This window comes from Theropithecus gelada, chromosome 5, assembly GCF_003255815.1.
Source record: "Theropithecus gelada isolate Dixy chromosome 5, Tgel_1.0, whole genome shotgun sequence".
Taxonomy (NCBI): Eukaryota; Metazoa; Chordata; class Mammalia; order Primates; family Cercopithecidae; genus Theropithecus; species Theropithecus gelada.
The window spans coordinates 64830818-64902906 of NC_037672.1; the positions used below are offsets into that span (position 1 = coordinate 64830818).

At 41.3% G+C, this 72089-nt stretch overlaps 1 protein-coding gene, 1 non-coding gene and 1 pseudogene across 3 annotated transcripts; 1 reads left to right on the top strand and 2 right to left on the bottom strand.

Moving 5' to 3' along the window:
* Positions 1-19404: 19404 nt before the first annotated feature.
* Positions 19405-32243, bottom strand: CCNG2 (cyclin G2). 2 transcript variants are annotated; one of them, XM_025386195.1, is made up of 9 exons: positions 32194-32236; positions 31981-32013; positions 30814-30951; positions 29944-30081; positions 28428-28678; positions 27843-27921; positions 27659-27757; positions 24925-25130; positions 19405-23593 (listed from the first exon to the last, which is right to left on the bottom strand). In XM_025386195.1, the coding sequence occupies exons 3-9, from the start codon at positions 30949-30951 to the stop codon at positions 23470-23472; spliced, it is 1035 nt and encodes a 344-aa protein (XP_025241980.1). In that variant the 5' UTR covers positions 31981-32013; positions 32194-32236; the 3' UTR covers positions 19405-23469. The 2 variants fall into 2 exon arrangements, with proteins under 2 accessions (XP_025241980.1, XP_025241979.1); XM_025386194.1 differs by having other exon boundaries at positions 31981-32243.
* Positions 32244-39215: 6972 nt separating this feature from the next.
* LOC112625545 lies at positions 39216-39317 on the top strand. The gene has a single exon (XR_003119636.1). It is a non-coding gene; the product is annotated as a U6 spliceosomal RNA (small nuclear RNA).
* Positions 39318-48433: 9116 nt separating this feature from the next.
* On the bottom strand, positions 48434-49409 carry LOC112625198 (annotated as a pseudogene).
* Between the last annotated feature and the right edge of the window lie 22680 nt (positions 49410-72089).

A 72089-nucleotide genomic window follows, 5' to 3' on the forward strand; every position in this document is an offset into this window, starting at 1 on the left:
GAAGAAAGATAAAACGCTCTTCCTGCCACACGAGCTATCCTTAGGGATGGAGGCACAGAGAGAAGAGGTGTGGTGAAAGCACTCCAATTTTTCTTTTCAACTTTTCAACTGAAGCTTTATTTCAATTCTATTACTTCCGAGCCAAGACAAACTGCTTCAGAATCCTAATCCACCAATCCCTTTTCTTTTCTGTCTCTTGATTGCCCCCAACCACTACCTGAGTCTGTGGAGGAGGAAACAGGGAGGGGAAATGAGGTTTGTGCAAAGAGCAATTCTAGTTCCAGTTTCCTGAACTCATATTCTGAGCTGGATTAATTCCAGTAGGTTATTCGCCAAAGCTATCAGCAACTCTGGCTGCATTGTGAAGCCTGCCTGGATCCTAGATCTGCCAGCATAGAAGAACAAAAGCATCCAGGGGAACAGGTGGTGAAAGGTGGCCACTGTCCATGCCAGCACAGCAGGAAGAACCCTCTATGTTGGTGCTCTGCCCTTTGGAATCTGAGATTTGTTACTCTCTAACTCATGATTTGGATGGAGCTGGTGGTACTGCATAGAGAGATATATAATAGTATTTATTCGATCTTTTACAGCATTAATATGATATTGAACTCCAAAATGTACAAGCCTAATTTAGAATATATACAGAGCTAGAACTTTCCAATTCCCTGCCATGGCTATATTTATACATCCCCAGTTTAAAATGAGAGAGCAGCTGCAAGTACTGTGGTAAAAAGGCTACCCACGTAGACCTTCTCCTGAGTTCTCCCTCGTCAGCATCCACTCTGCAACAACCCTAGCTTCAGCCCTCATTTCTCGCCTACTGCCTTGCTCTACCCTCCCAACTGTTTTCACTACCTTCAGGGCCCACTCTCTAGATCCTTCTGCACACTGCATCCAGAGAGACGTTTCTCAAACACAAAAGCCTTCCCTGGCTTCCCATCATGTTCAGGATAAAGACAAAATTCCTGCAAAAAGAGTAGAGAGAAAAGCCATTTACTGCCTGATCCAGTCTTCTACCAGTCTTCAAATTCCATCTCTGCTCTGACCCCCTTAGTTGGTCCTCCTCCTAGCATTTTTCCAACACTATTCCCACTTCCAGTACACTCTCATCTCTCTTTCATCCTCCCCATCCTGGCTAATTCCCACTTATCTTATTCCACTTTGACTTCCAACAATGAAAGCAAAAGCAAGGTTGTCTTTTCTTTTTTTTTTTTTTTTTCTGAGACAAAGTCTCACTCCACAGACCAGATGGGAGTGCAGTGGCACAATCACAGCTCACTGCAGCCTTCATCTCCTGGGCTCAAGTGATCCTTCTGACTTAGCCTCTAGAGTAGCTAGGACCACAGGCATGCACCACCACACCTGGCTAATTAAAAACAATTTATTTTTTATACAGATGGGGTCTCATCATGTTGCCCAGGGTGGTTTGAAACTCCTGGCCACAAGCGATCGTCCCATCTCAGCCTCCCAAAATGCTGGAATTACAGGTGTGAAGCACTGCACCCAGCCAAGTTTTTTCTTCTTCAGAAAGCATTTCTCTGCTCGATCTCTGTCTTAGTCCATTCTGGCTGCTATAACAAAATAACACAGATAGGATACTTATAAACAATAAATTTCTTTCTCACAGTTCTGGAAGCTGAGAAGTCCAAGATCAATGTAACAATTCAGTATCTGGTGAGGGCCCACTTCCTGGCTCATAGATGGCACCTTCTTGCTGTGTACTCACATGGTAAAAGGAGCAGGGGAGGTCTCTGGGTTCTCTTTTATAAGGCTGGCCATTAATCCCATTCATGAGGGCTTCCCCCAATTATCTAATCACCCCCCAAAGACACACCTCCTAATACCATCATCTTGGGGGTGACGATTTCAACATGTGAATTTGCGGGGTGGGTCAGGGCACAAACATTCAGACCACAGCCTTTCCTTAAAGAGAATTAAGGACCTCCTTCATGTCCTTTCAAAGCAAAAATGCTAACACTGCTCTTATTACAGCTCCATTGTCACCATCTGTTCATTTGTCTGTGTCCTTTGCCAGCAGTGAGCTCATGGAAAAGAGAATGTATTATTTGCCTTTGTATCCCCAGTCCCCACAATACTTCCTGGCTAGAAATGGTAACTCAATCATGGTTTTTGAAGGAATGAAAAGTTAAATAAATGGCTAGGTTGCTGTAACTAGAAATAGATGGTACACTTAAATGGTGTAATTGAGAAGAGTTTAATAAAGGGACTATTTATGAAGGTGTAGACAAGTAAGGAAAATATATAAGAAGTAATGTAGCATCCCTGGGGCCAGCTACAGCAGGAGCTGTGACCACCTCTAGGCCTGAAGGTACAAGGAGACAGAGTAGCTCTTAGAACCAGAAAGGGTAATTTCAAGGGAGGACCCACTGACAGACAGTGTGGCCTTTGGTAGAGGATGTGTCCAACCTGCAGTGACCTGGCAAGATGAGGACAAATCTGAGAAGATAAATATCCTGAACTCGCTCTCCCATCCTCCAGTCTCCTGCTACTGACACTCACTGGCCAAACCAACCAGAAGCCAAAAGGCAAGGAGCCAAGATGCAGTCAGCATGGGTCATCCTCCCTAGGTACACAGCAGGGTGAGGATGAGTGTGGGGTGGGAGGAGGGGGTCAGATCTGGATGAGCAAATGGAAAATATCCAACACAATTTCTCTCCAAGAAAAGAAGAATTGCATTATAAAGATTAAGGAGTTTAAGAATATGATCAGAGAAAAAAATTATCTTCTTAGCAGCTGATCAGAGACAGGAGAAATACTTTGATCACCCAGTTGTGATCTAAAAAAAAAAAAAAAAGAGGCTGGGCGCAGTGGCTCACGCTTGTAATCCCAACATTTTGGGAGATCGATGCGGGCAGATCATGAGGTCAAGAGATAGAGACCATCCTGGCCAACATGGTGAAACCCCACCTCTACTAAAATACAAAAATTAGCTGTGTGTGGTGGCACGCGCCTGTAGTCCCAGCCACTCGGGAAGCTGAGGCAGGAGAATTGCTTGAACCTGTGAGGCGGAGGTTGCAGTGAGCCGAGATCACTCCACTCCACTCCAGCCTGGTGACAGAGCGAGACTCGGTCTAGGAGCAATAGGCTGGCACCCAGGTTTCTTATGGTAGAAGCACATTTCTCAGCATAATAAAGGAAGAATAGGGAAGGAAAGTGGGAGTGGATGCATTCTTGGGGTAAGTTTAAGAGTAGGAGGAAGACAGTGGCTGAGGGCCAGGAAAAAAGACGTAGAAGAAAAGATCAATCTAGTAGAGATTTTTCAAGTGAAAATGTGGGCACTGTGTGTGCTATCTCCCTATGATCATATGAACTCACAGTAAGGTTGAAAAAAAATCCATAATATGCTCAGTGTGAATAGATTTCTTATGGAAGTTAATGAAGGAACTGAGTTTACATCAAGATTGGAATGGTACAGGGCTGCTGAAGGCAAGGGTCCAAGAAGAAAGACACATTCCTTAGATAAACAGAGAAGAAACTGGGGTCTAGAGAAGTAAAGTAGCCACAAAAGGGCACGATGCCAGGATAGACAGCAAGATCCAAAATCAGGTCTTTCTGACTCTAACTTCTGGGCATTTTCACTGTCAACCTGCCTCCTTCCATTGTATCTCTAACACAGAAACAGAGAGGTAGGCAGGTACAAATAGTTAAGCCTTTCTGAATATAGAAATTATAGCTCTATAATTCCAATAGTTTATAGATACATACTAGTATAAGGGCTAGAATTTATGGAGTACATACTGGGTGCCAAGGGCTTTACACGGGTTATCTTGTCTAATTAAAGAAAGCTTCTATTACCATCCCATTTTACAGATGAGGAAGCATCCGAAAAGATGAAGCAACATTCCCAAAGTTGCATAGTTAGTAAGTTTGAATTCAGAATTCAAATTTAGGCAATCTGTATTTCTAGATAATTTCAGCAGCTGACCTGAATACATTTATTCCATTTAAGCATTTAAAAAGAGAGGGTTTCTACCTTTTTGAATGAAGACCTGCAAATCAAGCTGTTTTTTGAAGCTGGGTTGCTTCCAGCTCCAAAGTACTATGGATCTATTATCATAAGTGTCCCTTGATTTTTAGCCCCAATTCCTGCTGTCTTGCATACCACAATGGCTGCTGCCATTGGATTTTCACATTTTACTCTTTGAAATGAGACTACCAGTGGCAGCATGGGAAGCCCACAGCACTTCCTCAGGACCTTATATGTTAGAAGAGGTCCCCTACGATGATCTCAGCAGCAGCTCGTCTCTGCACTTGATCCTCTCTGCAGGTCTGCTTCAGGTCCAGGAGCTTAGAAATGGAGGAAATCTTGTTTTAATAAAGGAAAAGAAGAGGAAGCATTGTTATTCTCTGTACTTCATGTTCCTAACAGGAATTTCTCCAGGCACTTCGACTTTGGCAGTATTTAATCTCACTGTTACATTCAACAGGAGTGGTGTTCTGCCTTTATCTGGAATGTTCTTGATGAGCACTGTGGCCCAAAATGCTGGTCTGACATTTTTGACTTTTCCTTAAAACACTTTATCCATGGATATCAAAGCATTTCTTAATATTGTTATTATATTTCACATTATCTGTGAGTTTTGAGAAGGTGTTATTATTCCATTTTATGGATGGTAACAAAATGTCACAGAGAAAATAAGTGACTTACCTAGGTTATAAGTCAGTGACAAAACACAGGACAATATCCTGTGTTCCTCACTCCAGGTGAAATAAATTCATCTCCTAGAAATATTCTGTTTTTTCTTCTCCATATGTCCAAAGCCATCCTTTCCTACAGGATAAACTACCAGTCTTTTAGTGCTACATGTTAAGGCAAGAAATCCAGCACCAGTCTTACATTATAACTTTATGACACAGTACACAAAAGCATTTGCTTTGGAGTCCAAAGAAGCCAAGTGTGAATATTAGCTCTATCACTTACTAACTGTGAATTCTTGGGTCAATTCCTTCACATATATGAGTCTTAGTTTTCTGTAAGATAGGAAGCACTGCTAATTGCCTGCCCAATATCTATTCCCGTTTCTGTCTTCTACCAGAAATCCGATTCAGTTCAGGGCATCACTGTGCCCAGGTAGAAGCGTCTGCTTCTCCAGACTCACTCTCAGCTCCAGGTGCCCAACTACCATGTGATCCAGTTCTGGGCAGGGAATCATAAACTGAGGTTTCTGGAAAGCTTTGCTTCCCTCAATAAGTACCCACTCCACCTCCTCTGCTTCTTCCTGCTTAGTCTGCTTTCCTTTTTTTTTTTTTTCCCCTCCAACACTTAAATACTTGTTTCCCTATATATTTCCATTACATTATTTCTTGGATGAAATAACTAGTTAACTGGTTGAAATGAGAACTCTTCTTCCTTCAATACCAGCCAAAGGTACGTTTCCAAACACCCTCCTCAGCACCTCCCAGGAGAGCTCGCTGTATCCAAGTCTTACTTGAAAGCCTGAAGTTATGATTTATTTATGTTTTCAGAATCTCTCAAACTCTTAGGAACAAATTACATCATCTGCAGATGTTCCAGACTTAGTTTCCTTCTCTCTCTTTCTGGTTTTAGTCCTAGAGTTGTCCAGCACCATCTCTGCAAGAAGACAAACAAGGGAAGGGACACAGTGTCTTCTCTTTGTCCTTCAGACCCACTCTCTGCTCTTCTCTATTGTGCTTTCCACCCAGGAAACTGAGTTCATGAACTACACCAGCAGGATCTTGTGCTCCCTGGCTTCTAATTGGGCCAATGGGGAGCCCTGGCAGAGATTAGAGGGAGGGAGGAGTATGAGGTCAGTATATTTAGGCCCCTGGCTCTCAGGTAAGCTGTGTCCTCTCAACCAAGGTCACAGATCTTCTCAAGTCATCTTTTCTATGCAACTCTTCCTTTTGGGTTCCAGCAGCCATCTAGCCTCCTTTTATCACTTTGGGCCTACTTTGGTTATAGCTCTTCTGTTTCAACATCTGACTTCACTATCTTTGTGGTTTCCCTACACCTCTTTTTTACCACTGAAAATTTTCCTTTTATTAAACACTCTTTGAATTGTCCTAATTTGAACAAGTCATCTGTTTCCTTGACAACGCTGACTGATACAGATGAGAACATCAAAATGGTCCATTTTTGCATCTAAATAGTGCTCCTCAGATTTCCCAGTGTCTAGGGTCCTCACACTAAAGGGACAAGTGCCCAGAATTCCCACTACAGCCCAGCAACTCGATATTCCCCACTCTGTCACTATTGTCCTCACCCCATACTTTCTTCAACCATGTTTAAAACTGACCTATTCTGTATCCTTTTTCATGACTCTGTCTTCCAACATGACAATGAGTGAATTTCCTTATGGGTGCTAGTACATCAATGGAAGAAAGTCGGTGTTTATTGGTCTTCTGTAAACAAATTGCATCTTTCTAGACAATGCCCACTGGTTCTCATAGTCTATATATTCCATTGCTGTCCCATGGCTTATAATTAATCAAACAGGGTTGATTCTCCTAAAAAGTACAGGTGCTGCTTCATTATTTCACTGCAGAATTTTTTTTTAAACGTGACAAGTTTCAGGATTTCGATATTTAAAAATTATTGCCAACTAGGACGTGCAGCCATAGTTTGTCCTGGGGCTTGAATAAATGCAAACCCTCTTGCGAAGATTGGAACGCACAATCTCGGGAAGGACGCTGAATGAGTGCACCTTGTCACCCTTTTCCAGGCTTTGTCTTTCTCTGGCTTTTCAGGTCTCAAAACTGTTTTCTCAGAGTACTCTGTGAATATTGATTTCACAAAGACTGGTTCACTCTAACCAAACTATTAAGAAATTCATATGTAAAATAGAATGCCAACTTACTCATTTATAATGAGACCTATTATATGGGAACTTGCTTGTGGGTGAATTATATATATTCTTTAAGTACATATATACTTTAAGTTACTTCAACCAGGCAATAAATGTATTATCAGTTAGCTGCAAGTAACAAAAACCAAAACAATAGATTAAACCATAAGAACATTTGTTAATAACATAGTGTTTATTTACCAAGAAGAGAGCAGTCTCATTAATGTCATCAAAGAACTATATCCCTCAGCACGTTTGCTTATGGCCTCTTGGCTGCAAGATGGCTGCCCCTCCAGGTATCAAGACTACATTCAAAATTAGAAAACAAATAGCTGGTGTGTGTATATGTGTGTGCTTTCTTCGCATAAAGCTTTGTCTTTTTATCCAGTTAGCTTCTCAGAAGCCCCACTAGCCAGAACTGTGTCATATAGTCATTCCAATTGTCAGGGAGGCTGGGAAACAGGTTTCAAACTCTCCAGCCACTATTCTATAGTGAAAACCAGCATGGAATAAGAGATTTAGATCACATGGCAGCTGCAGAGGTGTGCTGCGAAGATCTCCCTTTAAGAGAGAACTCACTGTTGAGCTGCACGGAGTGTAGTTGGCCGACAGCCTCTAGCTGTAGCATCTTCAAGATATGCCATGTGTTTGAGCTGAGGCCCATCTCTTCCTGGGTAGCCCCCGGCCAATACCGTACAAGCTGGGAGTGCTCGGGTGTGGCCCTGTCTGCCCAGCATGGGACTCCTCTAATGGGTAGTCTTTGCTCCAGTGCTCCCTGTTGCATTGGCAGAGACTTATGCAGATCCACACCATGGTGTGAAGCTCCCCTTGCCCAATTCTGCTTCTCTTTCTTTCCTTTCACAGGTGTCTAATCTGCATGGAGGTGTGAAGACTTTCATTGCCCAGTCCCGTTTCCTCTCCCTTCTTCTGTCATAGTCATTAGCCCCCAATAAATTTATTGTACTCCTAATTCCATCTCAGCATCTGCTTCCTAGAGGAGCTAAACTGACAGCAAAGGGCAACATCAACATGTTAGTTACCTGTAACACAGAAATCAAATAATACCCGTGCTAAGAGAATATGGGATCAGAAGGTCAGGTGCAAGCCTTCTGACTCTATAATATTCTCTTAGCACGAGTGTTGTTTGATTACAAGCTCATGCTTGTAATCCCAGCACAAACTGGGATTTAGGAGGCAGAGAGGGGAGGATCACTTGAAGTCAGGAGTATGAGACCATCCTGCACACAATAATGATATCCTATCTCCGCAAAAAATTGTTAAAAAAGAAAAATTAGCCAGTCATAGTGGCGCCCCGTGCCTGTAGTCCCAGCTACTTGGGAGGCTGAGGCAGGAGGGTCACTTTAGCCCAGGAGGTCGGGGCTGCTGTGAACTGTGATTGTGCCACTGCACTCAAGCCTGGGCAATAGAGCAAGACCCTGTCTCAAAAACTAAAAACAAAACAAAACAGGAATATAGGATCAGAACAAGCTAGGGTACTCTTAAGTAATCCGGTCTCACCACAAGGGTATTCCTAATTTGGTCTCTCTTCTCTCTTATTTCAGAAAGGACGTCCATGCCCCAGCCTCACACTTGTGCACACTGGCAAAGTTGGTCTTGGATTCTCTGACTCGTTTTTCTGTCTCTGTTCAAATCATTCCCATTCTGTTAGCCTGTGCTTTCTTAGCCATCTTGATTCCATAGAGTACACTACAACCAATCCCTGTTTTTCCCACCTGGGGCCCAGAAGACATTCTGTTTCCTTTTTTTGGTCAGTTGTTTGCTTGTTTTGTTTTGCTTTAAGAATTCTCCAAATATCTGCTTTGTTCCATTGTGTATTGACTTTATAATTCCAATTCTCAGAGTTCTAAAGAAGCAACACTGCCACCCTTTCCATTCTATACTGTCCTTTAAAATAGCATCCATTCTAGAGCATAATTTCCTCCAGGGAACCCTTGAATAGCTTCATGTGTTTGTTAATTCAGCTTCACGTATTGAGCATCTACTCTGTGACGAGCTCTTTACTAAGAGATGGTCATAACAACAATGAACAAGAAGCTCACAGCTGTTTTTAAGTTAAATAAAACTATTATTAAAAGGCAGAAGAGGGCTGGGTGTGGTGACTCACGCCTGTAATCCCAGCACTTTGGGAGGCCGAGGTGGGCGGATCAGGAGGTCAGGAGTTCAAGATCAGCCTGGCCAACATGGTGAAACCCAGTCTCTACTAAAAACACACAAAAAAATTAGCTGGGCATCGTGGAGCGCACCTGTAATCCCAGCTACTCGGGAGGCTGAGGCAGGAGAATTGCTTGAACCGGGACCTGGGAGGAGGAGGTTGCAGTGAGTCGAGATCGTGCCACTGCACTGCAGCCTGAGCTACAGAGCGAGACTCCACCTAAAAAAAAAGAAAAAAGAAAAAAAGGGTAGAAGAGGCCAGGTGCAGTGGCTCATGCTTATAATCCTAGCACTTTAGGAGGCCGAGGTGATTGGATCACCTGAGGTCAGGAGTTCGAGACCAGCCTGACCAACATGGTGAAACCCCATCTCTGCTAAATCCCAGCTACTCTGGAGGCTGAGGCAGAGAATTGCTTGAACCTGGGAGGTGCAGGTTGCAGTGAGCCAAGATCACGCCATTGCACAACAGCCTGGGCAACAAGAGTGAAACTCCATCTAAAAAAAAGGCAGAAGAGGTGAGATTCAAGCCAAAAGAGGAGTTCACTCATCAGACCCTTTCTCTAATGTAAATATTAAGCTTTCCATCCTCCAAGAGATGAAACTGCGGAGATTGTCAGAACAGCATAGACTCTCTACAGGCATGCACTGGATATTAAATATGGGTGTGGCTTATTGTCTGCCAATTTATGCTGCTTGTCACTGTCTGGTGCCATCCTCAGATCTCCACTGCAGATAGCTGCCCGCCTAAGATGACCTCTCTCTCACCAGAGCTTGAAAAATGATGGAGCTGCCCAAATGGTAGTTCTTTCTACACGTGCTATACTTGCAGCACATTCCCAGGTACATTTGCCTTATGGTCTTTATCCTTGCCTTTGTTTCAGAATGTATTTGTGCTGAATGTACTCGTTCCCATTAATTAATGCCCATCATTCCTTTTTGCCACCATAATTACTTATATAATCATTGTCAGTTCTCTCCTTCTAAAGTAAAAATTAACACAGCTCAAGACAGACTTGACTGGATCACAGTCTGGATGTAATCTAAAACATTATACCCAGAAATAATGACAGCCCTGTAGTCTGGGAATTCAGTCTAGTCTGGCATTTCCCAAAAGAAGAGTCTTGGGTGCTTCAGCAAAGCTATAGAAGGACCTGAGAAAGTCATCCAGTCCAAACTCCTCATTTCATAAAGAACAGAATGGGGGCTGGGCGTAATGGCTCAGCCTGTAATCCCAGCACTTTGGAAGGCCGAGGAGGGCAAATCATCTGAATTCAAGACCAGCCTAACCAATATGGCAAAACCCCGTCTCTACTAAAAATACAAACATTAGCCAGGCTTGGTGTTGCACACCTGTAATCCCAGCTACTCCAGAGGCTGAGGCATGAGAATCGCTTGAGCCTGGTAGGTGGAGGGAGGTTGCAGTGAACTGAGATCGGGCCACTGTACTAAAAGAAAGAAAAGAAAGAAAAGAAAGAAAGAAGGAAGAAAGGAAGGAAGGAAGGAAGGAAGGAAGGAAGGAAGGAAGGAAGGAAGGAAGGAAGGAAGGAAGGAAGGACAAAATTAACTTCAGATCAGTTAAGTTACTTGCCTAGGTCAGACAGCTGTGGACAAATCTGGGACTAAAACCCAAGAGCCCTCCTCCTGCCTAGGCTCTTTCCAACAGCTGTCCTATACAGAACTCGCCTGGACTCACTGGCTCCCGCAGCTAATTCTCCTTCCATGTTTTAATCCCCACCGTGTTCTCTTTCTTTCATCTCATGTCACCTGCAGCTTCCTTTCTTTCCCTCTTCCTTCTCCCTCCACAGGATTTTTTACATTCCTGTCAGTCCTGTGTTGCTCCCTGTATGCAGAGCCTACGTTTTTTCTCTTTGCTACTAGTTACTAGTAGCAAAACTAAAAGAAGAAAACTAGTATGCATGTCTATCTTTATATCTTCTACATTCAGTGCTTTTTTAAAAAAACTGCTTGATGTCTATGGAGATTCTGAACTATATTTAAAATTATAATTCTACAAATATACTATAAAGTCTACTGGAAAAATACTACTACCCAATTCCCAATACTAAATAATACTAAAGCACTTCTAGGATGGCAGAGTCGTTTTTGGAATGATTGCATCAGGGCTCTCAGGATCAAGAAAACATATCAAGTTTTTATACAGGAATTCTAGTCTCATATAATGTAATCAAATCCAAATGTAAAGGATGATATTAACTCTCTGTAGAAGCAATGAAAATGAATGAGAGAGTAAAAACCAAGCAACAAAAACAATACCTCATGACCTCAACTGGGAAAGCTGTGTGGGGACAAGTAATGCACTGTATTTTATCAGGTCTGGAAGGGACAATGCTCAGGATCAGACCTACTGTTCTGTGGCCACGCTGCCCAAGCTTGGACCTTCTGATTACCGTTCAATTTCCCATGTATTCTGCCAACAGAAAGAGCATGTTTTTGATGGTAGGCATTAATATTCTAGATCCAAGGAAGGAAAATCCTCAGTATAAATTAATTCCTTGGTATCCTCATTCTCTTTCATTCAGAGGCTGTTCCACTCCATGTGATAGATTCTAGCTCTGGGCTGGCAGAGCTGAGGTTCTGACCTTGAATTCTGGTGACTCCACAAAGGTGCCGTTCATGTCTAGCCAGCCTCCCTCTTCAGCATTTTAGGTCCCTCTCTAGTTTCTTCAAGTTGGTAAAATGATGCATATCTATTGAGCATAATTGCAGGTCTTGAATATAGTAAGTTACTCGCCCTCTAAGAGCAGACAATCTCATTGGCTTCAACAAACCAGGAGTATGGGTTTTAAAGATTTTAAGTATTGGATAACTAGGTCTAGTTCTTTCTGTGCCATCTTTTTCATGTTTTTCTAACAGCATCAAGAAAGGGAAGAAAAGCAGTGTTGAGAGCCTGCTGGGGCTGGCCCTGGGTGAGCAAACACAGTTCTCTCTGTGCGCCTCAGACAAAGGAGAAGCATCTCTTGTAGGTTCATTTCATTCTTGCTTGATCAGCCCTGTGTGTGTTCTCAGAACTCAGGGTTCTGGAAACTGCATAAAGGAGTCAAATCATTCAACCCTAAACAGGGCTCTTGCCCTAAGTCCAGACAACAGCTGTGAAGCAGCTGCACCATTGTGCTCTAAAGCTGCTTAGCGTACGATGCAAAGGAAAAAAAAGACTAGCCCTTGGAAACTATGTGAAAAATACAACCCCCTGCGACAACAGCTGGCAGGTAACATATATCATGAAGACATTTGTGGCATTAGAATGGATACATAAAATATGAGAATTCCAATAGTATTTTAAGATTTTTTCCCCATGAAAGTTAATGCACTCAAGTCTTTTCAATTTAAGAAAATTAATAAGAAAAAAATGGAAAGAGAAGAACTACGGCAGCTGGTACAACACAGACATGGAGGCAGGTAAAATATGAGTCTGCCACCTTCACCTTTTTCCCCTGCTCCAATGCCCCACCCAAAAATAGCATGAAATGTTTCCCTGGAGCAACCGAAGATGAATGTCTGCTCCCCAAGCCAGGCCCCACGTTCAGGCACAGCACCACTTCTTACAGTTGGCAGCTTTACTAGACTTTGATCATTCCTTCGTGGGACACATCAACCTTGCTCCTCTTTAATGTGCAAGACCAGGCAAGAGCCGAGGCCAGGCAGGTATAGCTGCAGGCAGGGCTTTCTCTGATGCTGTACAGAAAGGCTTTTGCCTGCCCAGGCCCGAGGGGAGCCGTTGCAATTGCTTGCCTCCCACATCCTATGGAAAGGAGTCCCCATGTTCTGGTGGCTTAGGATGTGTGCTGCCCAGTGGTGGGCGAGCTGGAACCTGGGACCAAAAGGAAGTCAGGCACTGCCTATTTTCCGAGCCCAGCTTTCAGGGTCTGTGCTTTTTCCTCCCATCCCTTTTAGTGACGCCTTCCTCTAAACTCTTTAGGAATCAAATTGACCCCATTTGCTTTTCTGACCCTCCTTCCCCTTCCCCATCAAAAGTATTCGTCATGGAAGTAAGGAAACTGTCACTGACAGGCATTATTGATGGGAATATAAATCCATATCCCCTTTCAGGGGTGCAGGTCCACACCGTATACATTTTAAATGTACGTTCTCTTGAACCCAAGATTTTCACTTCTAGGAATGCATCCTAAAGAAATTATTACCCAGGTAGGCAGAAATGTGTGTGCAAGAACGTTTACTGCTGCTTTGATTTAAAATACTGAACAACTGTCAATAACATAGCCATCCATCAGAAAAGGATCAGTTAAATAAATTATCACATAAGCATCCAATGAAACACTCTTCAGTCTTTAAAAATAAGGAAGTAGGTTTATATCTATTGACACTGACGTATGCCCCTGATATATTGTTAAATGAGGAAAGTGGGTTATAGAAGTGTACATAGAGTAGGATCCTGCTTATACATTTTTTTTAAAGTTTACGTGTTTATACTTTTGCATAAAAAGAATGAAATGATAAATGTCATTCTGTTGACAGTAGCATCTCTGAGGAATAGCATTAGAGGCATTATCCACTTTCTCTATATTGCTTACACTTTTACAAAGGAGATATATTAACAGAAAAATACTTTGATGTAGTTTTTTAAAATCTTCTCTAAGAACAATATATGCAAAGGCTTCACATTGACAACAACTTATATTTGCAAAGAGCTTCACAGCTTTATTTTCCCCATTAACTTATTCAGTCTTCACAGCCCTGTGAGGTTGGGAAGATGGATCTTAGTATTTATTGTCAAAAATAACCATCCATTAATGTGGTGAGAACAGATTTTATTCAGTAACTACTGAGAGTAAGAGAAGGAGCAGACCTCAATTCTGATTTGTGCAGAGGTGACTGGGCATTTTAAAGGGGAAGATGGGGGAGGAGGGAGGAGGAGCCAGTGGGACTCTGGTGAAGCCTTACAAAGGGTTGGTGGGCGTCACCATGATTAGGCCAGCTGCACGTGCTAGCTGGCGATTAACACCAACTAGGAGCCAGGGCCCTATCCTTCCTGATAATTACATTTCAAAGGAATGGCTTTCAGGTCCTTGAGAGAGACACTCCTGACTTGCAGGAGATACACATACATCTCAAAGAGACAGAGAAAGAATTCACAATTGTAAGCCCTGTTTGGTAAATGCTCTAAGTAAGGAGACCAGGGGTCTATCTTCAGGTGTTGGTTGGAACAAACAGCAAATTCTTTTCACAGCCCTGAGCTTTTCCAGACAGGAACTTAAAAGAAGGCTGGGTTGTCCCAGGGACACAAACTTAGTCTGCTAAGAGCCACGTTAAAATTTGTTCAAGTCTGTTCGTGCAGAGGTTTGAAAGAAGCGTTTGTGCTGAAGGTTTTTGGCATTCTGAGTACCCTTTTTTCAGCTTAAAAAACTAATTATTGCCTGGGCGCAGTGGCTTATGCCTGTAATACCAGCATTTTGGGAGGCCGAGGCGGGTGGATCACCTGAGGTCAGGAGTTCGAGACCAGCCTGGCCAACATGGTGAGACCCCCCGTCTCTACCAAAACTACAAAAATTAGCCGGGTGTGATGGTGGGCGCCTGTAGTCCCAGCTATTCAGGAGGCTGAGACAGGAGAATCGCTTGAACCCAGGAGGTGGAGGTTGCAGTGAGCCGAGACTGTGCCATTGCACTCCAGCCTGGGCAACAGAGCAAGACTCCATCTCAAAAAAAACCAAAACCAAAACCAAAACCAAACAAGAAAACTAGCTCTCAGAGAATTTACATGATGTGGCAGCTGGGAGGTGTGACACACAGATATCCCTTCCAGGAAGATCTTGCCATTCCACCACCAGGAGGGCAGCAGCTCCCAGCCGACAGCTACAGCATCATCAAACCCCACCTCAGCATCTGAGCAGAAGCCAAGCTCTTTCTGGGTAGTTTTCAGCCTGCAGCCTCTAGCACCAAGCGCTAGGAAGTACAAGGTGAGCCCATTTCTGCCCAGCCTGGGGCTCTTCTAATGGGCAACTTCTGCTCCAAAGTACTAGGCTAGCTGCATCTTTGTCAGATCTGCAATACAGTTGCAGGCTTTCCTTGTCCAACCCTCTTGCCTCCCTCTTTCCCTTTTACAAGCATCCCCCCAAGAAACTTCATCTCAATATCTGCTTCATGGGGTACCTGAGCACGTGGCTTACCAAAAACTACATTCACAGCTAACATACGCTCAAACCAGTTTCTGAATCCCATTAAAATGTAAGCCCTGTTAGAGATATTTGCATTTTAACCAGATTCAGGGTGTTTAGCTAAAGAAAAGGCATTCTAAAAGCAGGAATGGCAGAATGAGGTGAAGGGTAACAAGGATGTGAGGGGAACTGGGGAGAGGTTGGGCCCTCAGGGCCTCCCTTCAATGACTGGAATCACACTACACAGCCTTTTAGCTTCATCCAGAAGATTAGGAATACAAGCAAAGGCAAGGTCAGAACACTAACACAGCACTGGAGACAAATTCCTATTCCTGTGTTTCTTACATTACATGGTAATTGATATGTCTGCCTCTCTCATTGGATTATGAGCTTCTTGAAGGTAAGAACCGTGCTTTAATTCCTTTTGGCATTCTCAGTGCCTAGGACATGACTCTGTGCATCATACAAGTTCAGTAATAGTTGAATAAATAATTGAGTCTTAGGAGGAAGAGAGACAAAAATGGGATGATAATTGTTATAGCCAGTATTTACTGAGAGCATATCAGCCACTGTTCCAAATGCTTTATTGTATATCATCGTATTTAGATACACAGTAACCCCACGAGGCAGTGGAGCAGGTGGTGTTGCCCAGGAAGCAGACTCTGAAACAAAGTTTAGGGTACACTGTGTTTATTAAGGAATACCCTTGGGATCCACACCCAAAAAAAGAGAGAGGAAAGAAGTGAGGTTGGGCTAGGTGCAGTGGCTCATGCCTGTAATCCCAGCACTTTGGGCGGTTGAGGCCAGAGGATCACTTGAGCATGGGAGTTCAAGACCAGCCTAGGCAACACAGAGAGACCTCATCCCTACCAAAAAAAAAAAAATTAAATTAGCAGGCATAGTGGCACATGCCCATGGTCACAGCTACTCAGGAGGCTGAGGTGGGAGGATCATTTGAGCCTGGGAGGTCAAGGACATAGTGAGTGGTGATCACACCACTGCTTTCTGTCACCAGGTGACAGAGCTAGACCCTGTCTCAAAAAAAAAAAAAAAAAGAATGAAAAGAAAGAAGTGAGATTGGACAGATTCATCTGGGTTGTCCTGTGTGGGCACCAAAGTGACCAGGACTTTATACCTCCTCCAGCTCAGTCATTAGATGTGAGCCCTCCTTGAATGAGGTGGTACTCTGCCACTGATGCAGTCCCCAGAGGGGCTGTCCACAGAAGGCTGCCTGCCAAGGGCACTCCCAGCGGCTGGGGCATCCGCAGCACACTTCTGTGTCCCTCACAAGTAGCTGCTATTAGCTCCTTTATGCAAATGAAGAAACGGAGGCACCAACACTTTAGTTAACACCTCACCAGGTCAAACAGTGAGTGACCAAACCAGGACTCAAGCACTGGCCTTCTGGTGCAGAGCCTATGCCCATCACTACATCTTACTCTCAAATAGGTATGGGTAGTTGTAGCAATGGGCAATGCCACAAGCCCTGTTAATGATCTGAAATCCAAACCTTGGAGAGCATGAATTTGTCCTCACATGTGTGTTTACCTTTACAAACTATGACTCACTGCAACCAAGAATGGAAAAAAACATTATCAGGTGTGATCCAAGTAGAAAAATGTTGACACACATTTTTACCCAGCATTGTGCTAGGCACCCAAAGGATATAAAGGAAGGAGAATGTATGGTCTCTTCTCATGAGAAACTGAGAATTTAGGCAAGGGGATAACCACAGACACGTGAAATATTTATTGGACAAACCTCAGAGCAGTAAATGAGTAAGTGTGAGATGATTGCTATGTTCAATAATAGTAAAACAGCAAAGGGCAAGAAAGCCTTTAACGAACGGTTGTCTGGGTTTGCAAGTGCCACCCCCACTAACACTGAATTCCAACACTGTGAGTATTGGAACCCAGAATGATCAAGCACAAACTGTTGCCAAAGTGTAAAAAGAACTAGACCCACAGGGGCTGGGAAGACCCACAGGCTTGAGTACCAAGATGTCCAGGGCAAATTAAAATCTCCAGCCCTTGAGGAATACCTACCTTCTCTGCTACTATATTGCCTTGGATTTTTACATTTGTGTCCTATTTTGGCTTCTGAGAAAAAATATTTTAACTCTAAATCTTAGTCATTTTTTCTTTCTATGGGTGACAGCACTTAAACATTGAACAAAACAATACTGTGATTTATTTTACTGGTATTATGAGTAGAATTTTCTTTATAAGAATTTGTGTTATTTAATTCAATCAACAACTCTTTGGTAATACCATCAACTTTTGGGTAATAGCTTAGAATTGTGGTTAACAGGATAGTGTTTGGCAGAGAAATTTGGTTTGAATTATGGCCCTGCTACTTGCTAGACCTGTGTCAAGGTACTTGTCTTCTCTAATCCTTAGTTTCTTCATATGTAAAAACTCTCTAATAGGAGTGTGATGAGGAGAAAATCATTCATGTAAGGTGCCTGAAACATATTAAGTGGCCAGCAAAGTTACTTGTTGCCAGTAATAGCAACAGCAGCATGAGGAGTATGGGCCAGATAATGTGCTGGGTGCTTGGCAGTCAACAAAGAATGAAAGAGACAAAAGGCCCTGCCGTTCCAGAGCAAACAGGTAAGGTTAGTAGATAAGGGGGACACACAAGCAAGGTATTAATTTCTAGGGTAAGAAAAAATGTAGGGTTTTATGGACACATGTAACACTGACAAGGAGAGGCAAGTCAGGGAGTTCCAGAAAGATTTCTTAGAAGAAAAAATTGTCACAACCTTTTAACATTTTATTTATGTATTTATTTGGCGGTGGTGATGTTGAGATGGAGTCTCACTCTGTCACCCAGGCTGGAGTGCAGTGGTGCAATCTCGGCTCACTACAACCTCTGCCTCCTGGGTTCAAGCAATTCTCCTGTCTCAGCCTCAGGCATCCGCCATCGTGCCCAGCTAATTTGTGTATTTTTAGCAGAGACAGGGTTTCGCCATGTTGGCCAGTCTGGTCTCAAATTCCTGACCTCAGGTGATCCACCCGCTTTGGCCTCCCAGAGTGCTAGGATTATAGGTGTGAGCCATCGCATCCGGCCTGAACATTTTATTATTTGCCATGAATTTTTGGGTTCTGCTACTACACTGTAAGTTCCTTGAGGGAAGGGATAGGGTTTGTTGTATTTGGCATTTCATAGCAACAGAAGTGTGGTGCCTGACACACAAAGCATTCAAATATCTGATGGGTGAATGAGTAAGTCAATGAAGGGAGTCCTAAGGTAATAAGTAGGTTTGCCAGATGAGGGTGACAAGGTATTCTAGCCAGAGGAAATGGTGTGCATCAAGGCACTGAAGTGAGCAAAAGTATGGTGAGTGGAGTGTTATCAAACAGAACTGCGGTCTACCCACCCGGCCCAGTAAGACCAGATAGCCACACCGAGGTTTGCAGCAGGAGAAAGGAAAACATTTATTTGCAGGGCACCAAAGAAGGAGGATCAGGCAGCTAACACTTAAATCCCAATTTCCCAGATGGTGTACAGGTAAGGTTTTTTAAAGGCAGAAAGGCAGAGGTTACAGGCGAAGTCAGAAATCAATATATGGAGACTATACATTGCTTTGACCTAAAAAGGCAAGGCATCTCGAAGTGGGGGTGGATTCAAAGATTTTCTAGTGTATGATTGGTTAAGCAGATGATGTTTTGTCTAAACATTTGAAATCTACAGAAAAAAATATATAATCTCTGGCTCATGGGCATGACTTCCTCCAGGCCTCTCAGGAAGAAATTTAGAACAAACAACGGTGGTCAGAGTTCAGTCCTCAGCTCCCCCTTATCTGAGGTCTATGTACCAGTGCATCCATTTGGTAGAGGTTCAGGTTTCTGGAAAACAACTCAGGGATATATATTAAGATGTTATCTATAGTTTCTATAGGGGAACCAAACGTCCCATGATTCTTACTTGGCTATTGTTTTGAGCCGCTATGTCTTGCTTATCACATTTTTTACTCCTCAGGGCTAGCCAGATGCCTGGAATTTCTCTTGAAAGAACTCAAGATTTTGGGTTTTTTAAACGTCCATGTTTGGGAGTAGGGAACAGGCCCCTAAGAAGGGTCTCTGACTCATCTCAGGATGCAGTGGGTCTGGGAAATACGTGGATGGGGATGCCATGAAACAAGGCTGAAAAGGGAGCCGGGAACAAATCAAGTTGGGTCTTGTAAGCCACAGTACAAAGTTTGAACTTGATGCTAAGGTGCGGTGAGAGCCACAGAGGATTTTAATTAGAGGAAGCATATAACCAGCGTGTGTGTTTTAAAGTTCATTCTTTATTCTGTTAATACACTAATAATTCAACTCAATTTTAGTAAAAAAAGGAAACTACAGATAGGTATAACTTTTAAAAAAATTACCTGTAATCTCACCAGAGATAATCACCATTTGACCATAAGTAACAAGCAATCTGTCTCACTTATCTATTACTGTTTAACAACCCTCCCCCAAAACCTCATGGCTTAAAACAATAATTTGTTATTTCTAGTGAGTCTGTAGGTTGATTGGGATCGACTGAGTAGTTCCTCTATTTTCTGTGGTGTAGCTGAGGATACACCCACATTCAGCTGAGAGCTTAACTAAGGCTGGAACATCCAAGATAATCTCTCATCCTCAAGAGTCTCTCTCCACATGGCCTCTCATCTTTCAGTAATCCAGCTGAGCTTCTTTGCAGCATGGTGGCTGGCTTTCAAAAAGGATAAAAGGAAAGCTGCCAGTCTCTTAAAGCCTAGGCTTGGACATATACTGAATTTCTTCTGCTGCATTTCAGTAAGCAAAGCCATTCATAAGGCCAGCCAAAACTCAAGAGAAATAGACTCCACTTGTGGATGGGAAGAGCAGCATGTAGGCACAGGGATTGGAAGACTGACTGGCCATCATACAGGAAAACTATCTACCACACAATTTGATTTGCTAAACACAAAGTTAAGTTGTTGACCATTTCTGGTAGTAAATAGTTAGGAAAACTAAATTCCAGTAACAAATGCAAAATACCTTATCCTTGTCCACATATGAATCTAAGTGGGTTGTCTAAATAAGCTGACAATTTGCATGTGTGATGAGGGAGGAGGGAGGTGGGAGGTAGCAGGAACACCATATTGAAACCTAGTGTTGAAACGAGAGAAATTGTAAAAAAGAAAAAGGCAGACTCTAGACAAAGAAAATGGTTAAAATTGTCACGAGGAGTGTTCTGCAGCCAATGCCTCTCTACAGTTAACCTGAGTATGTATTAATTCTGAGTGTGACAGGTAGTTAAAACACATTATTTGTCTAATCACACTTCCTGGGAAGAGGAAACAGCAGCAGAGTCAAACAGATGAAGACCCAGGACCTAGGCACAATACTTCACCATGCGCGACAGCAAAGTGCGTGCACCACATCCTAGAAAATGACAGGATCAAAACCTGAAAGGGCAAATCTCTTGCCAAGTCAAGGGGAGTAAGGATGAGGCCAAAATGGTAGCTTTCTCCTCACCCTCTGCTCTGAAAAGGGCAGGGGCTTCTCAATTTTATTCATCACAGTCATGGGAAAGCCATCTGTTTGAATGGCACAGGAGGGCATAACCAGGCTCCTGGACTTGTCTGTGAGCCTCCTAATAATGCCCAAAGAGAAAGGATAGCGCTTCTCAATTTTCACTTGTCTTCCTCATCCACACTTCCACTGCCTTAGTTCAGACTAGTCTCCATGCTACTCCTCTATATTGCTCCAGTTCATCCTCTGTATAGCTACCAGAGTTCTCTTTCTCAATACACATTTTTTAAGGTCTAGGAAATGGCAAGAAAAAAAGGCCAGAGACAGGTGCAGTGTTCAGATTAGACAGAGACTTGTATGTCACGATATAAATTTTTCTCCTGATTGTGGGTGACCTACTGAACAATTTTTCGGGAGATAGTTAAAATTTTATTTTAAAAGGGTATGTAGGCAGCAAGGCAGAGACCAGGAGTAAGCCTGGAAGCTGAGAGATCACAACTATATTACAGTACCTCTGGTGATAAAGAGTAGAGGTCTAAACCATGCCAATGGTAGAAAAAAAGGGGACAGAGTAAAGATATATAAACAGTGTAAACGAAATCATACAAATGATAGAGGCTGGTGACCTCCATAAACAGGCAAAAGGAGATGAGCATATCACCTAAGTTTCCAGCATGAATAGAATTATTCACTGAGAAAGACATAAAGAAACAGCAGGTTTGCGAGTAATCAGAAACCTCCAAGTGGCATGGCAGGCCATGTGAATAAAGAGGTTGCAAGCTCAGCAGAGAGGTCTAGACTAAATATACTAAAAACCGGAGGGGGAAGAGGTGAAGCCACAAAGATACTTACCCAAGAATATCCAGTAAGAAAAGCAATACAATCCCACAGGAGCTAAAGAGAGTCTTGAGATTTGGTAAGCCACAAAGAACTTTTACATCTCAACAAATCAAAATCTGAAAGCAGAATATATTACCTACTATTTACTAATATTATTTAGTAAGACAGGAAAGGTCATCCTCAAGTAGAGATTCTCCCCTAGAAGGGTAGGAAAACATACCCCTATCTCCAGAGAAGAGGTGTTAACATGAAAACCATATTGAGTATACCTGACTTTCTAACTAACTAGAGAAAACAAAGGTCTACAAAAATCAAACTAGACAGATGGGGAACCTGTTGGGGGGAGGGGGCGGGGAAGGAACACCACTTGCAAAACAACCTGATACTTTTGAGGTCCACAAGAGCCAGAAGGTGGTGGGGCCCCATCACAGCCAACACCCCATACTTACTAACCAAACTGATTAAAACTTGATTTGTCTCCTGAAAGATCGTTCTAATCTGCCAACCTGAGCTTTCTGGTCTACTTAATACCTGTTGCCTCTCACTGTAAATTAATAGGCATTCTGGTAATACACCAGTCTCTGAGAGCATACTTAATGAGTCCATCCCAGAAAGAGGTCAATTCTCAAATGACAGATTCTCTTTCAGTATCTCCAAGGCATAGTGTCAAACCTAGAGAACTTCTGCTAGCCAGTTAGAAGGCTCACTCTGGAATCACTGTAGCCTCACCTTAAGTCTTCTCATTAAAATACATCAAACACTTTTAACAGATTAAAAATTAAGATGTGATCCCAAACAAGGAGAATTCAGTAATAATTTTATTTTGAATTACAATCTATTATCACTTCAAAAAGAGCCACTTCAGAAAACATCCAATGGATGTTGACTTACCAGTAAAAATGTAAGTCATCAACGTATGATTTATACTACAGAATACATAATAAATTATATTTACATGCAATGACTAGACTATCACACACAAGGTAAAAAAATACAATATTTTATGTACATTTTAAAAGATTTACATGTTTATATACAATTTATAAAGTTAAAAATTCTCTGTACAAAATCATACATGTACAGAGTTTATATAAGCCCCATTCTTATGGCTGTATCACCACACAGATTTGCTTAAAACTCTAATACTACAAACACTCGGGTTCTTCATACTCAATCTTGGCACCCATATAGCAATACATCATTTTGAAATGTAAATTACAGAGGAAATAAAACGTAATCATGCAGACATTTTTAATATAAGAAAATGAGATAAAATGTACCACCAGATCAACATTTATCAATTCCATAGACACTGGGTTTTCAACTTACTGCACTGTTTTCATACAAGTACATGCAAAACTAGCAGATTATGGATTTTTAAAGTAACATTAAAATAATACCATAGTTTGACAATACTTGGGCAATAGGAATGAAACTAAGAGCCCTAGCCTAATTATTTCTGCGGATCTGCATCACATCAAATAGACACTGATCATTTAAAAAACAAAACAAAAATGTGTTTGACATTTAAGAGCATATTCACTCTTCTGAGAAGGGGGGAGGGGGCAATCTATGATAAACCATTAAAGTATTATCCACTGTCCCTGCTAAGGAAGCACTTGCATACTTCCAATCTGCTTAAATAAAGACATCTGAAGGTTTTATAAAATGTTTAAGCTAAGCTACACTAGTTATTTTTAAAAATCTTGAAAAGTAACAAATTGAAGGTATCAGCACCTTCCCTCCTCCCCAAAGTAGCTAAAGATCAACAAGAAAAATAAAGTGCCAATGTCTAAAGTATACTGTTAATGGTTTAAGAGGCACTACCTCATTTGATGGCTTAGGATAAATATGAAAATAGGCCAGATCTGATCTGAGTAACAAATAGAAGGTAGGTATTCCAGTATATGTAATTCCTGACTAGATGGGGGCTAAACCAGAAAACTACCTATTCCCCCATTTATTGCTTTGAAACCTGTACATATAAATTCTGACAGAATAATCAGATTTCTAAGATGGAAAGCACAGTGTTTGTGCCACTTTGAAGTTGAAAAAGAAGGTGCACTCTTGATCACTGGGAGGAGAGCTGCTGAGACTCTCCTCTCCACAACTCATATCTTCACAAGAGTCCTCACTAAAGAGAAAAAGAGACAAAAAAGAGGATACCATTACTTAAAACACACTTAAATGCTTTATAGCCAAAATAAAGCTGCTATATGAGTATCTCTAGTGAGGATTTTTATATTCAAAATGTATGCTTTACAGAGACAAAATTTATAAAGACTTCCTAAATGAAGTCTATAGTAATCTCAATGGAAAATACAGATTTTTTTGGCTGAGTGCAGTGGCTCATCCCTGTCATCCCAGCACTTTGGGAGGCCAAAGTATGCAGATCGCTTAATCCCAGGAGTTCCAGACCAGCCTGGGCAACATGGCAAAACCCCATCTCTACAAAAAATATTAATACAAAAATTAGCCAGGCATGGTGGCACACGCAAAAAAAAAAAAAAGGAAAAGAAAGAAAATATAGGTTTTCTTAAGTTTAAACAAGTTACTATTTGCCAAACTATTATTCTTGTACCAATTAATAACTCTATCAGCAACTAATTGTAGAATTCTAAGTATTTTAAATCCAATAATGAAGACTAAAGACAACATACCTCCTAGCACATGGTCTATTTAGATGTATTTCTTGCATCCGTGATTTCTTATACCACTTAACACTCTCAAATATCAAAGTAAACTAACAAGCTATGAAAATGAAACTTCTGGCCCTTTATCTCTACAGCATAAAACAAACAAATTTAGCAAAATTATTCACTTTACAAACACAATAATCAAATTCTGAATAAGACGACACCAACTGACAGACCTCTGAGGACATCTATAGAAGTCTTCCCCATTAGTGGTGGTGATTCCCTTTATTTTCCAGGCACCTACCCATTAATCTCTTCTCCACAGCACAATATTAGGAATTCATACTAACATGACAAAGCCCAGAATTCTTTTCCAGTTTGTTTTTTTGGGGGTTTTTTTAGCTGTATTTCAAAAGCAAGGGAAATAGGAGAAAGATGGAAAACAACCAGTTTAAAAAGGGAAAAAAGGCTGAGTGCAGTGGCTCACACCTGTAATCTCAGCACTTTGGGAGGCTGAGGCAGGAGGATCACTTGAGCCTAGGAGTGTGTAAGACCAGCCCTGGGCAACATTGCGAGACCCCATCTCTACTCAAAAAAATATAAAAAAGAAAAAAACTACAAAAAATGGAGAAGACCTTATAAATCATTACGTATTTTAACAAAACTACTTCTGGTTAATTTGCTTACCTGAAGAGTTGGGGTTTTAATTTTAGCTCTTAGTGTAGGGGCTTGCTTTCTCTAATGTCTTACACTATTCCACAGTTCTGAGTATAATAAACTCAGTAATATTTAGTCTAGGGAAGTTTAATTAGTCAAGGAACCCGCCTACCTTTCACTTTCATCAAAACAACCCCCCTCAGGTATCGTTGGCAGCTCAGGAACACTATAGTAGCTGTTGTGAAGGTTCTGGGCTGTGCGCCTTGAAACGATCCAAACCAACTTCTTAAGATCTGGTTTGCAACATTCAGGAGAAGAATACTCAGCTAGGCATTTAGAAACTAACTCTCTCCAGTAAAAGAACTCGGCGTCATTAATCTGGAAAAAAAAATATTTTAAGAGGTTATGGCAATGTCTTCCAAATCTTGCAGCACCTTGGAATCACTAGGTGAGCTATGAAAAAAAAAAAAAACATATATATATATATAGATGCCTGGCTCCCACTATCCTCTTCCACCTCTGGTATTCTGATTTAATTGACAAGGAGTGCAACATGAGCATCAAGAGTTTTGTAAGTTCCCTAGGTGCCTGTAATGTGCAGCCAAACTGTCAAAATTTGGGAACCACTGGTTTAGGAGAGGAGCACTCTAAGTATAAAATTACATAGGATTCAATACACAGAAAGCTTTGCCTATTCTAAGAAAACGCTGACCTAAAAACACTCTGGGTCTGTTAATAAATCAACTATCAAGTATAGTCCTTAGTCTCAATGCAAAGAAATTCAACATTCCTTTTGTTACAGAAACCAATTTGGGTTCCTGTAACAAGGCATTGTTTGGATTGCTGGCAACATACACTTACATTATAACACCAGATACAAAACTAAAGAAATTAGCAATATGAGAGAAGAGAACTTTCCCAAAAAGGACATAGTTCCGCCACCACTGGAGAGTGCTCCAGTTTATTTTTTTTTCTTTTTATGTTTTTCCTTCCTCCTTTGGAACGTCTTCAGTTTATTTCAATGAATCAATTTTCACTGAAGATGGTTCCAGCTATCAATATCAATAAAAAGTTCAGATAAAAACTAATAAAATCATGATTAAAACAAAAGCGAAAAGTTATCTGTTACAAACAAAATGCTTCACATTGCACATATTTTCACCAGAAAACAGAAGATCTATGTTCTTGGCCTCCCATTTTCACCTAATCTAGCTACATCTTAACCCACTTATAATCTGGTTTCTACCACTTCCTTCTCACTGCTCTACTGACATTACCTCTGACACATTGAATGACCTTCAATTTTCATTATATTGGATCTCTTATAAAAATTCAATACTCTTGACCACCTCCTTCTTAAAAACCTCCTTCCTGTCTGACAGTGCTCCTACTTGTGGGGATGTACCTTTCTTCACTTGGCTCCTAATGTTGGGGGTAAAGGCCAACACTAAAAACCCCAGAGCTTCAACTGACCCCTACAAAAATGATTCCACAAGCTTTTAATGGTTTCAACTATTGCTTCTTCATGAGAAATTCCAAATCTCAATCTCCAGCTACAGTTTATCTTCTTATTCCAAAATGCCAAACACCTACTAGACACCTACCTGTGTATACACGCATCTAAAATCATACTTCTCTCATCACAAATTAACTTCTTCCAAATTTCCTGCCAATTATGCTAATATTACATCCACCATTAGGTACAAATCTTGGCCATTCATGATTCCTTGCCTCATTTCCATGCTTGGCTTCCAAAACCACTGTTTTATGAATTGGACAGCCTTACTCCTGCTTGTGACTAACACCTAGACATTGTACCTGCAAGTCTACCCTAAAATGACTTTTAAATCTGTCTAGTCCACCAATTTCTTGGCCATAAGCCTTTGCTGTCCAAACTTTCACTGTCAAAGATTCTTTTGCTCCAAACAGGCTCCCAGTCATAATGCTTCTCCTAGTCTGCCCTATTTCTTTGCTTAAAAAAACCCCAAAGTAAGCCGGGCACAGAGGCTCATGCCTGTAATCCCAGCACTTTGGGAGGCCAAGGAAGGTGGGATCACTTGAGGTCAGGAGTTTAAGACCAGCCTGGCCAACATGACGAAACCCCATCTCTACCAAAAATACAAAAACTAGCCAGGCATGGTGGTGAGCACCTGTAGTCCCAGGCACTCGGGAGGCTGACGCAGGAGAATCACTTGAACTGGAGAGGCTGAGGTTGCGGTGAGCCGAGATCGTGCCACTGCACTCCAGCTTGGGCAACAGAGCAAGACTCTGTCTCAAAAAATCCCCAGGTACTCTCTATATTCACTATTACCTGGCACCAAGACACAATCACAGATGACAGAACACAACACTTCATGTTAACTTCCTTATTTCTCCAACTAGACTGAGAGTTTAAGAAGAAGGACTGTGCTTTTGTTTTATACCTCTTTGTGACTGTAAGACTTACTTTTACTTAGCTGGCCTAAAGGATTTGAAAAGACATTGGGGTTTAAAACATCAACATTGCTGGTGTTATTTGATGCTGCTGCTAATGGGATGACAGTTCAGCCCTAGAGGTGTGATGTGATCCCATCCTATCCCATTAGTGTTTGTTCTGAGTCTAATTCCTAGAATGCATTTTAGAACAATGCATACGTGGCAATGTAACAGCTGTACTGTCATATGGCATGATTACTACAGAAGGGGCACTTATATGCAGAAAGAAGCTGGGCTAAGTGACCAAGTTACCTTCCGGATTAGTATTGTCTGGGTCAAAGCTGCATTTTGAGAACTTTAACACTACAGATATAAGAAAAAAACGAGTGTAAAAGTTAAGAGTCCCATGAAGTATTCAAGTTTAAGTCACTACAGAAAAAAATGAAACATCAGGAAAGAAATTTGCTTTAAAGAATAATGACTGTGATTACCTTGGAATGTTTTTTAACTAGCAAGAGAATTTCCAGTAATTCAACAGATTTCAAAGTTTCTACTTCCAAATTGAGAAGGCACAAGGCTAATACAGATGGCTGTAAGAAAAAAGAAAAGGAAAATATTTTTTTAAATTCAAAATAGAAACTGTGAGATATATATGTAAGCAAGGAATCGACTTACTTTTGCTTTTGAAAAGACGAGTCGGCAGTTGCAAGCTTTCAGCTGAGCTTCTAGTTTATCAAGGCTCAGTATTTCTTTCCTATAAATGCAAAGAACAAAGATTTATTAAACTTCCAAAGATTTAAATGATTTTAAACGATTTTAAAGATTTGCCAGGGCCAGACGCAGTGGCTCAAGCCTGTAATCCCAGCACTTTGGAAGGCCGAAGTGGGTGGATCACTTAAGGTCAGGAGTTCGAGACCAGCCTGACCAACATACAGAAACCCCGTCTCTACTGAAAATACAAAATTAGCCGGGTGTGGTGGCACACGCCTGTAATCCCAGCTATTCGGGAGGCTGACACAGGAGAATCACTTGAACCCGGGAGGTGGAGGTTGCAGTTAGCCGAGATCACGCCATTGCACTCCGGACTGGGCAACCAGAGCGCAACTCCATCTCAAAAAAAAAAAAAAAAAAAGGTTTGCCAATAAAGTCCAAGTCGAAAGTTTGAAGAAGGTAAAAATACAAATTTCATTGCCATTCCAATTATTTACTGTTAGCTACAGCAATGCTCAAAGTATAAAATTTATCTTTAATCCCACTGACCTTTCTGAAGTATGACAAAGTATAATAGTATGGTATAAGTGCAAAAAGTTTAAGGCAGTAGTAGCTTCCAATTCATAGTGCAATTTTTCTGAAATTATTTTTTCCATCCGTTTTATGTCAGAAGCAGTACATTTACATTGACTAATCCGGATCACATCATGAGTGGATGGAATATTGCAGTCTTCTTCAACTATTCTAGCAGCCAGCAAAAAAGAACAGACTCCAATGCAAGACAAATGTTTAGGTTTCACCTGAGAAAAAAACAAGAGGCTTCTTTCAACAACTGTCACTTTGACTTAGTAAAGCAAATGCTTATAATACTGTAATGATGCTCCTATTCTTAAGACAGAACACAATCAAGCTGCTTCTCTTATATGTACTGGCCCTTTACCCACAGTTATACACATTGTCACATTTTAGATCTTCTCAACCTCCCTTAAAAAGAAAAAAAAAAAAAAAAAAAGGCAGCAGGGAGCAGTGGCTCATGCCTGTAATCCTAGGACTTTGGGAGGCTGAAGTGGGAGGACTGCTTGAGGCCAGGAGTTTGAGAACACTCTGGCCAACATAGCAAGACTATTCTGGTCAACACAGCAAGCCTCCACTTCTACTTAAAAAAAAAAAAAAAAAAAAAAAAAAAATTTTTTTAATTTAGAAAAAAAAGTTTTTTGAACCTTTAAATTATGTAAATTCAAATGCAGGTACAAGAACTTCCATGCAGGTTCAAAAGCTAGATTTCTAGCACTAAAGTATAATTTGTATTTCAGACTTATGAAATTCATAATACAATCTCCCCCAAAATAAATTAAGCTTTTTAACACCAAAAAAAAATGTACTGGGATATTAAAATATTTTATACTTATGTTCTTACGTAAAAATCTTTAAGAATCATTCCATATTTCAATGTAATTTTGCTCGAGAAAGATCACATGAGTGGCGCAGAGTGGGACATATATAAAAGCTGTCATGGACAGATGGCTGCCCTTTTCTTTTCAATGCCCTGAGAACTGACCCAGCAGCTGAGAGCAATCCTACTGGCAGAAGATTCCCCACATTTTTCTAGCCATTGCTGGTGACTGTTAATAAAACCATGGCTCCCTGCTTTGAAGAGACTTCTAGGGAAGGCGGCCGGTCATATTTAATAGACTGTTATGCTTCATTTGTCATGCTTCAGTATTTTAAAAATCTAGGCTTCAAGAGAAGCATGATGGCAGATAAAATCTTATTTTGAGGACTATAAACATATGGCAAATATCTAAAAAATAGTAGTCTCTCTTTTGTCACATCTTCGAGAGACAGTACTTAAGAGGTAAAACCTAAGACACAACAGAAAAACCTAACATACAACAATACAATTAATCTTGTAGTCTTATTCTGGCACTAACGATCACAATTCTGATTATAAATTTTTATGTACAGTGGACATTATTATACCCATTCGATAAATATTTCTTGAACCCTGTGTGCTAGGCACTGGGCATAGAAAACGGAAGACATATTTATAAAAATGATGAAATACCTTCATAAGAGCCAAGAATCTGTCCAAAATATTGACGGCCAGGACAAAAGTTTCAGTGCAAGATCCAAAAAAGTTGGCTAAACTCCTTAAATCTTCAACTTTGGCATTTCTCAATCCTGGACACAAAGTGTTATCATTCTGCAATAAAAACCAAGAACCAAGGTTTACAATTTTCTTAGAACCAGATGAAAAACACATATAGATCCAAAGAATAAGGTTAATTTTTTTCCTAAGAATAAGGTTAATTTTTTCCCCTCAATCTTCAAGCATATAGATGGAAAGAGTGGTATCACTTAAGTAAAGCTATACACTTTCTCATCCATAAGACATAAATCACTGCTTCTTAAAAATATACATCATAAAAGAGCTTCAGCAATTCAATATAAGGTGAACCGTTCCAAGATTTCAGAGAGTTATAGCAAATATAATTCAATTCCCTTGAAATGGAGAGGGTTCCTTTGTTTGCTTTTGCTTTTCTAAAGTCATTTAAGATCCTACTATAAATATGTATTTCACAGGCAGAGGGTGTTTGCACAAATGAACTGCTCAATTCACCAGGAGTCTCTCATCCTGAAGCTGCAGGAGCTGGAGTGCGGGGGGCGGGGGGTGGGGGGGGAGGCGGCGAGGAGGGTGCCACATTCAAAACAAAAACAAAAAAAAAACCCACTTCTCTAAAATATCACTCTCATTCTTGCTAAGAAAAGCAAAAGCATGACCCTGGAATAAGGTTTATCTTGGTACTCCAGAAGGAACAACTTCGATATTAAGAAATTTTGCAGGCTTCAGTCATGATTCAACGGGGAGGGGGGGTTGTTACCTCCTCCAAGCCCCATCAGCTGCTTGAACAAGTTATCTTTTCTGCCAACTTACCTCCGGGGTAGCCTCAATCAAACTCAGCCCTTTTTCTCGAGGTTGGAATCTCTCTTCTTGTTCTAGGTAGAGGTTCAACAATCCGAGGAGTTGGACCCCTTCACGACCTGCCAAGTGCTCTGCCCCCAAATCCTTCATCTGCAGCAAAGACACCACACAGAGAATGTAATCTGGAGGTAAGAGGGGTGGGGAAGCGGGATAGAAAGGGCTGAGGCCAGTACCTCCAGCAAGGATCGCCTCAACACACCCGGACAAGGAGCGGGGGGAGGGACCAGTCACGTCCTCCAGAGCCCTGGGGCAATCCCCACCACGGCCAGGGAGGTGTGGCAGGGGGAGGAGCCGTGGTCAGGTCCGCCGGCCAGCGCTCGGTAAGACCTGCCAGCCCTGGCCTCTCGGCGTTTCACAAACAGGAAACTGTCCGCGGGCGCCGGCGTCCCCTCGGTCTGCCCCACCTGAAGTCGCACCGGGGAGGGCCTTCTGCCCAGGGGACTGCAGTGAGGCCAGCGACTGCAGCGGGTCCCGGGGATGGGGCGTTGCACAATAGGGGGGAGGGGAGGGAAAGTCTCGCGACTGAACAAAGAAGCGGAGGGAGGAGACTCCCGAGCCCCGCCCGCCCGGGGCGCCCAGCTGCAGAAGCCCCTCTCGGAGAGTCCAGCCCCCAGCTTTTCCCATCTGCTGCTGCAGCACCGATTCCGGACTTACCCGAGAGGCGGACACCCGTGTCCCAGGAGCCGTGGGGTGGCGCGGCACACCCGGCTGCGGTCCGGGGACAGAAATCCAGTCCAGTCTAGCCCGCCCCGCGCCCGACCGGACAACACCCATCCTCTCACTGATGCTGGGGCCCTGCAACTCTGCAGAGCCCCGGGGCTGTCAATCCAAGAAGCACCACCCCAGCGAGCCCCCGTGACAACACGAGTGGGGGCGGGGGGCACCGAGGCGGAGACTGCCCTTAGCCTAGTCGCCCCCTCCGTCCACCCCACCAGCATCTATCTGTCCGTCGCGGGCGCCAGCGCCTCCCAGGGCTGCGGCTGAGGGCAGCACCCTGGTCGCTCCAGCGGATGAGGGGCAGGCAGCACCGAGACACTCGGATGATACCAACCTCCCCGCAGCCCACAGTCCCCACCACTAACAAAGAAACCCACGGCGCCCCTGGCCGGGCCCACTCACCGTGCCGGAGACGCGCCTCCACCCGCCCGCGGTCTCACGGTCCGCAGGGACTGGGTGCAGCGGGGACTTCCGAACCTGTCTCGCAGGTCGGGGACCCCACTGCCTCAGCGGTGCCCCCGGCCCGGCATCCGACCCTTCTTCCCAGGCACCGCCGCCTCGGCCTCACAGCCCCGGCTCCATCCCGCTCCCCACGCGCCCACCCTCCACCCGGGCGCAACGACGGCCGCCAGAGACCAGCCTGCCGCCGCACCTCCGCCGCCTCAATAGAGGCCTCCGTGAGCCTCCTGTTTTTGTTGTGAGTTTCGACGCCCCCAAGGGGGCGGGGCACGTGACTCCCCGCGGAGGGATCCTGCACTTCCTCCACGGACTTTAAAAAGAGTCCCGCCCCTAAGCCGCTGTCTCCAGCCTCTCTCGCTGCCTCCCTAGCTCTCCTTGGCTTCGCCAAGCCAGTCCTCCCGCCCGGCGCCAGGGCGGAGGGCGGAATCTGGGCGTCGGGCTTATTCCCGGATTGATTCGGATTTGGGAACAGGGGAAGACTGAGGAGCGGAAGGAGATCGTTTCTAGTCTCATTACGCATTTTAAAGGTCCCCGATTTGTTTTGTTTTCGCTGTTTTGAAAAGTCCGCCCAAAGTAGCCGGCTCTCTGATTGGATGCGGGTGGGGCGAGGGGAATGCGGAGGACCTGATTCACCCTCGAATCTGGATTGGCTAATTTATCAGTCTTGGAGCCCTCTGATTGGCTTTCTCTGTATCCTGAGCCTCTCTCTGCCTTGGGGCCTTAGCAACTCCAGGGCCTGAATTGCGCATGCCTGGGTGGGCAGCGGGGAAGGTTTTCAGTTACCTGCCCTGAGGTCCTGCCTTCTCTCACGGCTGCGTCCGCCCTTCTCGGGGGAATGTCACGCTCGCGGCGTTTCTCCAGAGCTAACCTTTGTGACAGCCCTTTCAGCCACGGGAGAGTTTTCTACATTCCTTGTTTTGTCTTGCCGTTCCATTTTGCAGTAACCCACCAAATTATTATAACATTGTCGGGGCGTCTACTAAAATATTCAATAAATGCTACAAGTTTGGATGTTTGTTTTAAAATTTTCCAATCCAAGAGGAAAAAAAAGTGGAGAAGACAGGTGAAACAAGATAGGCAAAAAGTTGAGGGTCGAAGCTGGGTGATGGGTACTCGAGGCTTCATTACACTGTTCGTTCTACTTCTGTGTGTCTTGGAATTTTTCCATAATTTAAAAAAATTCAGGAGGAACTGAAGGAGGAGTTTTTAATAAAAACTTAGCACGTTGATGAGGGTACGTAAACATCAAATAGTTACGGCGTACGTCCAGAGGTTGTAGTTGTGCTGTTGTTTTAATGAAGACTCCCAGAGCTGCTTGGTCCTTGGTAACCCATAAATTATCATTTATTATTCATTATAATTAGCATTGTTGTTATAGGCGACACTTCTCCCAGGACGGGACAAAAAGCAAACCAACCAAGTGCCTTAGGCCAGAGACACTTTCACATGGATATCAATGGGGGATGTGGAACATTTATTTGTTTACTCTCTCACTCCTAAATTAGTAAATACCGTATTCTTGAGTTCTAATCTACATCATCAGCCACTGGGAACAGTTTTCTCTTTTCTGTTCTTCTGTATGTTTTCTGTGAATTATTTTGTTACTTGTGAAATATGGGAAGGCACACGGCATAGCTTTGGCCGCGCTCTTCTTTGCAGAGCAGCTAAGGAATTTTTGAAGTAGGTCCCTTTGCATATTAGCCCGGACTAAACACAGGCATCTGTTTGGAGCACAGAGCAACTGGGGGAAAGGAGCCCAAAAAGCTAACACCTATTTCAGAGAGGTGTGAGCTTGGTGAGTGTTTTGGAAAATAAGGTAAAATTAGCACACTAGTTTTAAATGATTTGCAGGCTACATAATTTTATCCAATGCTTATTTTATCTTTTAAACATTAAGTGATAACTTTTACTTGGCATAATCATCTTGCTGGAAATCTATGCTGATAAACATAATAGGAACATGAAACTAACTTGGAGACTAGAGCTAAGATTAAAATTACAGAGATGACAGCTCATTGTACAGAGCATCAAAAGGCTGAGTGAACAGGGCCCACAGACAGCAGCTCGACCAACTGTCCACCACCAGAGAAATGAGAGTTCGTGATCAAAGCATGAAGGAGACTGGGGATGTTTTTTTCAAGAAGGCAAAGGTAAAAAAAGGAACATACGTTAGTTTATAAGTGATGTGAAAGAGGAAATGCAAATTTATGTGGTAGAATTTAAAAATAACAGACTATATAAAACAAAAAGGAAAAGATTGAGAAATTGCCCTTTGCTTAGGCTACATAATTTTATCCAATGCTTATTTGATCTTTTAAACATAAATAAGTGATAACTTTTATTTGACATAGTCATCTTGCTGCTTAGATCACTAAATGTTATGAAGCTATACTAAATGTGTACTATATATTTCATAACTGGTATTTTATGTGTCCTTTTACAGACAGCCTCTTGAATGATGTGAACAGTGATGGCTTTCTCTGAGAGTAAGACAAGAAAAGCTTTGTAAATGGTGCCGAATTTCCTGCTCTTGGCACGCCCTGCTCAGCACAGAAGAAAAGACTGATCAGGTTGTCCAAGATGGAACCCTTTATCCACTTTAGTCCACTTATCTCTTTAAGATTAAAGGAAAGCAGTCATTAAAAATATAGATCCAGTAGTTATTAATACCGCATCCTCTTTTTTAAACACCTCATTTTAAGGATGATGATATTCTTGGGAAATGGGCTTGGGGGATTATGTAGGTTTTCTCTGTTTACTTTGCAGAATTTTTTGTTTGTTAATATATCTTTAAAAAAAATTATCCTCATTCTATTTGTCCTTATCATCTTGGCTTACCTTGCTGGAGGTGAAAGTGTTATTTATGAAAAAAGACATTATTCCCCTTAGGCTAATCAGGCTTTACCCATTAGCCTTTCCGGAGCTTTCTGGAGGGCAAATTTCCTATATCATGCATACGTACAAAATAAGGAAATCAGAAACCTGGCAGCCCCCAAGAACTTCCAAATAATTTAAGATACTTGATCTTCTACAGTACATGGTAGGGGTTCTGTGGGGTTGAATGATACTGTCACCAATAACCCCATGAAGGCCTGATGTTCAGCCTATTGTCCTCGGTGACATGTGAGACTGAAGCTAAAAGGTGCTCACAGAATGGGTAATAAGCAGGGAGTGCCCACACAGAAACAATGACTACATTTAGTGAATCCCTGACTCCTGACAAGTGTCCTGCAAACCTGTTCACACTTACACTTCTACCGTGAAAATAGGGCACTCCCATGGGACAGCTGTAGTACTTCTCTAAATGACTTAGACTTCCCTGAACTTCATAAGGCATCAAAATTGCTACAACTTTCCAAATCTCATCTTTCTCCTCAGAGATACAGTTTTTGACAATAAATCCTAGCTTTTTATTCAATCGAAAGTTAATCAATACAGATTGAGTGCCAGGCACCCTACTAGGCATCAGGGATACAAAAATACGTAAATAAAACAAGGCCCCAGAATATACCCTGGTATGTCTGAGGTATAGGGCAAAAGCACTGGCCTTGGATCAAACTGGCCTTGTGTCCCAGCTTTCCTACTCATTAGAGATGGTGCCTTGAATACCTTGAATAATTCTGATGGTCTTGAGCTTCAGCTTTCTAACCTGAGGCAAACAAAAAGCCAGAGGTAATTGTGTCTGCTTCATATGTGATGACTGAATACAAATGTTTGTGAAAGCAACTAGCTATATATTTCTAGGCCGTTGGAATTTTTCACCATGTTGTAACTTCATGAAGGGAAAGGAAGGGATTATCCCTAACCTCATCAAAGAAGTCTGGTGGAAAGCAGCCCCGAAAGGAAAGAACCTGAGGATAAGGATATGTAAAGCTGACATGAGGCCATACTCCCCCTCCCTGTCTACTCACTATTGCTGAGTCCCTGGCTGGGCTGTTTTCTGTCATTAGGCTGAGCACAGTGGTTCACACCTGGAATCCCAGCACTTTCGGAGGCTGAGGTGGGAGGATCACTTGAGCCCAGGAGTTCAGGACCAGCCTGGGCAACATAGCAAGACTTCATCTCTATAAAAAATTTAAAAAATTATCTGGGCATGGTGGCATGCACCTGTAGTCCCAACTACATGGGAGCCTGAGGCAAGAAGATTGCTTGAGCCTGAGAGGTCTACAGTGAGCCATGATGATGTCACTGCACTCCAGCCTGGGCAACAGAGCAAAACCCTATCTCAAAAAAAAAAAAAAAAAAAAAAAAGGTGGTTTGCAGCCCCAAACTTCCTGCTTAGATAAGTCCTGCTTCACAGAACCTTCAATGGAGACAGAAATGCCTCTCCGAGGAAGAGGAACAGGGAAGGTATAGCATAGTAGCATAGGGTGCCATCTTAAAGTGATGCAGATTTTTCAACCAAGAGCTCATTTTTAAATCAGAACCTGGAAGAATGAGATGATTTATATAGCAGATGATTAATCTCTTTCTTCAAGCAATCAGTAGAATAAGTCAGTGAGGCATCTCATATATTCTCCTTTCTGATTTTCCCACGAACAAGATCATCTCAAATTTGAAATCAACATTTTACAATCCATTTACTATACATTCGAAATCAACATTTTACAATCCATTTACTGTATATTTTGTTGCTTTAGTTGTTAATGCTAGAAGCATGCCCTGTTTTTTTGGAAGAGTGTTTGTGCAAGGGTTGGCCATATTCATAAACATTCATAGTGTTTATCTTTGTAGGATTGGCTTTGGAATTGTGGAAATTATCCACACTGTAGACACCATCTGAATGACTAGAGCAAGAGGACCAGTTTTTCCAGCCACTCAGTTTAGCCCCTCCCAGTTCTACTCAGTTTAGCCCCTCCCAGTTCTACTAGCCTGCAAGAGAGTTAGCCTTGTATAAACTATCTCTGCAACCTGAGAACCTGAGAAGTCAATGCTCCGTGGACTCTGAAGCCTGACTCAGTACTTTGTTATCCAGTGCTCCCTCTTTTACAGGAAGAATCAATTGAAATAAATGAAGTAGCTTTGACATGATGTGAAAAGGCTGGCAGAGGAGAGTGAACTGAGAATTTGGCAATGCCAGAAATCAGAACTAATCATCTCAAAATCATCTTAAAATATATTTTAAGTGGCCCAGGCTACATTCTGGAACATTGTACATGCTTCTTTACATAACACATTTTTCCTTCATGGTTTGTTCCAAGAACCATGACCTAACTCAGAGATTTCCTGTCTTTTCTTGACATCACAATGCTATATGAAGTTGACACTGTCAGCAAAGAGTAACTTGGGATACATCTGTTGACTATATCATCGTATTTCCAAAATAAGTTTTACTGTCTGTGAGAGTCATGATCTCTTTTTTAATCTCAAATGAAAAGGCAATTGATGTTTAAAGTGATATGGATAAGTGATATAAGCTTAAAAGTTAATGGGTGCAGCACACCAACATGGCACATGTATACATATGTCACAAACCTTTACGTTGTGCACATGTACCCTAGAACTTAAAGTATTTTTTTAAAAAGCTTAAAATTTGCTTCTGTTAACATTTTAAAGTGTTTTCAAAGTGAAAGTTTTTTTTTTTTTTAACTTTAAAAATAAAGACTGCTGGTGAAACCCTGTCTCTACTAAAAATACAAAAATTAGCTGGGCGTGGTGGTGCACGCCTGTAGTCCCAGCTACTTGGGAAACCGAGACAGGAGAATCACTTGAACCCAGGAAGTGGAGGTTGCAGTGAACCGAGATCGCGCCACTGCACTTCAGCCCAGCGACAGAGCGAGACTCTGTCTCAGAAGAAAGGAAAGACTGCTTTATATCAAAGATTCTCGGGTCTGTTTAATTACATATATTTTTATGTTTTCTACCACATTCTGAATAAGAAATTGTGGCTACGTGCAGAAGTAGAACCAGATTTAAGGCAGTAGGTTTGAAGCTTTACTATTTGGAGGGGCTCTCTCTAGGAAAAACGGTAGGATTTACAAATATAAAATTAAATATGAAAGTGAATACTTATTTAAAACGAGACAATTCAAGACAAAGTGTCAATTTTTAAAAGTTGTTATATACTCACTGCTCCAGCTATCTACTGCTGTACAATGAATCACCCCAAAACTTAGTGACTCAAAACAACAATAATTTTATTATCATCACCCACAGGTCTGGGCGTTGGTTGAGCTCAGCTGGGCAGCCCTTGCTCAGGGTTTCTTATGAAGTTGTGATCAGATGGTAACTGCGGCTGGTATCATCTTGCTGCCACTCAACGTGTCTGGAGTGATGCTGACTGTGGGCTGGGACCTCAGCTGAGGCTGGTGGATGGAACACTTACATGTAACCACTCCACGTGGTCTTTCCGTTTCCTCATGGCATGGTGTCAGGGCCTGAAGAAAATCGGGTGAACACTGTGTCTCCTTTTACAAACCAGCCTTGGCAGTCCGATAGCATCTGTATTCGTTTCACACTGATGGTCTAGGAAATTACCACAAATTTAGGGATTTAAAACAACAAATGTTTATCATATCATAGTTCTGGAGGTCAGAAGTTCGAAATGGGCCTCACTGGGCTAAAATCAAGGTGGCAGCAGGGCTGCCGTCCTTCTGAAGGCTCTAGAGAGTATTCATTTTCTTGCCTTTTCCAGCATCTACAGGCCACCTGCGTTCCTTGGCTTGTGACCCTTCCTCCATCTTTAAAGCCAGCATCATGGCATCTCCAGATCTCTCTTGACTCTGACTCTTCTGCCTCCCACTTCCAACTACAAGGACCTTAGTGATTATATTAGGCCCACCTGAATAGTCCAGTATAGTCTCACCATCTCAAGGTCAGCTGGTGCTTGCTTCAGCATCACATAAAATAGTTTTGTTTTTGTTTTTGTTTTTTTGGTTTGTTTTTGTGTGGGGGGTTTTTTGTTTGTTTGTTTGTTTTGAGGTAGAGTCTTACTCTGTCACCCAGGCTGGAGTGCAGTGGCACGATCTCGGCTCACTGCAACGTCTGCCTCCTGGGTTCAAGTGATTCTCCTGTCTCAGCCTCCCAAGTAGCTGGAATTATAGGTGTGCACCACCACGCCCTGCTAATTTTTGTATTTTTGGTAGAGATGGGGTTTTGCCCTCTTGGCCAGGTTGGTTTTGAATTCCTGACCTCAAGTGATCTGCCCACTTCAGCCTCCCAAAGTGCTGGGATTACAGGCGCGAGCCACCACATATATTAAAATTGGAATGTTACAGAGAAGATTAGCATGGCCCCCATGCAAGGATGGCAGGCAAATTTGTGAAGTGTTCTGTATTTTTGAGAAAAAGAAAAGTTTGGGCATGGTGGCTCATGTCTGTAATTCCTGCACTTTGGGAGGCTGAGGTGGGAGGATTGCCTGAGCCCAGGGGTTCTAGAGCAGCCTGGGCAACATGGCAAGATGTTATCTCTACAAAATTTTTAAAAATTAGCCAGGCATGGTGGCATGCGCCTGTAGTCTCAGCTTGGGAGGCTGAGGTGGGAGAATCACTTGAGTCCGGGTCAAGGTTGCAGTGAGCCATGTTCACGCCACTGCACTCTAGGCTGGGTGACAGAGAAAGACCCTGTTTCAAAAAAACAAAAACAAAAACAAAAAACCAGAGAAAAAAAAAAAAGAAAAAAGGTCAGATTTGCAACCTTAATTCCACCTTGCTATATTACATAACATATTCACAGGTGGTGAGGAATAGGATGTGGACATTTTTGAGGGACCTTTATTCTGTCAACTACAACGTCCTTTAAGCTACAGTCACATCTGCTCAGGTTCAAAGAGAGGGAACATAGATTCCACGTCTCAATGAGAGCGGTGTCAATCACCTTATCACAAGAGCATGTGGGATAGGAGATACTGCGATGACCATATCTGGAAAATAGTCTTTTACATTCACAAACACAAAAAATCTGGAAAATCCCATAATATTTTTTATTAATAAACTGCCTGACATACGGCTATATAACTTTTTACCAATATTTTTGGCTGTATGCTCTCTGATCACCTCTTCATATGATAATAATATATTAATATAATTTTCTGTAGGGAACATTTTTTAAAATTTAGTTTTTCCTCTAACATGGCTAATCAACTTTTGTTTTTTTAAAATTGTTGCTGTTTTAAAATGTTTATTTCAGTTTTATAATTCATTATTAATACCATAGTATATTTTATGGTTGATATCAGATTTGGGAAAATCTTTACCAAGCTTTTTCTGCATACGAGCTATAAAAAATCCAGGATACCAGTGAAAACGGACAGACTCATTATTTAGCTTCTCATCTGTTTTTTTATTGCAGAAGCATATTTTGAGGTTTGTGTCATCTTTGTCAGTGTCAGTATTTTGTATCAAATCAGCAAGAAATTTCTATATTTTTATATGATTTTATGATTCCTTCCTCTTAATAGAGTATCAAACAATCCAAGAGTTTACCCATTACTTCTAAAAATTTCTCTTTTTCCTTCTAAGGAAGCACTGGTTTTCGAATGATCTGGAAAAAAGTATTATACATAGTTTGCTTCTTGGTATCTGAACAAGAAGCAAATCTCGTCATTCATTTTTATCACTTTTATTTCATATCCCATTAACTTTTTATGTAAATTTTCGCTTAGTTCTTCATTAAAAGCACTTTTAGATAACAAAACAGAGCACCTTTCTTTTTTTTTTTTTTTTTTTTGAGACGGAGTCTGGCTGTGTCACCCAGGCTGGAGTGCAGTGGCGCGATCTCGGCTCACTGCAAGCTCCGCCTCCCAGGTTCACGCCATTCTCCTGCCTCAGCCTCTGAGTAGCTGGGACTACAGGCACCCGCCACCACGCCCGGCTAGTTTTTTGTATTTTTAGTAGAGACGGGGTTTCACCATGTTAGCCAAGATGGTCTCGATCTCCTGACCTCGTGATCCACCCGCCTCGGCCTCCCAAAGTGCTGGGATTACAGGCTTGAGCCACCGCGCCCGGCCAACACCTTTCTTTTATATCCAAATTAGGATTTTATAATTTCTCATTGTTTTATTGGAACAATCCAAAATGTGTTTTTAAATTTTAGTTAAATGATATGTTCTCAACTCTACTTCCCCTTAGATCCCCAAAATGCTGGTAGACACTCAAGCACCTCTAAATTCAAGGGAAAATGATACAGTGAAATTTGACATGGAGAAAGATAGCAGCCTTAACTGATTGTGGTTAAAATCACTTACTTTCACAAAACTCAAAAAAATATATATGTGAACTATATCAGTCAGGGTTCTCAAGAGAAACAAAACCAATAGGATATATATAGATATATAGTCGTGCACAGCAAAATGATGTTTCGATCAGTAACACACCATATATATAACAGTGGTTCCATAATATTATAACATTGTATTTTTACTGTAGCTTTTATCTGTTTAGATATGTTTAAATACACAAATATTTACCATTGTGTTAGCGTTATCTACAGTATTCTGTACACTAACATACTGCAAAGATTTGTAGCCTAGGACAGTAGGTTATACCATATAGCTTAGGTGTGTAGTAAGCTATACTACCAAAATTTGTGTAAGTACACTCTATGATGTTTACACAATAATAAAATTGCCTAATGATGCATTTCTCAAAACTTATCTTCATCATTAAGCAATGCATGACTGTACATAGAAGGAGATTTATAATGAGGGATTGGCTTGTGCAATTATGGAAGCTGAGAAATCCCACAATCTGCTGTCTGCAAGCTGGAGGCCCATGAAACCAGGTGGTGTAGTTCCAGTACAAGACCCAAAGGCCTGAGAACCAGGGAAACCAATAGTGTTAAGTCCCAGTGCAAGTCCAAAGGCCTGAGAGTCAGGAGCACTGATATCCAAGGCAGGAGAAGATGAATGTCCCAGCTCAAGCAGCAAGGGAAAATTCACCCTTCTCCTCCGCCGTTTTGTTCTGTTCAGGCCATCAGCATAGTGGATAATGCCCACCCACATTGGCGAGGGTGGTCTTCTTTACTAGCCTACTGATCCAAATGCCCTTCTCTTCTGGAAATGCTTTCATAGATACACCCCAAAATAATGTGTTTTACCAGCTACCTGGGCATCCCTTAGTTCAGTCAAGTTGACATAAAATTAACCGTCACATGAACACTCTGCTGGAGCCACTCCTGAGAACTTGGAGAGAGTCTGTGCAAATGAGGGCCCCTGAAGCTAAATTTCATTAGCTTTATAATAATCTACATGTAGTAATCAATAATGAAGTTGTCAAGCACCATATTCAGTGATTTATATGTCCTGACATAACTTTAATGCCTGTAACACACACAAGTGGTAAGTACCATCACACAGGCCCAGAAATAGAGGCCCAGGGAGTTTATGTAACTTAATCCCACAGCTAGACAGTGGTGGAATCGGTGTTCAAACCTAGACAATCTGACTCTAGTATCCACACTCTTAACCACTATTTTACAGTGACATATAGTTACTATATTACATAAATCAAGCCTAGTGACTATGTTACATAGATCAAGCTTATATCTGAATTGTTTTATTTTCCTTCTTCTCGAATACCAGGAAGAAGATCTATTTGGCTATGTTTCCTATTAAGTTCACTCAAAATGGCTGCATCAGTAGTTTAGGTTAGTTTAAGCACAGGCAATTGGGATTGGGTGTTTTATTAGGAAATTTAATCACTGGTCACCTGCATACATGTGTGGGGGTGGGGTGGGGGGGTGTGTTTCCTTTGTTTTTTGTTTTTCTTCAATAGAAAGCAAATATGCTTTTGAGAAATCTTATCTTATCTCTGTCAAACTAATCTGAAAAGAAACTGTCTAGACAGACCAGGCCTACCAGGATCAACTACCCTTACCCTAGAGTTTTGAATTAACATGTTTCTTAAAAAAAGCCAGCCAGTTTCAACACAGTCCCACCACTCAAATCTCAGGAAAGCCAGCAGGGGAAGTAAAATGAGGCTCCTTCTTTTCTGCCTGGGGGAGGTGTCTAAAGATCTGAGACATCATGTGAGTGTGTTGTATCAGTAGTTTGCAAATGTTTAGGGGCCAGAAAGAAATTGTGCTGTGTTCCTATTCCTCCTGATAAGGACTATTTTGCAGACATGTGGCTTCTTTTCCACCTTACTACAAGGAAGGGTTTTTAAAGTCTTTATAACAGAAGATGGTAATCAGCAAATACTCTGATGATTCTACCATTATTAGCTCTGCTGTTATATTCTCAGGAGCTGCATACCATCATTCTAAGAGGAAGTCAAGGCCCTCTGCTAACTCACTGCTAAAAATAACAGGTTTGAGGTTTACAGCCTGTGCTGGATTCTAGGAGGTAGAGATGGTAAGAGGTGGACAAAAAGAGTTCATAGAAAAGAAACTTCTTTTGAAATGTGCCAGAAGTTACGAATTCATTGTGCTTATTGTGTTGTGCAATATTTGTTAAGTTTTTATGATGGACATAAATAATATACTATCTCAAGATTTTGTATTTAAACAGGACAGAAACATATTGACTCATTCTGCGTGAAGATTAGCTTCCAAGAATATTCAGGTTTCCATAGCCATGTGTCTTATAAATGTAGCATTTAAAAATCTTCATTGCTTCTTTTGTTCAGTTTAATAAAAGTTGTCTGGGCAGCTAATTATTCCAGACATAGTGGAGGAAACAGTAGATACAAAATGACTATGGTTTAGACTCTACTCTCAGAGAGCTCAGAGCCTAATGGGAGAGAGCAGAATTACAAATCACAATACTGTTGTGCAAGTTTCCCAACGATAGCAGTGTGTAGAAAGGATAGCAGCAAAACGGAGAGGATAGTTGTCTCAGGAGGGAGAGAGAGATTTCACTGTGTGACTGTCTTCTCCTTTCAACTCAGAATGTTTTGTATATTTTTAAGAATGAGCAGTTCTGCACAAGAACAGATTAACAACATCGAAGCAACTCAAGAGTACACGTGGGTAGAACTTCCACCTTCCGGATGTCCTTTTGACATTGGTGCTTCCGGTATATTTGTGAAACCCATTATCCTAACTAAAACTACTTCAGGTTATACTTTTCACTTGTTTAGGCTAAGTGAGATTATTGCCATTTCCCTGTAAGGGTTACTTATTTTACTTTATTTCTTCTTCTTCTTTTTCTTTTTTTTTTTTTTTTTTTGAGACAGATCTTCACTCTTGTTGCCCAGGCTGGAGTACAATGGCGCGATCTCAGCTCACTGCAACCTCCGCCTCCCAGGTTCAAGTGATTCTCTAGCCTCAGCCTCCTGAGTAGAGACCAGAAAAATGTACATTACCACAACAACATTAGTTGTATTGGATTGTTTGGTTACAGGTGATTTTGGTTTTCTTTTTCCACATTTATTTTCCACATATTATTCCACATAGAATAATAAATCCTTAAGTGGTCTATTTTACTTCAGAGTAACTACATATTTCATATATATATATATATATACACACACACACACATATATATATATATATATATTTTTTTTTTTTTTTTGAGATGGAGTCTGGTTCTGTCGCCCAGGCTGGAGTGCAGTGGCACAATCTCGGCTCACTGCAAGCTCCACCTTCCAGGTTCATGCCATTCTCCTGCCTCAGCCTCCCAAGTAGCTGGGAGTACAGGCACCCACCACCACACCCGGCTAATTTTTTTGTATTTTTAGTAGAGACGGGGTTTCATCATGTTAGCCAGGATGGTCTTGATCTCCTGACCTCATGATCCGCCCACCTCGGCCTCCCAAAGTGCTGGGATTACCAGGCGTGAGCCACCACTCCTGGCCAGGGTTACTTATTTTAATCATGAAAGTAATAATAGCACACTACAGAAAATGTGGAAAAAGAAAAATAAAATCACCTGTAACCAAACAATCTAATACAACTAATGTTATTGTGGTAATGTACATTCTTCTGGTCTCTTTTCTGATTGATATATATATATGTGTGTGTGTGTGTATATATATATATATAATTGTATTGTAAAATACACAAACAAGAGAGTATACGTATGTTCAATGTAAAGACCATTAATAAAGGCTGGGCATGGTAGCTCACACCTGTAATCCAGTACTCTGGGAAGCCAAGGAGGGAGGTTCACTTGAGGCCAGGAGTTCAAGACCGGCCTGAGCAACATAGAGAGACCTCATATCTACAAAACTTTTTAAAAATTTGCCAGGCATGGTGGTGCATACCTGTAGTCCTAGCTACTCAGGAGGCTGAGGCAGGAGTTGAAGGCTGCAGTAAGCTATGTTCGAGCCACTGCACTCTGGCCTGGGCAACAAAGCAGGACCCTCTCTCTAAAAATATAAATAAGTAAATACCATCGATAAAACAAGTAATCATGTATCCACTACCCAAGTTAATCAATAGAATATAATGTGAAACCTCTGGATGCTCTTCCTGGATCACATCCCCTACTCTCTCTCTCTCCCCGAAAGTAACCCTAGTACCAAATATTCAGTTAATCATTCCCTTCCTTTTAAAAATAGTTTATCTGTATCCCTAAATAATATGTTGTTTAGTTTTTAAAGTTTATATAAGTGAAATCACACTGAGTATATTTTTCTGTGACTTTTTTTTCCAACTTCGTTTTTGGCTTCATCCATGTTTGCCTATAGCTATAGTAAATTTTATTGCCATATAATTCCATTGTATAAAAATATATAGTCTGGCCAGTTGTGATGACTCGTGCCTATAATCACAGCCCTTTGGAAGTCTGAGGCAGGATGATCGCTTGGGACCAGTAGTTCAAGACCAGCCTAGGCAAAATAGTGAGACACCCCCCCTCCCATCTCTAGAAAAATTTGTTTATAATATTCCATATGCTTCACTGGTAACATTTTATTTATATTCTTAATTTCTTTTAACTAGCTCACATTTATTTTAATGTTTAATATTAGAAATGTCTGAGATCTTTATTTAGAAGTTTGGTGATTTTTTTTTTTGTGGCAAGAAATATGCTGTAGAAACTTAACTGTTTTTTGTATCAATTAGCCTATGGTAAAATTCATTTTATTATACCTCATTTCCCTTAAAGTTGAAGTTTCCAAGACTCTATCAATGACATTAAATAAGAACTTATTGTATAGCTAATATATAAACATTAAAATAGAAAAAAGAAAATACATTCCATGTGATTTTAATCAGTTAACTACACAACTTCTAGAGTGGGTAAATATGAAGGTCTTGTGTGTGTGTGTGTTTAAATTTGTATAAATGTATGGGATACAAGTGTAATTTTGTTACATGCATAGATTGTATAATGGTGAAATCAGGACTTTTGGGGTATCCATCACCTGAGTAATATACATCGTACCCATTAAAAGTAATTTCTCATTATTCACCCCCTCCCACCCACTCCCCCTGTCCGGTTATGTTGTTAATTTCATTAAACAAAAATGAAGCATCTAGACCCTCTAAAGCCTGAATAATCTGGATAATTATGAAATCTACATTTCATTTTGTACTATACAGACTTGAACTTCACAATAAATACACATATCCCAGACCTTGGCTGTCTAATAGTTAAAAGATCTTGAAACCTGGAATCAGCACACTCGACTTTTTGTACTGGCTCTGAAATCTGCTAGCTGAGTGACCTCTGAAAGCCCCTTCTCCCGCATTTGTAAAAGTAAGGTTATAACTACTGACTATCTCACAAGACTGTCTGGGAAGATTAAGTGAAAGAATGTATGTAAACACAATTAGTAAACCATAAAATGCTAAGCAAATGTAAATTATTATCTTGGGTTCAAATTTCAGCTTTACTATTTTATCTCTATATGACTTATATGTCAAGCTACTTAACTTTTCAAAGCCCGTTTCCTTACCTGAAAAATGGCAGTTTTATAAGGATTAAATGAAACAATAGAGAGAGAGAGACAGCTTAAGTGCAACATAGTTTGTGATAAGAGCTTGGTAAGGGTAACTAGTATTTCTTATTGTCACTTATCTTCTTACCCATATAAAAGAAAACATTGTTTTAAGTTGTTCTTCCAATAATTGTAACAGTGTATTCCAAACTATTCACATGATCAAAACCCGTGCTTAGAAGAGACCTGAATTGGATAGCATACAAGCTAGAGCAAAGCAGCAGAGCTTTTCTCTGTACAGAGCTAACTGGCCAATATGAAAACTGAACCTTGTCCTTATTAGGTAATTGGATGAACCAACCTGCACACAAACTATATAAACAAATTTTGCATACCAAGAATGTTGTTGCCAAGCCCAAGGATCAACATCAATAACAGTTGATGAATATTACATTCATAAAATGTTTGGATAAGAATTAACATTGCCTGTTTATTTCTTACAAGGACATTTCAGTAATTACCTATTTCTTTCTCTTTGCTTTTGTTTTTATATTGCCCTGTCCTTGCAAATCTGAACTCTGTGCCCATTTCTACAACAGATGGCTTTGGCTGTTGCCACCCAGCTGTCTTTTCCTTTTTTGTCCTGAGAGGTGAACAAAGTGGGTCACCATGGAGGAAAGCTATGTGCTACCTCTCACAGGCTTAATTCGATTTCCCCTACAGCCCCTGAGGTCAGAAATCTCCAAGCTGTTTATGACCCAAATTCAGATCTGCAATGTGCCCAGGAAACCTGACAGCTGTGTGGGCAATTCTGGCTCCAAATTATGCTAACCTTCCGGTGATTCCATTTAAAACAAAATGAAACAAAACAAAAACCTCAGGATACTCAATTGAAAAGTATAAATATTTTTGATGAATTATAGTATGTAGCATATTGAACAATAATAATGTAAACCAAGCAGTTATTGTTTTATTTCTTTGTAAGTGTAGAGTGCTGTATGTTCTCAGAAGCCACTGAACTATGGTAACTTCTGATCTTATCCCAACCAGTTGCACAAGTACTGGGAATCAAACACCTGTTTATTTGTTAATGCTACTGAAGGAACTTGATCATTAGGTTTTAATGACTCTAAAATATACACTGAAATTCTATTTCAGACCAAACTGCATTTTCTTTCATATACGGGTTTGTTGTGATAATCAATTTCCTATTTATAAGAAACAGTATGATTCATATACTTTGTCTTACTGGGTTTTCTTTTTCTTTTCTTTTCTTTTTTTTTGAGATGGAGTTTCACTCTGTCACCCAGGCTAGAGTGCGGTGGCATGGTCTCAGCTCACTGGAACCTCCACCTCCTGGGTTAAAGCAATTCTCCTACCTCAGCCTCCCTAGTAACTGGGATTACAGGTGCCTGCGACCATGCCCAGCTAATTTTTTGTATTTTTTTTCTTTTCTGATAAAGGAAGCAACTACAGAAAGCTTTTATTTATTTGTTCAAAGTAACCAGTGCTGTGGATGCAAAAAAAATTCCCAACAACTCTTCCAATGCTACTTTCAAAACAAACATATCAAACTTGATTTTCATTAGGATGTATTTTGTCACACTAGTAAATCAAAATCCAAGACCCAAATTTTATATATATATATAAAAATATATATAAAAAACAATGTGAACAATTATTGAGCTTCATCTTCTGGACAAGAATGCCAAGTTAGTCTCTCTTCATAAAAAGCAATTACAATTTGACGACACTTCATATTTGCCTCTTTCACTAGCACCAAGTCTGCCTCATCTTTCCATTTCATAAGAAACATCAATTCTCCACTGCTGTCTGTGGCATCAATTATTCTTTCAGGATCAAGACCTCTGGCAAATCCTCTTGGTTTGTCAGCAGCATCTCTTTTCTTCTATGATTTGCTGTCATCAGATTCACTGTCAGATAAAGATTTTCTTTTTGTACCATCTTTTTCTTTGCCAGCTTTCTGAGAGTTAAGAAATGCTTCGATCAACTCTGGACAATCTAAATTTTCTTCAGGTTCCCAAGTATTGTCAGCATCTGTAAATCCCTACCACTTCAGGAAATATTCCACTTTTCCCATTCACTACACGTCGATCTAGTACTTTTTCCACCACAAATTCTTCCGGCTCTGCCTCTTCAACTTTTTTTTTTTTTTTTTTTTTTTGAGACGGAGTCTTGCCCTGTCGCCCAGGCTGGAGTGCAGTGGCCTGATCTCAGCTCACTGCAAGCTCCGCCTCCCGAGTTCACGCCATTCTCCTGCCTCAGCCTCCCGAGTAGCTGGGACCACAGGCGCCCGCCACCTCGCCCGGCTTGTTTTTTGTAGTTTTAGTAGAGACGGGGTTTCACTGTGTTCACCAGGATGGTCTCGATCTCCTGACCTCGTGATCCGCCCGTCTCGGCCTCCCAAAGTGCTGGGATTACAGGCTTGAGCCACCGCGCCCGGCCCTCTTCAACTTTTTTACTCTTTCCATTCTGTTTTTTTTTTTTTCCCCATTTTTTGCAATGTAGTTTTATTGGAGGCCATTTTTTATTGCAGACTTGAAGAGCTATTATTCACCGCCTCCGAGGTGCTCTGGGTCGCAGGTCTGCAGCGTCAATATTTTGTATTTTTAGTAGTGATGGGGTTTCCCCTTGTTGGCCAGGCTGGTCTCAAACTCCCGACCTCAGGTGATCTGCCCACCTCAGGTTCCCAAAGTGCTGGGATTACAGGTGTGAGCTACTGTGCCTGGCCTGTTTTGCCTTACTGTTAGTAATTCATTGTTTTTATTCTCAGGAAATAACGTAAACTCTGTATGAATACTGTCAGTCAATTTTTGAGTTTTAGGAATTGCACATGGTGTCAATAAATGACTTAGCGTTCTTTTAGAGTGCAAGACAATCAATTAAATGCATGTACATTGCATTGTATCCTAGTATAGGACATATAATATTAGCATACACACTATATGTTAATTATAGACTCCAACCACTCCAGCTTTCCCTGGGAAGAATATTTTCCCCACTGCCCAAAGGTAACTAGGCACAGGGCCAGTGTCCAAATGCAGCTGATGCTCTCTTTGTTATATATTAGCTGTTACTGTACCATTTCTGGAAGAGTTTTCTAAAACAGCACAGGAATATTGGTGAGGAGGAAAACATGCACTTCACTTAATGAGCAAACTATTGTGTGGCAGGCCCCAGAATGGGCACTTCAGAAAAGCAACAACAAAAAAAGATACTGCCCCTTTCCATTCTGGTCAAAAGGCAAGCACATAAGTAGGTCATTCAAGTAAAGCATAGTAAATGCTATGACAGAGCTAAGCACAGAGCCATGGGAATATAGGGGAAGAGCTAGAACTCTCTCTCCTCAATTTCAGACTCACTAATCCAACAGCCTGCTAGATGTCATTAACTTCTCAATGCGTTAAAAGTAGAACTCAGAAACCTCCCCATCCAAATAACTGTAGCAGATGCTGCAGGTGCCCTGTTCGGTTTCTCTCTGGCCTCCAGATTCTATTCCTCCTATATGTGAGAACAGCCCTCAGCCAGTAATTGAGGGAGTGGACACATAAGGCAGCTCTCTCCTTACTCAGGTGGGATAACTCAGAGGCAGGAGAATTCTGTTGCATGTTCTGCAGTGGTCTCATTGAATCTTTACCCATTGAGGGCCATTATGGTAAAAATGAGTCAAGTGGAAGCCCCTGGAAATTCCTGCCCTTACCAGTATTGGAAACCACAAGTAATACCTTATCCCTGATGGAACTTCAGAGATTAGCTTCATCATTAAAGATGTGACAAAAAGCAAGGGTAGTCATACCTCTCACTCCCCATTCAATTTGCCCCTTCAGCCTATACAAAGGTTGGAGGGATCCAGAGAATAACCACATGTTATCAAAAACTTAATTAGGTGACTCCAACTGCGGTTGATATTTAGATATCATCTCATTTCTGGAACAAATCAAGAGTCCCTGGCACTTATTGTGCCATTATTGACTTGCAAATATTTCTGTTTCTATACCAGTTTGCAAGGACCACCAGAAACAGTTTGTTTTTACCTGAAGTAGCCTAAGAACTATATCAACACTCCTGTGTTCTGCCATAATATAATCTGCAGAGATTATGATAATCTTGACAGTTCACATAAAATCACACTAGTCCACTGCATTGATACCATTATGTTGATTGGATCTGATCAGGACCTGAACAGGAAGTGGCAAGTATTTTAGATGATTTAATAAGACCCATGTGAACTAGAGAATAGGAAATAAACCCCCATGAAAATTCAGAAGCCCATTACCTCGGTGAAATTCCTGGGGGTCACGTGGTATGGAACATCTCAAAATATTGCCACCAAAGTGAAAGATAAGTTGCTGCACCTTGCAAAGTCCCCCAGTAGAGAAAAAACACTAGGTAGACCCATTTGGATTTTAGAGGTAATATCTCCTACATTCGAGTGAGCTACTTCAATTCCCATTTACAAGTAATCTTATTAAATCAATAAAGCCGCCAGTTCTGAGGGGGACCAGAGCAAGTATAGACTGAAGTGTAAATTGCTCTTCTTTATAACCCAGTAGATGCAATGATACTTGGCATGTCTGTGGCAAGTAGGATGTTGCAGGAAGTCTCTGCCAAACAACAATTGGAGAATCATAATGTAAAACTCAGGGTTTTGAAGCCAATCTTTAACTCTTCTCAAGATAACCATTCTCCTTTCCAGAAACAGCTCCAGCTCGATACTCGTACTGAATGCCTTACGTGTCGCCTGAGTTTTCCATTATGAATTGTATGCCCTTCCTAGCCATAAAAGTTGGCTGCATAAAGTCAAGTGCTCACAGAAGCAACCTCCCACCAAGTAGAAATAGTATAAAAGAGATTGACCTCGCACACATCCAGAAGACCCAACTAAGTTACCTAAGTAGATGGCTTTACTCCTTCAACATCAACTCCTGGCCTTTCTCCTTCAATCCATACCTGTGGCCTCACTAGGAAGTTTCTTATTACCAGTTGAATGAGGAGGAAGTTCAGGGTGTATTCACAGATGGTAAGACAGTATTCTGGGGCAAACTGGAGTGGACAGTGCAATAGCACACTTCCACTCAGGAGTGTCTCTGGATGGTGGTAATGTAAAATACACCCAAGCCCAGAACTTAAAAAAATACACTTGGTTATCCACTTTGTCTGAACTCAGAAATAGCTATAAGTATGGACTTACTCTGATTCATGGGCAGTTTCTTAGAGCTTGGCTGGATGTTCAGGGACTTGATAAGAATAGGATTTGAATATTGGTAAGAAGAGGCCTGGGAAAGAAGTGTGTGGATACGTCTCTCATAATGGGTACAGCATGAAGACACTTATATTTCATGTGAATGCCCTCCAAAGAGTATCTGCTATAGAGGAAGCTCTCAATAATAGTGTAGAAAAAGTGTCATATTCTTATATATCACTCAGCCTCTTTCACCAGCCATCATACAGCCCACTGAATGAACCCATGTATAAAGTGGTCACAGGATCAAGAATGGAGGCCATTCACAGGCTTAACATCACAGGCTGACCTGGCTACTGTTACTGAGGAGTGCTTAAAGGACCAACAGCAGAGAATAACAGCACTGAGCCCCCAGTATAGCACTATTCCCTAGAAGACCAGCCAGCTACCAAGCACAGACTGATGACAGTGGATCCCTGTATTATAGAGGAGGCAGAGATTTGTCCCCTCTAGAATAGACATGTGTTTTGGATATGAATTTGCTTACCTTGTTTGTGGTGCTTTTGCAAATATAACCATTTGCGGACTTTCAGAATGCTTTATTTACCATTATGGCATTCCAACATTGCTCCTAATCAAAGAATTCATTTCACAGCCAAAGAAGTGCAGCAATGGGCTCATTCCCATGGAATTTGCTGATCTTACCATAGACCCCCACCATCCAGAAGCAGTTGGCTTAATTTAATGGAGGAATTGCCTCTTGAACTCCTTGCAATGCCAGTTGAGGAATGGAGTTCTGTTAGATTGAAATACGCTTTGAATCAGCAACCAATAGGTGATGCTGTCTCTTCTATTACCAAAATACAATGGTCCAAGAATCAAGAGGGTAGTGGGAATAGATATCTTCAAATATTCCACCTCATGACCACTCACAGAAGTTTTGCCTTTCATACTTACAATTTTTCATTTCTGTTGGTTTTTGGAGGTCTTGGTTCCCAATGGCAGAATATTTTTGCCAGGAAACACAACAATGTCTGCACTGAATTGAAAGTTGAGACTGACACCTGGCCCTTTTGGGCTGGGATGATTGCCTCCAAATTACTGAGGAAGAATTGAGTTGCTGCTACACAATGAAGGTTCTGTGGACTGTGTCTGGGACCAGGGAGAAACTATGTCTGGGATTCTCTGAGGAACCTCTTAGTATTTCCATGTACAATAATGAAATTTAATATAAAACTATAGCAATTTTAAAACTGTTAGGGACAACTGAATATTCATATACTCCAGTATTGAAAGTTTGGATCACACTACTGAGCAAAGAACTCCAATAAGCTGAGGTGCTACCTGAGGACAAATGAAACATAGAAAGGAAGAGAGAAATGATAAATATCAACTATGGTCTTGTGGTCAGTTATAAAAAAGCTTTGGATATTTTCATCCTTGCTTACTATGTATGTATTTGTGTGTGTGTATGTGTGTGTGTGTGTGTGTGTCTAGAAAGAGAGAGAGAAACTATTTCCCTCTCTCCTTTCTTTCCCTTATTATTTTAAACAAATTTGTCTAGAGGTTAACGGTACAAATTAGTCTTTAGTAGAAGAACATTCAGGTGAGACTGTGACTGAATTTGAGGAGTAACTGACATGCTACAGAGATGGGTGGCATGACTGTATCCCAGAAATTGATTCAATGAGTATTAGCACTTTGTATCTTTTCATTTTGGGAGAGGGTAAAAATGTCTTCATTCATATATAGGATAGTTGAATCTTGGGTGGAAATGTAAAGTTCTTTTTGTTGGTGGTTAGAAGATTGAATACATATAGTTGGGTAAATATGGATGCTGAGTAGCCAAGAGATAGACTTTGTCAGTTACCAAGCCATTATCTTTCAGCTGAAAATGCACCCTTCTGAACTCTGCATGATAATGCTGGTTCAGGAACTCTTCAAACCACATTTCTGCTTTGTCAGCTGGCTTCCTGTTAGGCACTGCTGTTAAGAGTGTTCTAGAAGGATACTGAAGGCGGGGAGGAGGGTGAAGGGACTTCTTACATGTTTTCTCTATCCCTGCTTTTTATGCCTGTGAGCCTTACCATAGCATTATTTCTTCACACTAGTAGACACATTATTTTCTCTCATAGCGGCAGCTTAACTCAGTTTGCAGTTTTTCCTGTAGTTGCAGAACCATCCTCATTTTGTCCCACCTCAGAGACAACAGTACCAGGTGAGCAGTGCCTCATCTTCTGGTATCCGAATTTCAGCTCCATGGGACTGTACTCAAGCTTCTAAATTTTAGTCATTCCAGTGTCTTTATTCCACCAGCCTCAGTGTGGCAGCTGCTTCCTGCAATTGCTACTTCCAATAATAACTTAGTGTTTTCCTTTTGTCTTTTTGGTTACCTGGTTAACAACTTTGTACCTAGTGAACAATTTCCTCCTTTAAATTATCTTAGTGTGGTTTCTATCTCCTGATTGGATGCTAATTGATACAGACACCCTCCTAGGAGTCCCTCCTCTGCCCCCATGCCCTGGTCTAGGTTGGAAATTTCTCTCCTATTATACTACCATTAACAACTTCTAGCACAACCATTATCACACGTCTCTGCTAAACAAAGAACTCTATAATCACAAATACATTCCTAAATTATTCATCTTCTCATCTCCATTTCCCAGTATAATGCCTAGAAAATAGAGATACTCAATGAATATTTATTGAACAAATGAAAGAATGATTCAGGAAGATTCCCTGTGGGTAGGGGACAGAGGAGAGAAATAGAGGTAGCCAATAGACCAGTGTTTCACCAACATTTTGATTTCAGGATTCTTTTACAGAGTGACATACTGGTCTATGTTTAATAAGCAACTTTTTAAAAAAGCTCTGATTCATAGCATTTCTGTTTTCTGTTTTGTAAATACATCCCTGTGACCAATTTCAAGGCACCAATATGATGTCGTTGAATGCAGAGTTGGAAAGAGATGCATATGATTGGCTTTTGTGAGCAGGACCAGCTAGCTCCAGCACACCACTGCCTCACTTCTTAAATGCCACTGAGGACCTCAAAAAACTTTAGATTATGTAAATAGTATATATTTACAGCATTTAAAATCAGAACTGAGAAATTCTTAAAATTTTAAAAATTAGTTTTATTAAAATAATAATAACCCCACTACTTGCTAACATAAATAACATATTTTTATAAAGCATAACTATATTTTCCAAGAAAAAAGAAGAGAAACATTGTTTTACATTTTGGTACATCTTTTTAATATCTGGAATAATACAAGACAACTGGGCTGGGTGAGGTGGCTCATTCAGCGCTTTGGGAGGCCAAGGTAGGAAGACTTGAGGCCAGGAGCTCAAGACCAGCCTGGGCAACACAGTGAGATCTCTATGTCTATGAAGAAATTATTTTTAATTAGCCAGGCATGGTGGTGTGTACCTGTAGTCCCAGCTACTCAGGAGGCTGGTGTGGGAGGATCGCTTGAGCCCAGGAGGTCAAGGCTGCAGTGAGCCATGGTCAAACCCCTCCCCTCCAGCCTGGGTGACAGAGTGAGGCCTTGTCTCAAAAAATGAAAAAAGATAACTGGGTTCTCATATCTACTTCTGCATTTATGCTGTTGTGATATGTATTTTTATTTCAATATATGAAGAAAATCTGGCCCCACACAGATATTGTTAGAAAACGGAGGAGTGGCCCTTTTCACAAGATGTCGCTGAAGGTGAAGAAGGAAGCTCCCGCCCCTTCTAAAGCCAAAGCCAAAGCGAAGGCTTTGAAGGCCAAGAAGGCAGTGCTGAGAGGCATCCACAGCCACATAAAAAGAAGAGCCGCACATCAACCTCCTTCTGACAGCCCAAATCACTGCAACTCTGAAGGCAGCCCAAATATCCTTGGAAGAGCACCCCGAGGAGAAACAAGCTTGACCACTCTGCCATCATCAAGTTCCCACTGACCACTGAGTCCGCCATGAAGAAGCTAAAGGACAACACCACACTTGCGTTCACTCTGGATGAACCACAATGAAAGCCCACAAGCACCACCTCAAACAGTCTATAAAGAAGCTCTATGACACTGGTGCGGCCAAAGTTAACACCCCGATCATGCCTGATGGTGGGAAGAAGGCACATATTCAACTGGCTCCTGATTGCAGTGCTTTGGATGTTGCCAATGTAATTGGGATTATCTAAACTGATTATGGCTGGCTAATTCTAAATATATAGATCTTCTTCTTCTTTTTTTTTTTTTCTTTGAGACAAAGTCTTGCTCTTCTCCCCCAGGCTAGAGTGCAATGGCGTGATCTCGGCTCACTGCAACCTCTGCCTCCTGGGTTCAAGCGATTCTCCTGCCTCATCCTCCCAAGTAGCTGAGATTACAGGTGCCTACCACCATGCCTGGCTAATTTTTGTATTTTTTAGTAGAGACAGGGTTTCACCATGTTGGCCAGGCTGGGCTCAAACTCCTGACCCCAGGTGATCCACCCGCCTCAGCCTCCCAAAGTGCTGGGATTACAGGCATGAGCCACTGCGCCCGGCCTAAATATACATATCTTTATGCCAGAAAAACAAAAAAGAAAGAAGAGGGAAGAATGTGTAATTTTAGTGGCCTTTTCAGATAATTGTGGAAATTTTTCTTTGACAAATTAAAACTCAAAAAGTAGTAGTTACTTAAAGATTAATTATAATGTGGAATCTGAAACCATACAGTGAACTTTAATAACCCTGTTACAATGAGATCCACTGGTCTATCTTGCATTGCATTTTGAGTGGCTCTTTTTACTCATGCATTGTTTTACAAAATAAGACTTTACAAAGTCATCTGCAATATATTGGTTCACTGAGCTGTACAGATCTTCCAAATGTTGACATACTTCATTAGATAATATAAAACATTATATCCACTAATATCACCACTGATCTCAACAGCAAAGTGTTAAAAGTATTGACAAACTATCAGGCTCTTAGTGGTGGGCACGAGTTTTCCAAAACTCTAATTTTCACTCAAATTTTAACATGGGCAATAAATACTGTATTATTTCAAGTTTTTTTCCTTGAAGTGATAGGCTCACTTCATGTACTTTTGAGATGATGTCTGCCAAATACTCAAGTCTGAACAGCCAATTTTTGTGCCAGCCATTCTCACAAATGAAAATAATATTCCGTGAAAGCAGCAGCTAGTTCAGCTTGTGTCTCAAACAATTGCAAAAGCGCTTTTCCTGGCAACAGCTATCGTATGACTGTATGTAGCAGACGCGCGTTATGCAGACTTCCGTTTTGTTTTTTTTTGTTTTTTTTTTTTTTTGAGATGGAGTTTTGCTTTTGTTGCCCAGGCTGGAGTGTAGTAGCGGGATCTTAGCTCACTGCAACCTCTGCCTCCCAGGTTCAAGCAATTCTTCTGCCTCAGCCTCCTGAGTAGCTGGGATTACAGGCGTTCGCTATTACGCCCAGCTAATTTTTTGTATTTTTAGTAGAGACGGGGTTTTATCATGTTGGCCAGGCTGGTCTCGAATTCCTGACCTCAGGTGATCCACGCCCCCGTCCTCGGCCTCCCCAGACTTTCCATTTTTTTTACATAGAATACTTTTAAATGTGTAACCAAGGTCGAGATTTATAAAATCAATAATTTTATGGCTCCATCATGGATATTTTTTCTTTCTTTCTTTCTACTTAAAAACAATATTTTTGCCTTAGGTGAGCAGATTTATGGCCAGCATGGTGAAATCCTGTTTCTACTAAAAATACAAACAGCCAGGCATGGTGGCAGGTGCCTATAATCCCAGCTACTCGGGAGGCTGAGGTGTGACAATCACTTGAACCTGGGAGTTGCAGGTTGCAATGAATTGAAATCACACTGCACTCCAGCCTGTGTGACAGAGCAAGACTCTGTCTCAAAAAAAAAAAAAAAAAAAAGTTTTTGCTTTGGCTTACAATTATTTATTTATTTATTTGTTTGTTTGCTCTTCTTATAGGACCTTTCTTCTGCTTAGAAATCAAGGACATTCTATTTTTGTGTGTGAGACAGACTCTCCCTCTGTTGACCAGGCTGGAGTGCAGTGACGTGATCTCAGCTCACTGCGACCTCTGCCTCTAGAGTTCAAGCAATTCTCATGCCTCAGCCTCCCAAGTAACTGGTATTACCGGCGCATGCCACCACACTCAACTGATTTTTGTATTTTTAGTGGAGACGGTGTTTTGCCCTGTCGGCCAGGTTGGTCTTGAACTCTTTACCTCAGGTGATCTGTCTACCTTGGCCTCCCAAAGTGCTGGGATTACAGACATTAGTCACCATGCCTTGCCAAGCACATTCTTAAAAGTTTGTTTTTATTGCCACTGCACTAGTAACAAAATACAATGACTTCTAGTATGGCCTGGTGCCACTGCATTGAGTAGTACTCAGATGCCAGAAATTTTTTTTTTTTTAAGAGACAGGGTCAGTCTCACTGTCTTGCCCAGGCTGGTCCCAAACTACTGGGCTCAAGTGACCCTCCCACCTCAGCCCCTCAAAGCGCTGGGATTACAGGTGTGAGCCACCATGCCTGGTCAATGCCAGCAATTTTAACCACCATTTCTTTACACCATTAGTACAAATGTCAATGAAGTTAAACAGTAAAAGATCATACCATCTTAGTATTATAGTAAAAATAATTTTGACCTCACAGACTCCAGAAAGTATATCAAACTCACATAGACCACTCAAAACTGCTGCTCATGACAAATGAAAAAATACCAGGCCACAGTGGTCTTCTGAAAAGTTTGCATGTGAGTCAGGACCACATAAGTGTGAAAGATTGGACCTTTCTCTCCTGTTCTAGAAAGAGATTTCCCCAGATCACTATGATGGATACAGAAAGGAATATAAGAAAGGAAAGGAAGGAAGAAAGGAGGATTTATTGAACGTTATATTAAACAAGACACTCATATCAATGGTCCCTCCTGGGGAGGCAGCACCCAGCTACCATGATCTACCATGAGACCATGCAGACCCTCCATAACACCCACCATCCTCATCATCACCTAGCCATGACTTTGGACTGAAGACATTCAATATAATGGTTCATAGAAACCAGGATATTTTGAGGACATTAATGCAAGAACTCTTCCAAAACCGATATTATCCAGAGAAATCAGACTCTTTCTCTTCAAAATTTAAAAAAGCAAATATGAAAAAGAACCAGCCAGATGCAGATGACACACAAGATGAGAGGGGAAAAAAACACTTAGAGAAAATGAAGGTAGTCTCAGCTATGACGGGTCATCAGCACACAAAAGTTGTAAGATGAAACTATAAGAAGGAGACATGGCTGGACACGGTAGCTCATGTCTGTAATCCCTAGCAATTTGAGAGGCCAAGACAAGCCAGTGGCCTGAGCCCAGAAGAAGTCTTCAAGACCAGCCTGGGAAACATGAAAAAACACTGTGTCAAAAAAAAAAAAAAAAAAAAAAAAGAGGGCTTAGAATTGCAATGCCAGGCCTTAGCTTATAGCTGATATTCTTTTTGTCTACGTATATCTTTCTAAAAACCCACTGTTTAAAAACAAAACAAACAAAACCTTGAGTGAGCCTCTTGGTATCCAATGGCATCTAAATCATATTTACTGGGAAAGGCAACCTGCCAGGTGCTTTCACATCAATATCTCAGTTTTAAACTGTTATTTTTCAATTTAAGCATGTGTACCGATAATGGCTCCAAACATTAGGTGTGATAGGAGATAACAAAGCTGACATGGTTTTTATGTTCCATAATCCATATGGAGGCCACAAGCCCAAGGGAACTGTGTAGCTGAAGAATTTGTCGATATTTCCTCCTCTTTCAAAAAGAGAAAAGGAATTGAACTACATAGCATTAGGGCGATAAAGAGGAGAAAATGGTGTATCTAGTTGGGAGCCTCTTAGTTACAAAAACCAAATCCAGTTGAATTACGTGAAACAAACAAGGAGAATTTATGATATGACTGCAGGGGTATCTGATGGAAGCATAAGGGACATGTGGGCCTCAGAAAGAGCTACGCCTGATTTCCTCTGTGCCTCCCATTTGTGTTTCTCTCTATGTAACCATCACATTCTTCTGTCCATGCACCCCAGCTTACTTTGTTTCCCTGCCTGCCTGGCAGAATAAGGCCACACACAGCTCCCAAGTTTGTGGATTACTGGTCTGTCTCATAGGGAAACTGAATCAATCTCCCTCCTTCTCTTTCTTCATCCTTGCCTCTACTCCTTATCCACCTCAATTTCTTTTTTTTTTTTTTTTTTTTTGGGAGCTTCAAATAAGTGTTTATTTGGCTCATAGTTCAGCAGTTTTGGCTGGGCTCTGTGGTGCGATTCTTTTTTTTTTTTTTTTAATTGTACATTTTTTTTAAAATTTATTTATTATTATTATACTTTAAGTTGTAGGGTACATGTGCATAACGTGCAGGTTTGTTACATATGTATACTTGTGCCATGTTGGTGTGCTGCACCCATCAACTCGTCATTTACATCAAGTATAACTCCCAATGCAATCCCTCCCCCCTCCCCCCTCCCCATGATAGGCCCCGGTGTGTGATGTTCCCCTTCCTGAGTCCAAGTAATCTCATTGTTCAGTTCCCACCTATGAGTGAGAACATGCGGTGTTTGGTTTTCTGTTCTTGTGATAGTTTGCTAAGAATGATGGTTTCCAGCTGCATCCATGTCCCTACAAAGGACGCAAACTCATCCTTTTTTATGGCTGCATAGTATTCCATGGTGTATATGTGCCACATTTTCTTAATCCAATCTGTCACTGATGGACATTTGGGTTGATTCCAAGTCTTTGCTATTATGAATAGTGCTGCAATAAACATACATGTGCATGTGTCTTTATAGCAGCATAATTTATAATCCTTTGGGTATATCCCCAGTAATGGGATGGCTGGGTCATATGTAAGTGCTCAGATTGGTCCAGCGTGGGTCAGTAGTCACTCTTGGTACAATGAGCTGCAGCTGGGAGGAAAAGTCAATGAACCATCTTATACAAAATGGAAATGATGATGTGGTAGTGTGGGGTTGGGGAGGAGTTGGTCTTAGCACCATGGATCACCAGGAGTGGGTAGTTGAGTAGGGGGGTCCTTATTAGTTGGCTGATGCCAAGGGATGTCCACTGCAAACCATGAACAATTTGTCTTCCCACATTAGGCAAAACAACTCTTAAGTGATCCCAAATAGATGGGGCTCTCTCTCATGGCCTTGGGAAAAAAAATTCCAGATCTACCCCTTCGGCGGGCAGGTGGGCAGGCGGATGGGCAGGAAGGCGGGCAGGCAGGCAGGCAGGCAAGCAGCCAAAAAGTTAGCTTGCTGTTGCCTGGCAATAATATCAAAATGTGTTTTGATAAATCTCTTCCTTTTCAGATCTCTCACTGCCCAGTGCTTTATGGTTCTCAGAGCCCACTTTTGTCACCCCACCAAGGTCTGCCATAGCCCACACGATACCCCGTATTCCAGACCTGTTTCTTTCCTTTCACTCAAGCAAAATGTGTTATGTACTATAGTCTTTTTCTCCATTAAAACAGCTAGAAAAGAAACTTGTGTTACGCTTTAATAGTCTGATACTTTTGACCATTCTAAATAAGATAAATGTTTACTAGACATAATTTTTTTATTTTCAAGAAGTGGTTCTAATGGTAGCAGCCAACTTAAAAAAAAAAAGATAACGTTAAGACAGGTTGTCAATCCCCACACTACTGACAACGCAAACCTTTTCCTGTAAAATAAAGCACTTGGCCTTTCCTTCTGTTTTTTTTTTTCCAAACTGGCAGTCTTATCTTTTCCAGACCCACTTGGCAACTACTGTCTCTGTATTTTCACACTGTAGCCATCATACTGTGTTCTTTGCATAACAAATAACATTATAAACCAGACGCAAGACATGCAAAGTCCTACAGAGTCTGCATTTGTGCAACATCTTCCAATACTCTAGGTAATGAACAAATTCCATTTTTAATAAGCTCTCTGGGAACTTTCAATGATGAGAGTTTTCTAAAATTTGCGGTTTGTGTTCTCTTAAGATGCAAATATACAAACATCCAGTAAGAAGTGCTTTTTTTTAAAAGGAAACATTGGTATTTACATATATTTTAATATGTATTACTCACACTTTCAACTCCCTTTTCATTGAAGAGGTTGTAAATCATCCTAGAAACTGACCTACTTAATCTAAAATTCTGTCTGTAATTATAGTACAGTAACTAGGATGAGATTATAAATGATTCTGTCAGTCCCTCTAGCTCACTCTGTCAGCTGTAAAATCTGTACACAGAAGATCTTAAGTTTTGAGTCTTTTTTATTTCCCACACAAAAAGGTAGTATGTGTTAGTGGTTAGGCTATGGACTCTGTAACGACTCTGTAACCAGACTTCCTAGGTTTAAATCCTTCAGTCAGTAGTTGGAAGACTTTGGAAAACACGCTTAAGCTCTTTGTGCCTCAGTTTCCTCATCTGTAATATGGGGTTGATAATATTAGTTACTCATATGGTTACTATGAACATTAAATAATATGGCAAAGCTCTTAGAATAGCAGCTGGCCATACTAAGGGTTAGTTATTATTCTGCTAACATGTAACCTCCATTGATTCTTAATTACTGCCCTGTCTTTATCTTTAAATAAGCAATCATCTCTCTTGCAGTTTGGGAGGAAAGGTACATTTAGGAGATGGCTCTAATATTTTAATTTTGTCTCTAATCATTTAATCTAATATATTAACATTTAAGATGGTAATTGAATATTTATGCCTTAGCTAGAAAAGAGTTAAAGGGGAGAATATGATAGCTTGGAAAGAGACCAGCCTGCAAGACTAAAGAGAATGGCCAGGAGGAGGAGTCAGTAAGAAAATTTGCATTGATATTGTTCTTTATCAGGCAGTCACAAACTCATTTGTTGAGATGCATGAATAAGGAACACAATAGCTGAATCAAGCAACACCTTTTTAGAGATTTACTAAGTATGATTGCCTATACTATAAGGCTATCAGTTTTCTTCTATAGAGTTTTTGTTTGTTTGTTTGAGACGGAGTTTTGCTCTGTCGCCCAGGTGGGAGTGCAATGGCGTGATCTCAGCTCACTGCAACCTTCACCTCTCCGGTTCAAGTGATTCTCCTGCTTCAGCCTCCCAAGTAGCTGGAATTACAGGCACCCGCCACCACACCCAGCTAATTTTTGTGTTTTTAGTAGACATGAGGTTTCACCATGTTGGCCAGGCTGGTCTCAAACTCCTGACCTCAGGTGATCCACCTGCCTCAGCCTCCCAAAGTGCTGGGATTCCACCTGTATATAGTTTTTATTCTATAATTCTGTAGGGACCATGGGGAGAGGTTTTTTGAATAAAATGGCTTTCAATGATCACACAATTGTGGGAAAGTGCTATCACATACATCATTCATGTAGTTACATATATATTTACCATTCTATTGTGAAAATCCATTCCCCAAAGAATATCCATTCCTTCAAGAAATATTAACTAAAAGGTCACATTACAAAACTAGATTGTTCAAGTACTGGAAGCCCTAGCTAAAGCAACCAGTCAAGAAAAAGAAATAAAGGGCATCCAAATTGAAAAGGAAGAAATCAAATTATCCTTGTTTACAAAGGCTATGATCTTATATTTGGAAAAACCTAGAGACTCCACCAGAAAAACTCTTAGAACTGATAAATTCAGTAAAGTTGCAGGATACAAAATCAATATATAAAAAGCAATATCATTTTTATATGCCAACAATGAATAATCTGAAAAAGAAATGAAAAAGTAATCCAATTTACAATAGCCACACATAAAATTAAATACCTAGAAGTTAAACCAAATAAGTGAAAGATCTCTATAATGAAAACTATAAAACACTGATGAAATAAATTGAAGAGAACACCAAAAAAAATGGAAAGATATTCCATTTTCATGGATTAAGAGAATCAATAGCCATACTACCCAAAGCAATATATAGAGTCAATGCAGTCTCTATCAAAATACCAATGACATTCTTCACAGAAATAGGAAAAATAATCCTAAAGTTTATAAGGAATCACAAAAAAAAAAAAAAGCACAAAATGTCCTGAGCAAAAAGAATGAAACTGGAAGAATTACATTACCTGACTTCAAATTATACTACAGAGCTATAGTAACCAAAACAGCATGGTACTGGCATAAAAACAGACACAGACCAGTGGAATAGAACAGATAACCCAGAAACAAATTCATACACCTACAGTAAACTCATTTTCCATGAAATGTCAAGAACATAGATTAGGGAAAGGACAGTCTCTTCAATAAATGGTGCTGGGAAAACTGGATACCTATATGCAGAAGAATAAAATTAGACCCCTATCTCTTGCCATATACAAAAATCAAATCAAAATAGATTAAAGACAAATCTAGGACCTCAAACTATGAAACTACTAAGAGAAAACATTGGGGAAACTCTCCAATACATTGGTCTGGGCATATAGTTCTTGAGTAATACCCCATAAGCATAGGCAACAAAAGCAAAAATGGACAAATGGTATCACATCAAGTTAAAAAGCTTCTGCACAGAAGTGGAAACAATCAACAAAGTGAAGAGACAACCAACAGAATGGAAGAAAATAGCTGCGAAGTACTCATCTGACAAGAAATTAATAACCAGAATATATAAGGAGCTCAAACAACTCTATAGGAAAAAAAACCTAATAATGTTATTTTAAAATGAGCAAAAGGGCCGGGAACGGTGGCTCACACCTGTAATCCCAGCACTTTGGGAGGCCTAGGCAGGTGGATCACGTGGTCAAGAGATGGAGACCATCCTGGCCAACATGGTGAAACCCTGTCTCTACTAAAAATACAACAGTTAGCCCGGCATGGTGGCCTGCGCTTGTAGTCCCAGCTACTCACGAGGCTGAGGCAGGAGAATTGCTTGAACCCGGGAGGCAGAATTTGCAGTGAGCCGAGATCCTGCCACTGCACTCCACGCTGGCGACAGAGCGAGACACTTGTACTCCAGCCTGGCAACAGAGCGAGACTCTATCTCAAAAAAAAAAAAAAAAAAAAAACAGGGCAAAAGATCTGAATAGACATCTCTCAAAAGAAGACATACAAATGGCAAACACGTATGTGAAAAGGTGCTCAACATCATTCATCGTCAGATAAAATGGCTTATGTACAAAAGACAGGCAATAACAAATGCTAGCGAGGATGTGGAGAAAAGGGAACGAACCCTTGTACACTGTTGGTGGGAATATTAATTAGTACAGTTACTATAGAGAACAGTGTGGAGGTTTTTCAAAAAACTAAAAATAGACCTACACTACAATCCAGCAATTTCTCTGCTAGGTATATACGCAAAAGAAAGGAAATCAGGATATTGGAGAGATATCTGTACTCTCATGTTTAGTGCAGTACTATTCCCCATAGCCGAGATTTGGAAGCAACCTAAGTGTCCATCAACAGACAAATGAATAAAGAAAAATATGGTACATATACACAATGGGGTACTATTCAGCCATAAAAATTAATGAGATCCTGTCATTTGCAGCAACATGGATGGAACTGGGGATCATTATATTAAGTGAAATAAGCCAGGCACAGAAAGACAAATTTTACATGTTCTCACTTATTTGCGGGAGCTAAAAATTATAACAATTGAACTCATGGAGCTAGACAGTAGAAGGACAGTTTCCAGAGGCTGGGAAGGGTTAGTGGTGGTGGGTGGGGAGCGGGGATGGTTAACGAGTACAAAAAAATAGTTAGAAAGAATAAGACCTGGGCCAGTCGCAGTGGCTCACGCCTGTAATCCCAGCACTTTGGGAGGCCAAGGTGGGCAGATCATGAGGTCAAGAGATCGAGACCATCCTAGCTAACATGGTGAAACCCGTCTCTACTAAAAATACAAAAAATTAACCAGGCATGGAGGTGGGCGCCTGTAGTCCCAGCTACTTGGGAGGCTGAGGCAGGAGAATAGCGTGAACCCGGGAGGCGGAGCTTGCAGTGAGCCGAAATGGTGCCACTGCACTCCAGCCTGGGTGACAGGGTGAGTCTCCGTCTCAAAAAAAAAAAAAAAAAAAAAGAATAAGACCTGGTATTTGATAGCACAACACAGTGACTACAGTCAATAATAATTTAATTGCACATTTTAAAATAACTAAAAGTGTAATTGGATTGTTTGTAACACAAAAGATAAGCGCTTGAGGGTATGGATACCCCATTTACCATGATGTGATTATGCTGCATTGCATGCCTGTATCAAAGTATCCCATGTACCCCATAAATATATAAACCTACCGTATACCCACAAAAATTAAAAAGAAAAAAGTTTTTAAAACTGGATTTCTCAGTCTTTAGAAGAAAAGATAGAGAAGGTGTGAGATAGCTCATTCATGTTAAATGTCCTTTAGATAATAGTGATACAGAACGACTGGGCTCCTGGCTAAACCCCACCCTCAAGCCTGGAACCTCAGCCCTAGGTGAAAACAGCTGACCCTGATACAGAAGGGCTGGGCTCCCAGCTAAACTCCTAAGTGAAAGCAGCTCACCCCATTTCTCCACCCAATTGACTGCCTTTTCAGCCCACCCCATCCCCTACCCTGTGCCCATAATACCAGACCAGCTGGCAGGAAAAAAAGAAGAAAAGACTAACACAAGCAGCTGACCAGCAGAGATACAAGCTGCTGAGAGGTGAGCAGAAAAGCAGCAACTGAGCTTTAGAGACTACGGATAAATGTGGCTAGCTTCAGATGGTGTGATTTCAGAGGGGAGCCCAGCCAGAGACAGTTGGGCTTAAGGAAAAGATCACCTTCTTCCCACACCATCCCCATTCCAGCTCCCCTTCCACCCAGAGCCACTTCCACTGCTCAATAAAGTCTTCCACATTCATCATCCTTCACACTGTTCGTGTGACCTGATTCTTCCTGGACACCGAACAAGAACTCGGGTGTCAAAAGGGGCAAGTGCAGGAGGCTGTCACCCTGACCCTTCACTGAGCTGTTAACACTTAGACATTCATGGACTGCAGGCTGAGTGAAATAAGCCACTCTAGTTCCTGCCCACAAAGGGAGTCAAGGAGATCAAGGAAACATCCTGTCTCAATAGGAAATATTGGGGTATATTAAACCTTTTACAGACCTGTTACAGATCCTTCCCTAGACAATGTGTCTAGGAGACTTATCTGTGACTTACAGCAACACTTCTTGTCTTAGGTTGGGTTTTGTAGAAGCAGAGCCTCAGGAAGGGGTTCTAGTGTTTGTACTTTAAGCGAATGCTCTTTAGAAAAAATCTGTAAGGAAAGGGAAGAGCAAGACAGAAAAGAGCTGAGCAAGGATATGGTTCCAGGAAAAGTCTGGGGTGGGAGGGAAGAGTGTTGGAGAGTAGAAACAAGTTGGTCCTTGGTCACCCTTGGAGAGGAGTGGGTATAATGTCTCAGGAGTCTCCAGTGAGGTGGGTCCACTTAGCCAAAGTCAAGCCTCTGGAGAAAGTCACAGCTATAAGCTGTTAGCCCAGGCACTTGAGCAGCTGAAGGATGAATGGCCCAGACTGTAAGGGGGATCTAGGCTAGGCAACAATATTGTCTACCACACTGTGGTTCATTGTTCTTCTTTTTAATACATGAGAGTGGGAACTTCGTTTTGCATATTCTTTGTATCTCCAGTACTTATCACCATGCCTAACATATGGTAGGTTTGTAATAAATTGTTTCATTTATTTAAATTACATATTGAGAGCTACTTATCAAATCTACAAAACAATTTCTTAAAAGAGCCATGTAAATTCAGATTTTAGTTTGTACTCTTGCTAAATAACATTGTGATGTTTTCCATCATACTCTGTGTTACCACCCCAGCTGCTTCTATAATATATTCTTTTCTGCATACCAGTTGTAAAAGAGGAAGGAAGTGTGATCTTGTGGTCAAAAGAGTAGCTTGAGAACCCAGAGATCCTAGCCTTACACCTCTCTTATTGGGGGCCCAAGTGAAGTCACTGGACCTCTCAAAGGTCCAACAGTGTTGGGAAACGGGAATAATAAATCCTTAAGTGGTCTGTTTTACATCAGAGTAACTACATCTTTCATACTTTTTATGTTAAAAGTTTTTGGCCGGGCACAGTGGCTCATGCCTGTAATCCCAGCACTTTGGGAGGCTGAGGTGGCTGATCACCTGAGGTCGTGAGTTCAAGACCAGCCTGACCAACATGGTGAAACCCCCTCTACTGAAAATACAAAATTAGCCACGCATGGAGTACCTGTAATCCCGGCTACTTAGGAGGCTGAGGCAGAAGAATTGCTTGAACCCAGGAAGTGGAGGTTGCAGTGAGCTGAGATTACTCCACTGCACCCCAGCCTGGGTGACAGAGCAAGACTCTGTCTCAAAAAAAAAAAAAAAAAAAAGAGAGAGGTAGAAAAGAAAAGAAAAAACTTCATTGCAGCATTACTCTCCTGGGCTGAAGGGATCCTCCTGCCTCAGCTTCCTGAGTAGCTGGTAATACAGGCATGCACCACAACACCTAGCTAATTAAAAAAAAAAAAAATTTGGCCAGGCACTATGGCTCACAACTGCAATCCCAGCACTTCGGGAGGCCGAGGCCAGTGGATCGCCTGAGGTCAGGAGCTCAGGACCAGCCTGACAAACAAGATGAACCCCGTCTCTACTAAAAATACCAAAATTAGCAGAGCGTGGTGGCACATGCCTGTAATCCCAGGCTTGGGAGGCTGAAGCGGGAGAATCGCTTGAACCCAGGAGGCAGAGCACCTTCCTGCTGAAGATAGAAGTCTGGAAGTTCTGATGTTTACAGAACACATTTCTGGAATCTTAGAATACTGAGATATTGGGCTTGGCACACCCTGCCATGGATAGCGAAGAGGAGCCTAAGATGAGCTCCTATCTGCCTTAATGCACATGAAAAAATTGGCCTCATTCAGTATAGTATACATAGAGGAAAGGCAGAAGGGAACTGAGGTTGGAGTCTCATAAGGTTACTACCAAAGTTACCGTATTGCTTCAGTGAGAGAGCACAGAGCCCTCTGAACGCCTCTTTAACACTGTGGGTTTCATCAAACTTTCTCCTAGACCTAGAGAAACTGTGTGGCAACCACCTTCTCTCTGTCTATAATCTTTGGGGAACCATGCATGTCCACAGAGTGGGGAGCTGCATTATGTCCAAGGAGCCCTATATTTTGGAGGGAGAGGGATAGGTTACTCAAAATATTACAGTATACTGAAGGTATGAAACCCAAAAATTGGGGAATAGAGACCAACGAGAAAAGCACAAAGGTCTTTTTGCATAGGATATACAAACCCAAACTCTCATAATGAAATTAATAGCCTAACAAAAAACATTTGCTCATCAATTACATATAAATTAAGCTAGGAATTAATAAATGCTTTCATAAACATGAATTATACCAGGTATTTACCTCACGAATAATCATCTAGCTCCATCAGATCTGAGGAAGTTTGGACTTGATGGAAAAAGTAAAACAATTTAGAAAGAGAGTTTCTGAAGTTGACTCTGCATGTGTGTTTGTGTTTGCACTCTGAGTGTAAATAACTACATATGTGATGTGGGAGGAAAAGCTGGCAGCAGGGAGGTGGAGATAAATAGGTATGAGATACTCTGGAAGCAAGTAAACAGAATATTCATAGACCTCTACAGATAAATCTTCCCAGCCAGGCACGGTGACTCACGCCTGTAATCCCAGCACTTTGGGAGGCCGAGGGAGGCAGATTACAAGGTCAGGAGTTCAAGACCAGCCTGGCCAACATAGTGAAACCCCATCTCTACTAAAAATACAAAAACTGAGCCGGGCGTGATGGCGGGTGCCTGTAATCCCAGCTACTCGGGAGGCTGAGGCAGGAGAATTGCTTGAACCTGGAAGGCGGAGGTTGCAGTGAGCGGAGATGGCGCCATTGCACTACAGCCTGGGCAACAGTGCAAGACTCCATCTCAAAAACAAACAAACAATCAATCAAAAGATAAATCTTCCCTATTTCCAAAAATTCCCTACATTGTTGTTTATTCTCTCAGGGACTAGCTAGAAATCAGATTCCCCTCTTCAGATATTGAGGCTCAAAAGATAACATTTATTGGCAAGGATGTGTAGAAGAGGGAACTCTTGAACACTGTTGGCAGGAATGTAAATTAGTACAGTTATTCTACACTATGGAGTTTCCTCAAGAAACTGAAAATGTGACTGCCATATGATTGAGCAGTTCTACTTCTGGGTATATATGCAAAAGAAATTAAATCACTATCTTGAAGGGATTAAAGCAATCCTATGTTCACTGAAGCATTAGTCATAATAGCCAAGACACAGAGTCAACCTAAGTGTCCATCAACAGATGAATGGATACACTTATATATGAATGCAAATGAATACATGTTGGAATACACACAAGTGGAATATTTTCCAGCCTTAGAAGAGAAGGGAATCCTGCCATATATAGCAACATGAATGAACCTAGAGGACATCCTGCTGAGTGAAGCAAGCCAGTCACAAAAAGATAAATGTCATATGATATCACTGTTAACCCAAAAGTATCTAAGGCCTGTCTCAATCAATTTAGGAAGTGTATTTTGCCAAGATTAAGGACACACCTGTGACACAGCCTCAGGAGGTCCTGGGGACATGAGTCCAAGGTGGTTTGGGTACAGTTTACTTTTATACATTTTAGGGAGACGTGAAACGTCAATCAATATGTGTAAGATGTATATTGGTTCAGTCCAGAAAGGTAGGACAACTTGAAGTGGGGAGGGGTTCTGAGTTATAGGTAGATAGGAAACAAACAGTTGCATTCTTTTGGGATTTTGATCAGCCTTTCGGTGAATACACAACTTAGACATGAGAGGGGGTAGAGGAATTGTCACTTAAGCCTTGGTCTGGCTCAGTGAATCTGTATTTTTATGTAAACAATGGGGCAGAGGAGGCAAATCAGACAGGCATTTATCTCAGGTGAACAGAGGGATGCCTTTGAGTTCTGTCCTTTTTCTTGCACCTGTGAAGATAAGCCATCAATTTACATTGCCAAGGTGAAATCCAACAGAACTGTTTTAGGGTAAAGACCTGGTGGCCCACAGGGGATTTCCTTGTGAGGAAATTGTGAGGGAAGTATTTAGCTTTTTATCTTTGTAGCTCATCTTACATAGTAATAACATGGGAGGCAGGTTTGCCTGATGCAGTTCCCAGCTTGACTTTTCCCTCTGGCTTAGTGATAAGTCCGAGATTTATTTTCCTTTCACATCACTTACATGTGGAAGCTAAAAAGTTGCATTTTTATGAAATAGAGAGTAGATGAGTGGTCACCAAGGGCTGAGGGGTTGGGGAAACGAGAGTGTTGGTTAAAGGGTACAACGTTTCAGTTCTGCAGGATGAATAAGTTCTGGAGACCTAACGTACAGCATGATGACTGTAGTTAATAGTAATACATTATATACTTGAAATTTGCTGAGAATCAATCTTGTGTTCTCACCCCTAAAATAAAAAGGTAATTATGTAAGCTTATGGATATCTCAATTACTTTGTGGTAATTATTTCACAACATGTATGCATATCAAATCATTACATGCCTTAAATATCTATACAATTTTATTTGTCAGTTTTTACCTCAGTAAAGCTTGGGGGGAAAAAGGAAATTGATGCTCATGGGCGAGAACTGCTCCACCATCCTCATTACCTTTCCTGACTGAACCAATATACATCTTACACATATTGATTGATGTTTCATGTCTCCCTAAAATGTATAAAAGTAAACTGTACCCAAACCACCCTGGGCTCATGTCCCCAGGACCTCCTTATTACACACTGGCAGGGTCAGATGGGGAGTTCCACAGCCCCACTGTAAATGCCCAATGGTTTACCCTGCCTGCTGCCTAGACAGAGCCAATTTATCAAGACAGGAGAATTGCAATGGTAAAAGAGTAATTCACACAGAGCCGGCTGTTTTTATTATTACTCAAATCAGTCTCCCTGAGCATTTGGGGATCAGAGTTTGTAAAGACAATTTGGCAGGTAGGGGCTTGGGAAGTGGGGAGTGCTGATTGGTCAGGTCGGAGATGGACTCATAGTGGGTCTAAGTTAGGTTTTCTTAATGTCTTTTGTTCCTGGGTGTGATGGCAGAACTGGTTGGGCCCGATTACC

Excerpts from the sequence above, each read along its gene's own strand:
- CCNG2 (XM_025386194.1), bottom strand. The coding sequence starts at position 30,951 with ATGAAGGATTTGGGGGCAGAGCACTTGGCAGGTCGTGAAGGGGTCCAA. Across the intron at positions 30,082-30,813 it reads TGATTGAGGCTACCCCGGAG|AATGATAACACTTTGTGTCC; the intron begins GTAAGTTGGCAG and ends TTTTTATTGCAG. Across the intron at positions 27,922-28,427 it reads CTTTGTCATACTTCAGAAAG|GAAAGAAATACTGAGCCTTG; the intron begins GTCAGTGGGATT and ends TTGCATTTATAG.